The following is a 72089-nucleotide window of genomic DNA, read 5'->3' as shown; positions in this document are numbered from 1 at the left end:
TCAAATCTAATCCCCCAGTCCTAGAGCTGCAGCAGACCACCTCCTGAGGCCCATCCCCTGCCCCTATCTTCAGGGGACCACAAAGATCTTCTCTCCCTAACTTTTTCATTGCTTTATCCCAGACCCCAACTCCAGCAAACATTCCCTCAAAATCCTCAGGGAACTCTGCCCTGGGAAGAAGATCAGTGCCTTGCCTAGTCGTTATCAGAGAAACTTCCTCCTGCAGCAGATGGAAATAAATATAGAGACCCACAGTCAGACATCATACAGAGAGACCTTGGAACACTGAGCCATAAATGGGATGGCTTTATCAAATCCCCCCCACCTCAGGGCTCAGGCATTTCTAAATAAGAGAAGGCAAAAAGAATGTAAGAGAGAATGCAGGATTCCAAGGATTCCAAGAAAGCAAGGCCCTCTAAATAAACATTTTCAAAGCTCATATAGACTCACAGAGACTGAGGCAGTATTCACAGGGCCCACAGGAGTCTGTACCAGGTCCTCTGCTTATATAATATGATTTTCAGTTCACTGTTTTTATGGAATTCCTGAGTGAGTAAATGAGTGAGTCTGAGTCTCTGATTATATTGCATTATTTTTATATTTTTTATTTGCCTTGTTTTATTGTATTATTATCACTTAGAAGCCTGCTTCTTTTCTTCCCTTTTTCTTTTTATTTATTCTTCTTTCATAAATTACATCCTGACTGTGGTTCCTCCTCCCTCTCCACTTTTCCTAGCTGCCCCCACCTCCACTCTTTCCTTTATCCATTGTTCTTCTGTTTCCCTTCAGAAGAGAGCAGGCCTCCCATGGATACCAATCAAACATGGCATAACAACATATAATAAGACTAGTCACAAACTCTCATATTAAGTCTGAACACAACTGAGTAGGATGAAAAGGGCCCCAAGAGCAGGCAAATGAGTCAGAGACAACCCCACTCCCACTATTAGGAGTCCCACAAAAACCCCAAGCTAACCTTGTTTGTTTTCTAATGAGAGATAGAAAAGAAGTGGATCTGAATGGGAGGGGAGGCTGATAAGAAACTGGAAAGAGTACAGGAGAGGGAAACTGTAATCAGAATATATTATTTAAGAAAAAAACTGTTCTCAATAAAAGGAAGAAGAAAATATTATTATCTTATAATTGCCATTTTAAAATAAAGATTTGCATGGTCAATAGTGCAAACCAATGACTATACCAGATGTCATCAGCACTAATGGATTATGTAAACTGGAGTTAAAGTGCTTAAAGAATAACACAGGCAATATTCACAGCTAGGTATCGTAATGCAAAAGAACATATGATTATTCCTCATTATAATTACTATTTAAATACCTAGACAAGCTATTTTAATAACAGGAAGCAGAAATTGTCCAGAATAAATTTCTTTCCAAGTCTCTCAGACAATGGGACCTTTTATTTTTTCAATGCTGAGAGTAAAGTCAATACGCCTTATATTCTTGGGTTTTTTGTTCTAAAACTTTTAATACAGAAAAATACTAATGAAATGAAAAACATCTTGAGTCTTGCTATTTAGCAGGGAGTACATTTATGAGAAAAATAAACCAAGTCTTCTAAACCATTTATTGAAAAAAATTGACTAAGCAAATTTTCAGACTTTGCATAATAATTATATGTAAACATTTAAAGTTTTTATGCATTCGAATGATCTATTTTAAATTTTCCTATAAATCTGCACAGCAATTGCTCGTTCATCATGTGCTGCTTTTACATAAAATTACAGCATATGTGTATTTCTATAATACCCACACAGGAAAAAGAATTTAAGGGTACAAACTGGGAAACCATATTGTACTGTGAAAATGTTTTGAAATTAGGAAAGTTGACATAAGGATAGGATCCAAGAAAAGCTACTGGTATTTGATCACTGGGAGTTATGAAAGAGAGGAAGTGGTGAGGAGATGAGAATGGGCACAGAACATCCCTGAAAGCAGGGGTGAAGGGGTGCAGCCACAGACACGAAAATCCCTGGCTGCTGGGGCTAACATCATTTCCCAGTCTACTTTAACTCCTTTAACTTGTCAGTCCCATGTCTGGCCTTACTCTGTCAGAGTCTTTTATTAAGCAAGAGGAGTTTGAAAGCAGGTCTCCCTGGTTTTGTCTAATGAGTCTCCTTGCAGAGATGTTTGGTTATTAAACTGCCCCTGCTGAGTTCTCATGAGAAGATACTCTGATGAAAGCTGCAGAATGTGTAGATTTGGTTGTTGATGAAGTGTTTAATTCCCAACGCCCATTAAAAAGCTCAGCAGTGTGACAAGCACTGGTAAAACCAATATCAGGGTATGGGGAGAGGAGGATCCCTGGGTACAGGAGGGATCTCTGGGTTTTGCCAGCCAAGCACAGTGAGTGATCCTGTGTCAGAGGTGGAGAACATTTAAGGAAGACACACAATGTGGCCTCTAACCTTTTGTTTCTGTACATACGCACACACACACACACACGCACACACACACACACACGCACACACACACACACACACACACACACACACACACACATACACATCAGGGAGAAGGGGTGCAAAACTAAACACTAAGTTTCCAGATCTGTTGTTCCAGGTCTGTGCATTGCAGACAGACCTAGCTGAGTGACAGACCTGAGATTATCAGAGTATAGCTCCCTTAAAATACGAAATACAACTACCTGATATTAGGGAGGTCAGACGGCAACTAAACACCAAGATGGTTGAAGTATCTGTTTTAAACCACATTCAGGCAATGTTCATTTGTGATGGTCATTTTAATGACTGCATTTGGTTCAGACAAGGTCCCCAAGTATTTTGCCCAATAGCAGTCTAAAACTTCACTGCAAAGGTGTTTTGAAACTAGTATGTGGTGCTAACATTAATATTAGTAGATCTTGAACTAAGTAAACTCTTTCTCTCTCTCTCTCTCTCTCTCTCTCTCTCTCTCTCTCTCTCTCTCTCTCTCCCACCCCTTGTGTGTGCATATGTGGGGACTCTTAACAAATCTATCATGTTTTCTGTCCTTTTTCTATTTCAACAGCAGTCTCTGTTCCTTATGGATGGCAGATACAGGGCCATCTGCTTATCCATTTTATGCCTGGGCATTCAGAAGGATCCTTTTTTCTAGCCTCTCTTATAATTATATTGGCCATAGATGGCTGAATCCTGGACAATATATAACTAGTAAGAGGAACATAGGTCTTAGGTCTAACCCTTAAAAATATCTTGCCTAATCCTCCAAGTTCCTTCCTGTTACAAAGAAACTTTGGAGATGTGAAGAAAATAACACAAAAACAAGACAGAGAAAGAATGTCTTATCCCTGGGAGGGTACTGTAAACAGGAATGACCATACATTTTGCTCATGAACTGCCATATAGTTGTAAATGTCTTACTGAAACAGAACCCATTATTGACTTATTCAGATCTTCCATTAATAGGGTTGTACTTAGCAGTATATATCAGAAAATCTGATTCAGAATGGTCTCAGCACTATGGACATGATTTATTTCACCAGGTTAGGTCTATTTGGGAATGGTAGATTGGCTCAATGGCATTACTGAAGGCTATTTTTGTTTAAATGTCTTTCATCTCTCTTCTTCAGTATTTCAATTGGTTTTCTTGCTGAGTCTCCTAATTATTATAAGATAATCCTGTTGTTTAAAAAAACACAGATTATTGTTATTACAGTCATTTCATTTCTTCTGAATACTTGATCACTCTACCTCTATAGTCCTTTCTCATGTGCCTTGAGGCAGAGTTAAGTAACCTACTCCTGACTCCTAAACCACTGATGACAAAGCGATTGAGAATGTTATAATTTTCTTCAACAAGAATGCATTTCTGGAATTAATGATAGTCTATCTCTTTTCTGGGTTCTGTGGAAAATAATGAAAATATAGACTGAATTAGGTTCTACAAAGAGCATGTGCAAAGCTCATGGTCTACTGGACAATAAAACTCGTGCTGTACCTTGGCCCTCTGAGGGACACTGGCCAAGTCATCTATGCAAACACGTCCTGACCAGGCCTAATGTCAACCTCCAAGGTGAAAAATACACACACAGCATTGCTGCATTCATATGACTACATTAGATTACTCAGGCGAGGTAGGTCCTGCTTCTCCTGAGGCCTGAGCTGAGTCCTTAGTCGGCATGAACTGTTCTTGTTTTCTTCCTACCACAGACTGTCAGTGGTTTTCCTCTGAAGTAAAGTTGATGGCTACAAAGCTAATCCTTTGACTAAATTCTCCAAAGGGAAATAAAAAGCAACAGGATAATCTGTGAGATGCCTCACTGGGGATGAAATAGCAAAAACACACTGATTTCTAACTTCAGAGAAATATTTCGTAACTTGGAGTTGTGAGATTTTTTTTTTAATACAGAAAAACCAGCAAAATGGAGAAAGAGGTAGTAAAACTGAAAGAATGATCTTCATAACAATGCCACCTTGGTAATAGTAATGAAGTCTTCTACTGCGTAAGATTGATAACCTCTGCTCAAAACTATTACTCTAACATGTACCAGACAACACTAAGTTAATGCAAGTCTTCTTTTACATAATGGCAACATGCATGTAAAAATTCCAGATATTAGGCTTGGGAGGGCGTCAACATACTTTTGTTTGTCTGTTTGTTTTTAGACTAAACATTAAAATACCAACAGTACATAATAAATTTTTATCAGTGAGTACATGCAAATATCTTCCTTTTTCACACATGAAGAGTGTAGATCAAGCCCATCCTCTTGACTTTACAGGCATGAAATTCTCCAACAGGTTTGATTTGAAATGGAAAGTGTTGATTACTGTGGGAAGTTAGGATTTCTTTTTTTAAAAAAAGTAATGTAATCATTGCCTTTGTCATCTTTTTTTTGTTTTGTTTTTGTTTTTGTTTTTTGTTTTTTTTTTTTTTTTTTGGTTTTTCGAGACAGGGTTTCTCTGTGTAGCTTTGTGCCTTTCCTGGAACTCGCTTTGGAGACCAGGCTGGCCTCGAACTCACAGAGATCCGCCTGGCTCTGCCTCCGAGTGCTGGGATTAAAGGCGTGCGCCACCACCGCCCGGCACCTTTGTCATCTTATGCAGTTAAACTTTCTAATGTTGAGTTCCTTCCTTATTATATAAAATAACAACAATATATTCCCAGAAACTTCAGGGAATTGTTATTTTAATGTAATCACCTCAAGTTCATAGAGACAAAGGACATTATCACCAGCATAGAATATTGATCAGACATTTTTCATTGTATTACTACTGCTTGTTCATTCAAATATTATTTGTCATTATTCAGTGTTTTCTGGCTTCAATGCCTTATTCTGTTACAATCCTTTTTCTAGCAATGGGAGCCAATAGTTACTTTCAAGAGGATAAACCAAGCATAGGAAAGTGAAGCTCTTCTCATTCAACCCTGAGGATTTGGAGAAGGGGTCACTCTTTTTTTTATTGCTGAAATAGTTTATAGTTCTTCCATAAAGATCTTTCCTCCTTAGGCTTTGCAGAATACATGGTACTATTCTTTCCCTTTACTGTAGGGTTCTGTTCTAACCAAAGAATGACTGGGGAGAGATGATCATGTGCTCCAGAAAAAACAGATCTTTCTCTCTCCCAGTGCATTCTTCTTTGATTGCCTATCTTGAAGTTACATACCATAGACTGGATGCTAAATAGACTTGTTTCTCCATCAGTAATGTTTATGCAGCCTTTCATTCTTTATGTGGGTTTTATAAGATTAGTAACTGTGGATACTTTCTTCATTCCTGACACATGGAGTATCACATCTGGCACATAAAACCAGAACCTGGTCCAATAAAAGGTACTGCTGTTTGGTGTGCAGTCTGCTCAGATCTGCTCTGAGTATAGACCTCAGACAACGAATATTTCTCTATAACTGATCACTGATAAAATGCCTAAAATTAAGGGTTACGTCCAGACATAAAATCTGACTATATAAAAGTTAAAGTCAAGCATGTATTTTTGTTTTAGAAATACCACCAGATTATGTGATGTTTAAAATTTAAGAAGCATTTGTCTAGACAAGCACAATGTTGAAATACACATAAAAGAATTTTACCTACTCATTTCAAATACTAAAAGTATATTGCCATTAAGAGGGAGCTTTTTCATAAGCCAAAAGAAAACACAAATGGAGAGTCAGCATTATTATCAAATGTTAGCTATTTTGAGTGCATGGTACATATGCCTTAATTTGATTCACAAAATCAAATATCTGCTTATAATGGCATGTTTGTGGTATTAATGAATGTCCACTGAATGTGAATAATGAATTAGAAGTATAGTGCATATTACCACATACTAAAGGAGATACATTACTGTTTTGGAATATGTTAGCTAAGAAAATAATGTGCTCTCTGATATGATTTTGATTGGAACAAGAATATAGATTGAATAAATCAGGTTAAAAGAAAATGAAGAAATTTACAATAAAACCAAGAGCTCACAAAAAAGTTTGAGAAAAGAGTGAAACTGCCTTTGGGAAGCCAGAAGGCAGAAACATTGACCGGAAGTGAAAATGGAGATTGAGACATGGGGAGAGGAAGAACAAATAACAAGGAAGTGGAAGACAGCAAATGGATTAAGAAGAATGAGAAGCACAGTCATCAGCCTGTGTGCCAAGGAAAGGCAGAGAGCTGTGGTCATGTGCACTCTTGAGATGAAGACCCTTGTTGCCAAAACTGCCTGAGGAAGGCTTAGCCACCAAGAAAGGCTGTGGGGACACTTTCACATGCCTGTTTTTGCTTCTGTAGCTGTAGCCAAATGGGGAAGGATGAGACCAGAGTTTGGAACTCTTCTAATCATATTTTTGTCCCAGTGTGTAGGAAGTGTTGGAAATAATAAAACTATTCTTAAGATACCATTCCTTGGCTTTCTGTGGAAGAAAAACAGTTCCAGTGCAAGAAAACAGTCTTTACTCAAAAGAACTCAAAATTCTGCCTAAAGGGGCACAGTATTAGAGTCATCAGCAAGTACCATGTAAGAACTGTCTCTGTTATATCTTTAGAAGGGATATTACATGAGAATTTAATTATTTTGACTAATGTTACCACAAAAGCAGAGCATTAATTTTTTGTTTGTTTGTTTTGTAATGTGTGTGTTAAAAGATGATCCACCTAAGCCAAGGCAGCATGAAGATTGAATGAACTGGGCAGCCTTCCCCTCTGCAAACTGCAGTGTATTGACATCTTTTTTTGGACACATTTATATACATGTGAATTTTAGAAACAAGCTCCCAGGCTGTACCAATTTTAGAGCCAATCCACCAAGTAGCTACAATCATTGCTATTTTAATAACTGTATTCATTTCAAAGAAACCCAAGTAATGCAGCTCCCTGCAAAAGCTTTGAAACTGACTAAGCCCTTGGGATATCAGCATTTCTAAAGGAAAAAGGGTTCACAGTTTACCATGCTATTTATAAGTATATGAAATGGAAAGATTAAAAACAACATTGTAAGTGTCTCCCTAAATTCCATGCCTGCCAATGCTTTACTCACATTATAAAATAGAAAAAAAATATGACAGTAAACTGAAAGGGTATAATCTTGATTGAATGAAATAAGTGAGGAAAAGAAAGTTTCTATAAATTATTCTTGTAAATATCTTGAAGTCTATGATAAAAAACAGTTGCCCTGCAAAGACCCTTATCTTTTTAGTGGGTTTGTCCATATGTTCCCTTAGTTGACCACCTCCACAAAGCCTTCAAGATCCATCCAATTCTACCCTGACTACCTCCCTGCTGATAAACAACAGATTATATTCTCAAATAGCTTGCATGAATCTTCATGTGGGTTGATGCTGTCCAACTTCTTCTGATACACATGAAGCTTCTTTGCAGCCTGCACTCAACACAATGTGGTGTTTGTGCACAGAAGGTGCTAAATATTTCATTGGAAACCTGAGTCATTATGCTTAGTGTATTTACCGTGGCTTCCATATTTGTCACACAAAGACATTTGACTCAGCCAGTATTGTAGCCACATGTAATTTTTTCAGGAGCCAAATATTTTTATAATTGTTGCTGGGCATAATGAATCTCAACAGAATTCAAATCCCATATTTTTTATTCAATACAAACCTTACTAGTAAGAGAAAAAAGTCTGTGCTTTTTGTACTCAATATTTCTACAGAGGATCTTAGGGCAAGAAACTCTTTCAGGTTTCAGAGGAGAGTGAGATAAAAAAGAACACTGACATGCTTTATTCTACCCTTCAAAGTCACTGGTGCTACCTCAGTTGTAAATGGCATGATGGTATACAGACCATAATAGCCAACTCCAGGAATCTAGAAGTCGTCTATGGAGGAGATTCTTGTCATTGACTGGAAGAGTCGCCAGAAAAATGCAGCTTTTATATCTTCTTTATTTAGGCTTACAAGAGGTTATAAGTTCTAAAATTTCAACCTGACCAGAAAAGAATAGAGTGGAACACAAAAATATTTACTCTTCTGAAAGTCCATAGTTTTCAACTTAAACTGATATCTATTACATAATTACTAGAACATAATTAATCAAATGTGTATCATCATCTAGCATCAATATTTACTGATATACAGAGTTTGGCATTTTGTGGAAATTTCAGCACTTTAATCTATAAACTTTATAATCTTGAATGAATAGCCTTGTTTCGTGAAAATATTGGGGAAGCTTTGCGTCAATTTCATTATTAAAATAGTACAGATCTTAGCCTCCAGGTGCCATGTGGAACCCACTCCAACAGGTAATAGTTTGAAAATACTTCTTCAAAACTGCCTGGAATATTTCTCACAGGTTAACTATTTTTCCAATATTTTGAAGCAAACACTTTTTTTCCAAAACCAAGATGCTGGAAGTGTAGCCTTGCAGTGTGTCACCTTTGAAAAAGACCCAGACAGGTCACAAATTCACTTAATTTTTACCCTAATATGGGGAAGAGCACCCTGAGAAAATTGCTATCAGATCTTGAGACTGATCTATAGTCTGGTGAGTTGCACTCATGTTCACCCAGTCCAGGTTCATGAAGCACTGAGGACCCAATGCAGTGCCTCTATTCTTGAGTATCACCATTAAAAATGTCACACAAATAAATACATATGACAGTCTTCCTCTCTTTGACATACGTAATGTGCTATTTGGAGCATGCATATTTTCTAGTCATTGATGTGATCTGTATTAAATAGTATCATTCTGGATGGTAAAAATAAAGCATTGCCTACTTAAGTTTAAAAACAAAGTATTTTTATAAATATGATCTAAACAAAGTATGTAATACCATTATCATCTCACCTATGTCCATCTGAAGCAATCAAATTTAATTATTGTTAAGAACAAACTCATTCAGACATGGCTGAATTTTTTAAAATAATTTAAAGTAATACAGAACTATACCTGACATAATTATTTCATAAAATTCACAAAATCAGTGTTTTCACTCTTAGTAGCTCTCTTACACTAAACCATTGTATTGTAGCCTCTGAGTCCTTCAGAACACATGATACTCACAAACACAAATGTATGGTATTTTTTCCAGTGTTTTTCCCTATTCTGTGAAATCTCACAGTCTCACCTTTGTTTAAACACCCTGACAATGTTAAGTAAAATCACTCATTTCTAATGTTTAGTTACATCTTTGCATCACAAGTAACTATCACAAAGTCAAGTAACTATGCTAGAAAGCCAGTAATTAACTTAATAAATGAAAACAAACAAAAAAAGACCGATGGATAATGTGAGAGGAGATTTTAAAAATTAAAGTTTGTTCACAATTATGCTTTTACTTATTTTCTCTTAGTTCCTATTCTTCACCACACACATACCCTCCTAGAACCCTTGTGAAGGATTAATCTTGGTTTGTTTAGGTAAATTAGTATTTAAAACTATTCCTTACTTTCTCTTCTACCAGGTTCAGTGTATCTGGTTTTATGCTGAGGTCTTTGATACCCCTGGACTTGAGTTGATATTGGTATATCAATCAACTTGATTGCAGGTTGATATATTGGATCAATTTGCATTCTTCTATATTCAGACAGACAGTTACATCAGCATCATTTGCTACAGATGCTTCTTTATTCCATTGTGCATTTCAAGCTTCATCAGAAATCAAGTGTCTATTGTTGTGTGGATTTATCTTTGGGTATTCTTTTCCATTCAATTGGCCAACATGTCTGGTTTTTCTGCCAATACCATGTGGTTTTTATTACTATAGCTCTGTAGTATAGCTGGAAATAAGGGATAGTGATACTTCTGGAAGTTCTCTTACTATAGAGGATATATTTTTTTAACCATCTTGACATTTTTGTTTTTCTCCTATGAAGTTGGATATTATTCTTTCAAGGTCTGTAAAGAATTTTCTTGGAATTTTGATGGATATTGCTTTGAATCCATAAATAAGTTTTGATAAGATGGCCATTTTTACTGTGTTAATTCTACCAATTCATAAACATTGGAGATCTTTCTAGCTTTTGATATGTTCCTCAATTTCTTTCCTCAAATACTTTCAGTTTTTGTCACACAAGACTTTCACTTGCCTGTTTAGAGTTTACCCATATTTTACATTATTTGTGGTTATTGTGAAGGGTTTTGTTTCCCTGATTTCTTTCTTGGACCATTTGTCATTTGTGTATAGGGGAATACTGTTTTTAATTAATCTTGTATCCAGTCACTTCACTAAAGGTGTTTATCATCTGTAGAAGTTCCCTTGTAGAATTTTTGGGATAGCTTAAATATACTATCACATCACCAACAAATATCCATACTTTCACTTCTTCCTTTCCAATTTGTACCCCTTTGATGTTCTTCATTGTCTAATTGCTCCTGCTAGAGCTTCAATTACTATATTGAATAGATATGGAGCAATTGGGAAGCCTTGTATTGTTACTGATGTAAGTGGAATTTCTTTGAGTTTTTCTCCACATAATTTGATGTTGGCCATAGGCTTATTATAAATTAAAGCTGCCTTTATTATATTGAGATATGTCCCTTGTGTCCCTTATCTTGCCAAGACTTTTATAATGATGAGATATTGAATTTTCTTTAAGGCTTTTAAAGCATCTAATGATATGATCATGTTCTTTTTTTCTTTCATTTTCTTTATATGGTAGATTATATTGACTGATGTTCATATGTTGAACAATCATTGCATCTCTGGAAGAAATCATACTTTATCATGGTGGATGATATTTTTGATGTGTTCTAGGATTTGGTTTGCAAATATTTTTTTTTTTTTTTTTTTTTTTTGGTTTTTCGAGACAGGGTTTCTCTGTGTAGCTTTGCGCCTTTCCTGGAACTCGCTTTGGAGACCAGGCTGGCCTCGAACTCACAGAGATCCGCCTGGCTCTGCCTCCCGAGTGCTGGGATTAAAGGCGTGCGCCACCACCGCCCGGCGGTTTGCAAATATTTTATCTATTTTTTTTTGAGACAGGGTTTCTCTGTGTAGTTTTGGTGCCTGTCCTGGATCTCATTCTGTAGACCAGGCTGGCCTCAAACTCACGGAGATCCTCCTACCTCTGTCTCCTGAATGCTGGGATTAAAGGCATGTACCACCATCACCCAGCATTATTGTATATTTTTGCATCTATGTTCATAGAGGAAATTTGACTGTAATTCTCTTCTTTTTTAAATCTTTGTGTGGTTTAGTTATCAGGGTAGCTATTATCAGCAAAGGAGACAATTTCCTGAACAGAATACCAATAGCTCAGATACTAAGATCAAAAAATTAATAAATGGGAGCTCATGAAACTGACAAGCCTCTGTAAGGCAAAGGACACTGTCAGCAGGATAAAATGACAGCCCACAGAATAGGAAAAGATTTTTACCAACTCCACATTCAACAAAAGACTAACATCCAAAACATATAAAGAACTCAAATATATAGAGAATATCAAGAAACCAAGTAATCCAATTTAAAAATGGGGTACACCTCTAAACAGAGAATTCTCAATAGCAGAATCTTAAATAGGTGAGATAAACTTTAAGAAATGTCCAGTATTCTTAGCTAGCGGGGAAATGAAAATCAAAACCTACTTTGAGATTTTATCTTACATCTCTCAGAATGGCTAAGATAAAAATAAAAATAAAATAATAAAAAAAAACACCCACAAGTGACAGCTCATGATGGCAAAGATGGGGAGCAAGGGGAATATTCTTTCATTGCTGATGCAAGTACAAATTTGCACAATCACTTTGGAAATCAATATGGCGTTTTTTTAGAAAACTGGTACTCTATCTACCTCCAAACCAGCTATACCACTCTTGGGCTGTTCTTGACCCATCCTACCACAAAGACACTTGATCACATATGTTGATAATGGATTTATTCATAATATCCAGAAGCAATAAACAACTTAGATGTGTCTCAACTGAAGAATGGATAAAGAAACTGTGGTACATTTACACAATGTAACATTACTCAGCTGCTAAAACACATGGCATCATAAAATTTGAGAGCAAATGGATAGAACTACAAAAAAAATTATGAGTTAGGGAATCCAGACCCAAAAAGACCAACATGGTATGTATTCCCTTACTAGTAGATATTAACTGTTAAATAAATGATAATCATGCTACAATCCACAGACCCACAGAGACTAAGTAACAAAGAGGTCTCGAGGGGACACATTAATCTCCTTGGAAAGGGAATATAGAATAGGTTTTGTGGGTTTACTGAGGGCTGGTGTAGAAGGGAACAGGAGGGATCAGGTGTAGGAAGAGTACTGGGAGAATGTAGTAAAATCAGGGGACAATGTGGAAACTTAGTGCAGAGGATAGTTCCTGGAATCTAGAAGTGAGAACTATTAATCAGGGATGTGGAGCTTGAGCCAGCCATCTTCAGTAACCGGGGAAGGTTTCCAGCGGTGATAACTAGGACATCAACCCACCCACAAAACCTTTGACCTACAATTTCTCCTGCCCGCAAAATGTGCTGGGGTAATGGTAGCCCAGAACTTGTGAGAGTGGCCAACCAATGCCTAGTGTAACTTGCAACCAAGGCCAGGAAAGGGAGCCCATGCCTGACACTGCCTAGATAGCCAGAAACTTGAGGTTGCATAGCCTAGAGACCTAGGACGGAATCAAACATAACTGGCCAAAAATAAAGAAGAAAGAATGAAGATCAATGAAATGATTTCTAATGGTGTCTGCTATACTCAAAGAGAGATGCCTCACCCACTTCATCCGGCAACGGGTGGAAGCAGATGCACAGACCCACAGCCAAACATTAGGTGGGGTTCAGAGAACTCATGAAAGAGCGAGAGGTGTGATGCTTTGAAAGAAAATGGCTCCCAAGAGAGTGGCACTATTAGGAGGTGCTGAGTTTTAAAAACAGTGGGCAGCAGCCTTGGTGTGTTGGAGCCAAGGGGCCCCACAAAGGGTGAGAGAGAAAGAGACACATCATGCAGATAGTGCTCACATAGAGGATTTTATTGGGGGAAGGAAGGAAGGGAGAAAAGGGGCACCCAGCAGTCTTTTGGGAAGAGAGGGAGAGAGAGAGAGAGAGAGAGATAGAGAGAGAGAGAGAGAGAGAGAGAGAGAGAGAGAGAGAGAGAGAGAGAGAGAGAGAGAGAGAGAGAGAGAGAGAGAGAGAAATGCAGGTGGGGCCTACCTCTTAAAGAGAGCTTAGCAAATGCACAAATGGGCTACATAGTATGACGTTATCAGGACCCTGAGTAGGCCAAAGTACTGTCTGCTTTTTGGCCAGGTCCCCAAGGGACCAAGCCAGGTAATAATTTAAATGCTAATAGGAGATATGGCCTTGTTGGAGGAAGTGTGTCACTGTGAGGGGCCGGATTTGAGGTCTCTTTTTCTCAAGCTCCCCTCAGTGTGACAGTCAGTCTACTTCCTGTTGCCTGCAAGATGTAGCACTCTCAGCTCCAGCACCATATCTGCCTGCATGCTGCCTTGCTCTCCTTCATGATCATAATTGACTGAACCTCTGAAACTGTAAGTGAACCATAATATGGATTCACAACACTCCCCCACGGTTGGGCATGGTCACGCATGCCCGGCGGGACCTAGTCACTTTCGCCTAGTCATTTCCAGGTCAAAACGTCTCGTATGACCAGGACCCCATGGCTTTGTGTGGTTGCATAAAGCTCGCAGCTCAACCATGTGATCTACGCATATGGTGGAATAGCCTCATGGGTCTGTGTGCGCAGGTGGGGCCCAGCCTTTATAAGCCGTGATTCCCGGCCCCACTTTACTCATGTGTCTTTCCACAGGCCTGCACACATCTGTCTCTCTCCCTTATCTTAATAAAACTCTTGTTAGTGGATTCTGTTGTATTTCGTGACATTTCTTCGCAGGGTAAGAGCACCGCCAATAAACCAACAAACCACACTCAATTAAATGTTTTCTTTATAAGACTTGCCATGGTCATGGTGTCTCTTCACAGTAATAGTAAACCCTAAATAAAATAGAAGTTGGTACCAGAAACTGAGGCATTGCTATGGTAGGCCTGACAATGTTTGGTTTGGAGGAATTCGGACTTTGGTACTTTGGGTTAGGAAAGCAGTGGAATGCTTTAAGTACTGCTTAATCAACCATAATAGTAGAAGCATTGAAGACAGTGATGCTAAGAGTTATTTTAACTGTCCAGGGCTCACTCAATAGGTTTCAGTGAAGAATGTTAGTATGTTGCCTAATATTTTGGTGAAGGAATAGCATTGCCTATCACAGCAATACCCCAGTCCTTGGTACCAACTTCTGTTTTGGTTGGGCTTTACTATTGCTATGAAGGGACACCATGACCACAGCAACTCATGAAGAAAACATTTAACTGAGGGTGGCTCACTTACAGTTTCAGAGTTCAGTCAATTATGATCATGAAAGGGAGCATGGCAGCTAGCAGGCAGACAAGGCGCTGGGGCTGAGACTGCTACATCTTTCATTTTCTCCTTGTCCAAAGGGTCTGCTTGAGGCTAAAGTGAAGAGTTTTGGATTTTGGATTAATCTTTTGGCAGAAAAATCTCAAAAATCTATACTACAGCCTAGTATAGACTCTGTCATGTGGAAATTAGTGGTCACTCTAATGAAGATATATAATGATCTGAGGAGAAGAAGGGCACCAGAAAGCAGAATGGAGCTAAAGTTCTTTGTTCAAAGAGATAAGAAATGGGATAAAGGGAGTGGTTACTTCAGGACAAGTTCCCACCCAGCTAAATTTCCAAAGTTTAGAGCCCAGTGTGGTGGTGCATGCCTTTAATCCCAACACTGTGAAGGCAGAGGCTGGTGGATATCTGAGTCTGAGGCCAGCCTGCTCGAAAGATGAAGTTAAATGGCAGCCAAGCATAGGCAGTAAAGGAAAACAAAAACCTGGTGAAGATTAATTAAACAAGGGGCCCATGTTCCAGCCCCAGTAAGCAGCAGAACTTGGCAGCTTTAGCCATGTGCGTCTGGCTTGAAGTTATCTCCATGCCTAAGGACAGCTGCTGAGGACAGGCATGTGTCAGGGGTGTCCCAGAATGGAGGCCTAGTAGAGAGGCCATTGGGTGAAGCTGTGAAGTTGCAGCCTGGATTGCCTTGGAGAACCCAAGATGGTAGAGATGCCAGAGTTGTGGGGTACCTGCTGAGCAGAGCTGCTAAGAGGAGTGGAACCAGCCCAAGAAAAAAGAATTGTATTGTAGTCAGCAATGCTGAATGAAATTGGAGACACGTGGAGTGGAGAGTATTTTGACATCAAAGAAAGAGGTACAGAGTTTGGAGTTTGCCCTGCTGGTTTTCAGTCTTGCTTTGGTCCAGCATTTCCTCATTATGCTTCCTTCCCTGTGTTTTGGAATGGTAATGCATATCCTGTGCCATTATATGTTGTAAGTATGTGATCTGCTTTTTGATTTTGATATTTACAGGAGCATTGTAGTTAAGAGATTTCCGTGTGTCTCAGAAGACTCTATTGACTTTTAAACATTGTTGAGACTGGGATAGACTATGGGGACTTTAGAAGCTGAAGTGAATACATTATTTATTTATTTATTTATTTATTTATTTACTTATATTTTTTATTTTATTTTATTTTATTTTTTTGCATTATGATATAACTATAACCTTTGGGGGCCAGGAAGAGGTATGTGGTGGATTGAAAGAAAATGACCTGGACCGGAGTGGCACTATTAGGAGGTGTGGCCTTGTTGAGGAAGTGTGTCACTATGGTCATGGACTTTGAGGCCTCTTTTTCTCAAGCTTCCCTCAGTGTGACAGTCAGTCAGCTTCCTGTTGCAAAATGTAGCACTCTCAGCTCCAGCACCACATGTGCCTACTACCTGCTATGCTCCCCTTCATTATCAGAATTGACTGAACCTCTGAAACTGTAAGTGAACTGCCTCAATTAAATGTTTTCTTTTTTCTTTTCCTTTTTTTTTTTTTAAGATCAGATTGTGGCTATTCTTTTTTTTTAATTAAGAATTTTTTTTTATTTATTTACATATCAACCACAGATTCCCCTCTTTTCCTTCCTCCCACTTGCCCCCCCCACAGCCTCCCCCCACAACCCATCCCCCATTCTCTTCTCCAAAAAGGTAAGGCCTCCCTTGGGGAGTCAGTAAAGCCTGGTACATTCATTTGAGGCAGAAACAAGCCCCTCCCTCTGCACCAAGACTGTTCCATCATTGGTAATGGGCTCCAAAAAGCCAGCACATATACAAGGATGGATCCTGACCATACTGCCAGGGGCACCCTTAAGCAAACAAACCTACACAACTGTCTCACTTATGCGGAGGGCCTAGAGTGAACTGGGGCTGAAGGGGAGCAATAGAGGGTAGAGGATGGCTTATTAGAACATAAGGAATGGGATGGTCGAGCTGGAGTCAAGGATGGAGTGGGAGAGCAATGAAAGAGATACCTTGATCGAGGGAGACATCATGGGGATAGGGAGAAACCTGGGGCTAGGGAAGTTCCTGGGAATATACAAGAATGACCCCAGCTTAGAATACTAGTCATAGTAGAGAGGGTGCCTGAACTGGCTTATCCTGGTAATCAGATTGGTAAATACCCTAACTGTCATTATAGATCCTTCATCCAGTAAGTGATGGAAGCAGATGCAGAGATCCACAGCCAAACACCAAGCTGAGCTCCAGGAGTCCAGCTGAAGACAGGGAAGAGGGATTCTATGAGCAAGGGGCATCAAGATCATGATTAGGTGTGGTGATATTTTATTTGTGCACCCCAATAAAGCTTACTTGGAGATCAGAGGAAAAAGCCAGCCACTATATTAAACATAGAAGTCAGGCAATGGTAGCACATGCCTTTAATCCTAGCATTTGGGAGGCAGAAATTCATCTAGATCTCTGAGTTCAAGGCCACACCAGGAACAGAGCCAGATGTGGTGGCACACACTTTTAAATTTCCAGCCTAGTTAACCATAGAGATCTGGAGGTCTTTACAGACAGACAGGAAGTGATAGAGCTGGGCAGAAAGAGGAAGTTATGTAGCTGGACAGAGAGAGGAAGTGAGATGGCAGGACACAGAAAGGATCTAGGTGTGAGTACACAGGAAATAACTCTCTCTGGAGGCTGAGGAGTTGATAAGGTGACATTGGCTGTGGCTTCTCCTATTCCTCTGACCTTTCAGTTTTCATCCCAATATCTGGCTCTGGGTTTTTTGTTTTTTGTTTGTTTGTTTGTTGTTGTTGTTGTTGTTGTTTTAATAAGACTGTTTTGCAATTCACTTTACAATGGGGAAACCTACAGAGACAACCAAACCAAGCTAGTGGGAACTCATGAACTTTAGACCAACAGCTGTAAATGTTTTCTTTATGAGAGTTGCCATGGTCATGGTGTCTCTTCACAGCAATAGTAAACCCTAACTAAGACAAGAGGGAAGATGTTGGAGCCAGAGGGGTCAAGTACACCCATAGAACATGACCCACAGAATCAATTAAACAGGGTGCATAGGGCTCCAGAGACTGAAGATGCAGTCACAGAGCCTACCTGGTTCTGTGCTAGGTCCTCTGCATATATGTTATGGCTACGTAGCTTGGGGTTCTTGTGGGACTCCTAAAAGTGGGAGTGGGCAGTTTCTCTGATTCTTTTTCTTGCTCTCAGGAATGTTTCCCTCCTACTGGGTTGCCTTCTTCAGCCTTAATATAAAGGTTTGTTCCTGACCTTAGTGTAACTTGTTATGCCTTATTTGGTTGATATCCCTGGAAGTCCTTGCTTATTTCTGAAGGGATATGAAGAAGGAATGGATCTGGGAGGGGGTGTGAGGTTGGGTAATTGGGAGAAGGAAGGGAAGGGAATCTGTGGTTGGAATGTATTATATAAGATAAGAATAAGTTTTTAAAATGGTAAAATATAATAATGAATAACATAAAATAGCAAAATATACCATAATGTGGTGGGACAATTTTTTTTCATTTTTATTAAGAAATTTGAAGTGGGGGACAAATTTTTAATGCTGTTCTTTGTTTGTTTGTTTTTGTTTTGTTTTCTTACCTAGGGTCTTATTGCTCTTAGATGCCAAAATCATAGCAACTCTTATAACAGAAAACATTTAGTTGGGGCTAACTAATAGTTCAGAGGTTTTAGTCCATTATCATTCTGGTGGGAAACATGATGTTATGAGGCATGCATGATGATGGAGAGGTAGCTAAGAGTTCTACATTCAGATCCAAAGGCTGGAGGGAGAAAGACTAAGCCACTAAGCTTGGCTTGATCTTTTGAAAGCTCAAAGCTCACCACCACCTGTGGACATTCGCTCAAGGAATAACCTTCACTTTGTAATCTGACTCACAGCATATCAGATGCTATGAGTATGTAAAGATGACACAAGGAACTTCTCACATTTTTATGAGGGCACAAGAAGGATTGCTTAGAGTGATCAGGGGTCTAGCCAGAGAAGAATACTCAGTTACCCTCACCAGCAAAGTGGATAGTACAGTTACTTCTTCCTGTGATAGAATATTCTGACAAAATAAGGAATAAAGAATACCTTTTTGACTTCCTGTTCAAGAGAAATAGAGCCCATCATGGTGAGAAGACATGGTGACAGTGACAGGAGCAGGGAGCTTTCTGATTACATTGTTTTCCCTCATGCAAGAAGCAGAGGGAAAGAGCAAGCCATCATTCAAGGCTGTAAACCAACAAAGTCCACCCCAGTGACATGCTTCCTCCAGCAATGATGTGCCTCCTGAATGTTCCATACCTTCCCCCAAATAGCATCACCAGGTGGGGGTCAAATGTTCAAATACTGAAGCCCATTGAAGACATTTCTCATGCAAACCATCAAAAGGCCTATTACAAATCACAGTTCTGTGTGTGAGGCTATAATGATTGTTGCTACAGAAATATCTGCTCTTATTACCTAGAGATAGGTGTTTTGGGAATATATTTCTACCAGAATATTTTAATTATTTCTCATAATATGCTTCTTTTCCAATTCAATCTTTCAATTTTTATTTTGACCTAGAAAACTGGGTATACATACACACCACACACACATATAAACACACACACACACACACACACACACACACACACACACAAGATATAAAACATTTCAGTGTACTTACTGAATAATTGAAGGGAACTGATAGGACTCATCCAAGACTACAAGCTTCTATTAGACAAGAAGAATATAGAACTTGTGTTTCTTTTTTACGGCTCATTTAATTTCATCGATGGTCTCATTCAATGGCATATTATACCTGTGTTATACAGCAGAGAAAGATTAAACTTAGGGTTAAAAAGGTTAGATATATGCAATATCCAGAATAAAACTCAAAATATTACGAGTAGTTCAATAATTGTATATGCTTCCTAAATTGATTTTAAGGTCAATCTAAATGCCCTAGACCCAGAGAATTCATTAAAATGTGGATTTTCTTTTTATCTTGTAGTAGATGATGATAACTTTCTTCATGCCTTCGATTCTGTATAAGTGTTTAAAAATGAACTTCAAACAGATACCTACATTTTGGATCTTTGAGAAGAGGTTATATATAGGATAATGTGGTGATATTTTATTTGTGCTCTAATAAATAAAGCTTGCCTAGAGATTAGAGGAAAAAAACAGCCATTCTAAGCAAACACAAAAGTTATGCAATGTTCGCATATACCTTTAATCTTATCACTTGGGAGGCAGGGATCTTTCTGGATCTATGTGAGTTCAAGGCTACACTGGGAACAGAGCCAGGTGTGGTGGCATATGTCTTAAATTCCAATACTAGTTAACCATGGAGGCATGGAGCTCTGTACAGACAGACAGGAAGTGACAGAGCTGGGCAGGAAGAGGAAGTGATGTAGTTGGACAGAGAGAGCAAATCAGATGGCAGAACAGCAAGGCATATAGGCATGGGTAGACAGGAAGTATCTCACCTTTTGGAAGCTGCAGAGTTGGTGAGGTGAGTTTAGCATGTGGCTGTTCCTATTCCTCTGGTCTCTCTCTAGTTTCACCCTCATATCTGGCTCCGTGGGGTTTTTTTTGTTTGTTTGTTTGTTTTTGTTTTTATTAATAAACCCATTTAGAAATTCATCTACAGGGTAAATTTGGACTTGACCTTTACTTTAGGCAGATATGCTCATTAAGATTTTTCATAAAATCCTTATTTTTAAGCACAATAAAGAAAGAAAACAGAAGGAAAAAAAACATGAAACATAATTTGGCCAAAATAAAGATGGCAGGAAGAAGTACAAAATGGAAGCTGATGAGAACATCAACTGCAGATTCAGTCCAAACTACAGGACAGATGCTGGAGAGATGGCTTAATAACTAAGAGCTTAGTCTGATCTTGAAGAGGACCTAAGTTTCATTCCCAGTACACACATTGGGCAGCTCACAATCTCCCATAGCTCCAGGAGATCCAACACCCTTTTCTGGCCTCCATGGGCACTGTACTCACATGAACAAACCCACACACTGATACACACACACACACACACACACACACACACACACACACACACACACGTGTATATATATGTATGTATAATTAAAATTATAATTATATTATATATATATAAAATTTAAAACAAAATTGAAATAAAGAAAAGAAAATTACAGCATGGATCTTAGAGACTGTCAACTTCATGTTCTATCTAGGTACACCTTCTTAAAAGGGTTGCATACTTGGAGTTAATAGATCAAGAAAAAACCTGGAATTCACACTGAAAAGTGCAGACTAGGACCTGATAAGCTTAGGTGCTGAAGAAGGAAGAACTAAAAGGCAAGTCAGCAAAGCTTACAGACACAGATTAGTTTGCAAAGGGTGACACTGCTTGAAAAGATGTATAGTAGAGTAAAGGAGTATGGGGGAGTTGGTGTTCAAAGGAGCCCAGCCTGCCAAAGTCCTTGATGTCTTAGACTCCTAAAGTACTATATACCCTGTTATTTTTTTCCAGCTACAACTGATTAAGAACAGCTACAGGTAAACCCTGGGGTGTTCTACACTACCAATTAAATTTGTCTTCTTAGATGAGTTTACTACGAAACATCATAGTAATTTGGGGTGCAACATTTAGTTTTTATTGCCTATTCTATTGAGTTGTAATAGCTGTGTTCCTATGAGGTCTGTATTTTTGCAAGTAGAAGGGCAAATCTTTCAGTGATCCCAGCCTTGGCATTTCATTTCTGAAGAATAAGATGTTTCTGTTTCTGTATTCAAGTCCTATATTCCAAATTATCCCCTTATCATGATTAATCTTAATTGTCAGCTTGACAGGATTTAGAATGTCTATGGACACATACCTCTAGATATGTCTACCTCGCCTGGCATATTTAGACAGGGTAAAACTACCGCCAATATGGCTGCATTAAACCATTGGATAGGGGTCTAAATTGTTAACAAGAAGCATTGTAAATGAATGCAGCATTCATCTCTTTCTGCTTCCTAACTGTAGATTCATTGTGGCCAGCTAACTTATGTTCCAGTCATCATACTTTCCCTGTCATGCTCATGTGTATCACCCAAGTATTAGCCAAAATAAACCTTCCTTCCTTAAGTCATTTTTGTGTTAGGTTCAAAGCAAAAAGAAAAGTAACTAATATCAACAAATTTCTCATTGTTTTGAGGGAAAGTCTCTCAAGATATTGGTGATGGGTGATGTCGTTCTGTATGCTATGAATGTGTTGCTCTGATTGGTTGAGAAATAAAATGCTAATTGGACAGTAGCCAGGCAGGAAGTATAGGAAGGATAAGCAGACAAGGAGAATTCTGGGAAGAGGTAGGAAGACTGAGTCAGTAGATGCCAGCCCACCTTACAGGGAGCAGAATGTAATGGTATACAGGTAAAACCACTGAACGCATGGCAACATATAGATTAACAGAAATGGGCTGAGTATAAATGTAAGAGCTAGTCAGTAGCAAGCCTGAGCTCATAACCAAGCACTTTTAATTAATATAAGCCTTTGTGTGTTTAATTGGGTCTGAGCAGCTGTGGACTGGGTGGGAAAAAGGAACAGCTACAGATTGGCAGTCTCTAAAAATTGTAAGGAGACCCTAAAATTGACATGTTGTGGTATAGCAAGTGTAGGAACCATCCACAACTTTCTGGTGTAGATACAGAAAGATCCCCACTATGTTCTATATTTCAAGGTCACATAAGATATTCTTGGGTATTATAACTCTACATTGACTTTCATGATTACTAATGAGATGTAAATGTCAAATTATGTTCCTTGAAAGTTCAGGATTTGTACTAGTGTAAGGAAAATAGAAGTCATTGAAAGTTCTTAAATTGGCCTGTTTCTGTTTGTTTATATGTGTTTTAGAACTATACTTAAATATTGCATGTATTTGTAAACACAATACACTTGAAGACTAATAGCTTATAAGCTACATGAATGAATAAATCATGCGTGGTGTTTCATCTATGATCTGCTGTTAATTTACCTCAAAGAGTGATCACCAAAGTTCAAAAAAATGTGTTGTATAACATGTAGTACCCAAGACTCTGTGGAGCTCACACAAAGTTTGTATTTACACAAGACATTAGAAATAGAACCCTCCAAGACACCCAGTTTAAAACAAGTGACTATGGGGTACACAGACTGAGCTGTAATGGCCATGTAAACAAGCCAGCAGACAACTCTTAGATTTCTATGAATGACAGAAGAGTAAAATACAGAATAAAATGTTTTTATACCTTTGTATTTATAATTTAAAAATAAATAAATGCTAATATCATTTAATTAGTATATTGAAAATTAGGTGTCTAGATTTTCACACTCTGACATGAATAATGAAACAACAACAAGATGGCCACCCCATTTCTAGATGGAGTAAGGCTAGCCACCATACACTCAGAGTTTGAATGTGGAAAAATAATAAATTTAGCAGACATAAGCCAGAGCCACTGAATCAAAAGTTATGCTGTTGAGACCTGGGAATCTGCATTTATTCTGAGGTTATCCAGGTAAATCAGATGTACAGCCAAACAGACTTTAGTGACTAAATAACTTTAAAAAATTATGACATAAAAATACTATTTATTACCAGGTGGTTGTGGTGCATGCCTTTAATCCCAGCACTTGGGAGGCAGACCAAGGTGGATCTCTGTGAGATCAAGCCAGCCTGGTCTACAGAGTGAGATCCAGGACAGGCATCAAAACTACACAGAGAAACCCTGTCTTGAAAAAAAAATTCCATTTATTTTGAAATTATGTAGCACCCTATAGCACAGAATGACCTTAAAAAATCACAATCCTTCTTCATTCAGCTTTCAGGTGCTGAAAAATCTTATTATTAAAAAACAAAGTGAGAAGCTTATGAGATGGATCAGTGGTTAAAGGCACTTACTACTCTAGCAGAGGACACTGGTGCTCTTCCCAACACCCCCAGAGTGACCCATTACCACCTGACCTACCCTCTGACATCTGGGGTCTCTTGCATGCAAAGAGTGCACATACTTATTCATACTTAGGCATGCATATACACATACAACAAAGCAAATATTTTTTTAGAGAAGCCAATATGTTTTCTCTGTGTGTGGTGTATATAGAGCTTTGCTTTAGTATGTGCAATGTCATAACACATTCTCATCACAAATATAGGCAGAAATCTCTGTTTCTTGGTCTAATTTGAGAAATCAGGAAAGATTGACACCACAGTGATACCAGTCACCAAGAAGGTCAGCGAGAGGAAACAGAAGTCTAGTAACAAAACCTGGGTCTCTCTCTTTAACCAGATTATTAATTTTAATCACAGTGACCCTTCATTTAAAAGAAAAAAATGAAAGAACAAGAAAAGAATGAAAGAATAAAGAAAGGGAGGAAGAAGAAAGAGAGAGGAAGGAAGGAAGGAAAGAAAGAAAGAAAGAAAAGGAAGAGAGGGAAGAAAAGTTCTTTCTGTAATTTCTTTCCTATGGAGTTCAGTAATTCATAAACAATCCAATCTACTCAAGCTTCCTCACCCTTGATTGTGTTGAGGAATGAATAGCAATATCCTCCAAACTTCGAATTTATATTAAATTAAGGATACATTCCCCTTAATTCTTTCTTCTTGCCTATTTATGATGCCAATACATTTGTAGCTTTTATATTACAAATGTATTTTGAAACTAATCAAAAACTCTTTAAAATGAATAGTATTCACAAAGCTTTTACATAAAAAGATTTTTCAAAGGTCTCTGTTTTGACAAAGCTACTCATCAATGAAGAACCTCGCACTTGAAAGCATCTTTTTGTTGTTTTGTTCTGTTTCCTGGTTTTTATTTCACTGACTGGCTTCTCTCCAGTTGTAAAGTATCTGAATATAATATGAAATTCAATAATCCTTGCAGGAAAACTAATAGTCCCCATGGGGATTTACTGGCCTTGTACGCAAAAGGATACTGATTGGGATTCTACAACAACAGACGCCAATATGCAGTGGCAAATACAATAAAGAGCTGTGTTTTCATATTACATATCCATTCAAATATGGTATATTAGGTTAAGGAAGATTAATAGATACCTTATCTTTCTGCCTTGCCCTATTGATATGTACTTTTTGGAGGATGGTAGGATGAAAGTACTCCCTATGTAGACTTGAAGTTTGAGCCAATGTCAAAAACATGAGGAGATATTGTTTTTCAAGCATAAGGCTTGAAAATTTCTTCTGAAACATTAGTTTATATGCCATTAGACAGACCATCACTACATGAATACATCTAAGTACATGACACAATGCATAATAGGAACTTTATATAGGGCTGGTTCCTTGGCTAGTCCATCTTTTATATGCAAAAATGAAACATGGCCAACAAGGCCATAGCAGTGGCAAGCAAACTGTAGCCAGTGACATCATCATTATGATGCTCATTATTTTCAAAGTTAATGTTTGTTAGCGTTCAAAATAGACACATTTCCTTTTCTTCTTGCTTGAGCCTAATACTTGAACTCTCTCCCATAATTCCTGCCTAGAATTTAGGAGATTCAGTCTCTATGAATTATGTCTAAGAATATAATCCTCCAGTACTGCTGAGAATTTATTTTGGTGCTGAGAACATACATCAATGGTAAAAGAATCCTTGACTAGAAAAGCAAGGCCTTTGGTTTTCACCTCCAACACCACAAAAAAACGTAGTTTATACCATGTTGTCTAGTGTTAAACTGGCCCTGATAGTTAAGATTAAAATTAAAAGTAGACTATTTTAAAATGTACATGAACTTATTGAAAAAGTATCACTTCAATGCCTTTGAAATTAAGGAAATGCTGTGGTTTCTATTACTGACAACAGCTTAGAAATGTTAAGCCCATGAACCCATCTCCTCTAATTACTATTGTTGTAATGTACATTTTGATGTGTGTACATAACCACTACAGATTAGCTAACTTAGCAGGGGATCATCTATAGAGGAGATTCATTTTGATTCTTTTCACAACATTGATTTGATGAAACTTTTTATCTATGGGTTAGACCAGGTGAAATTTCCCCTGTTCTCTTCTGTATGTAAACTATCATTATTCAGACCTTATTTAGGCAACCAAATTTTTGCTATTTCATAGATACAGCATCCTTGTCAGGTCCAAAAGATAGTAGCTAGCAACAGGTGACCTGGTCCTCTGGCTCCTATAATCTTTCCACCCCATCTTTTGTGATATTACCTGAGCTTTATGAAAAGAGGTTGCTGGATATCTCACAGTAACATTTCTCCTGCATTTTGAACATTTCTAGATCTCTGTCATATCCCCTTACATCTTTTATAAGGAATGAGAGATACATACATCTGTGGGCAAAAGGATAAACATTTAGAATACAGTTAGAAATTACATTGGTTTAGGAAGATGGCAGTGGTAGGTTCTCCTCTGCATTCTATGACCTTTCCATCCATGGGTGTTTCTCTAGTTCTACAGTACCAGGATTGGATTCCCTTCATTAATTGGGTCTTAAGTCTAATTAGAAGAATAAGTCGACTGGTGAGTGCCCTTCCTTGCCCGGACCCCATCCCTGGGCACCAGCCACTCCAGGGAAGACCTCCCAAATAGGCCCCAGGTTCTGGCCACCGGGCAGGTTCCCTGCTAGCCCCACCGGGAAGGATCCCCTTCTCCAAAACCCCTGGCAGACCCTGCAGTCTCCACGTCCTGCCCCCACGCAAATCCGCCTGAGCCCCAAGCCTCTACTTGAGACTTAGAGGCCGGCCCCCAGCTCCCATCCTGCCCTGGACTTCCCTTCTGGAGAGAGAGAGAGAGAGAGAGAGAGGGAGACAGAGAGAGAGAGGGTGAGAGAGAGGGAGAGAGAGGGAGAGAGGAGCTCCCATCCTGCCCCGGACTTCCAATTTGGATAAGGGAGCTCCCATCTGGACAAAAGAGAGAGACTTCCTGAATCTGTCAGGTCTGTCTGAACCAAGTGTGCTGATAAGGCCAAGAATGAACCACAAGGAGATGGGCAGACGTCAAGGCAGAAACATATACAACAAAATGAATAGCAATACAGCATCACCAGGCCCTAGCCCTCCTCCAACACCTAGACCTGAACATCAGAAATTGGAAGAAGCAGAAGAAAACAGCCTTACGAATGACATCATGAAGAAGCTAGAGGCTTGTGTAGAGGAAAAGACAAAAAAATGTGAAGAACGCTGTAAACAACTAGAGGAAAGGGCAAACAAATTAGAAGAAATCAATAAAGTCCTGGAAGAAAACAATAAAATACTGAGAGAAAATCAAGAAAAATCAATGAAACAAATGAAGGAAACAGTCCAAGACCTGAAAAGGGAAATAGAAAAAATGAAGAAGACACAAACAGAGGGAATGCTGGAAATAGAAAATCTGAGTAAACGATTGGGAACTTCAGATGCAAGTATAATCAACAGAATGCAAGAGATGGAAGAGAGGATCTCTAGCGTTGAAGATACACTAGAAGAAATACATTCATCAGTCAAAGAAAACACTAAAGCCAACAAAGTCATGAACCAAAATGTCCAAGAAATTTGGGACACCATGAAAAGACCAAACCTAAGAATAATAGGGGTCGAAGAAGGAGAAGAATACCAACTCAAGAGCACAGAAAATATATTCAACAAGATCATAGAAGAAAACTTTCCCAACTTAAAGAAGGAAATGCCTATGAAGATACAAGAAGCTTATAGAACACCAAACAGACTAGACCCCCCAAAAAAGTCCCCTCGCCACATAATAGTTAAACAACTAAATGTACTGAATAAAGAAAGAATATTAAGAGCAGCAAAGGAAAAAGGCCAAGTGACATATAAAGGCAAACCCATCAGAATAACACCCGATTTCTCAATGGAGACTTTGAAAGCCAGAAGGACCTAGACAGATGTAATGCAGACACTAAGAGACCACGGATGTCAGCCTAGACTAATATACCCAGCAAAACTTTCAATCACCATAGATGGAATGAACAAGACAGTCCATGACAAAGCCAGACTTAAACAATACTTATCCACAAACCCAGCCCTACAGAAAGCACTAGAAGGAAAATTCCAACCTAAGGAAGTCAGATACACCCTCGATAACACAGGCAACAGATAAAGCCACAGCAGTAAACCCCAACGTATAGAAGTACACACACATCACCACCAAAAAATAACAGGAATGAACAATCACTGGTCATTAATTTCCCTCAATATCAATGGACTTAATTCACCTATAAAAAGACATAGGCTTACAGAATAGATACGAAAGCAGGACACATCTTTCTGCTGCATACAAGAAACACATCTCAAATTCAAAGATAGACAGTACCTAAAAATAAAAGACTGGGAAAAGACTTTCCAATCAAACGGTCTTAAGAAACAAGCGGGTGTAGCCATCCTGATATGCAGCAAAATAGACTTCAAACTAAAATCAATCAAAAGAGATCAAGAAGGGCATTACATACTCATCACAGGAAAGATTCACCAAGATGAAGTCTCAGTTCTGAAAATTTATGCCCCAAACACAAGGGCACCCACATATGTAAAAGAAACATTACTAAATCTTAAATCACATATAAAACCCCACACATTAATAGTGGGAGACCTCAACACCCCACTTTCACCACTGGACAGATCTCCCAAATTGAAACTTAACAGAGAAATAAAGGACTTAACTGATGTCATGACTCAAATGGACTTAATCGATATCTACAGAACATTCCATCCTAACAAAAAAGAATATACCTTCTTCTCAGCACCCCATGGAACCTTCTCTAAAATCGACCACATACTTGGCCACAAAAAAAATCTAAACAGATACAAAACAATTGGAATAACCTCCTGTGTTCTATCAGACCACCATGGTCTAAAGTTGGATTTCAACAACAACAAAAACTACAGAAAACCTACAATCTCATGGAAACTGAATAATACCCAACTGAATCACCAATGGGTTAAGGAAGAAATAAAGAAAGAAATTAAAGACTTCCTAGAGATCAATGAAAATGAAGACACCACATATCCAAATTTATGGGACACTATGAAAGCAGAACTAAGAGGGAAATTCATAGCACTAAATGCCCACATAAATAAGTTGGAGAAATCTCACACTAGTGACTTAACAGCACACCTGAAAGCTCTAGAACAAGAAGAAGCACAGTCTTCCAGGAAAAATAGACGCCAGGAAATTATCAAAGTGAGAGCTGAAATCAATAAAATAGAAACAAAGAGAACAATACAAAAAATTAATGAAACAAAGAGTTGGTTCTTTGAGAAAATCAACAAGATAGACAAGCCCTTATCCAAACTAACCAAAAGACAGAGAGAGAGCATCCAAATCAACAAAATCAGAAATGAAAAGGGGGACATAACAACAGACATTGAGGAAATTCAGAGAATCATCAGGTCATACTTCAAAAACCTCTATTCGACAAAACTGGAAAACCTAAAAGAAATGGATAACTTTCTGGATAGGTACCACATACCTAAGTTAAATCAAGACCAGATAAACTATTTAAATAGTCCAATAACCCCTAATGAAATAGAAACAGTCATTAAAAGTCTCCCAACCAAAAAAAGCCCAGGACCAGATGGTTTCAGCACAGAATTCTACCAGATCTTCAAAGAAGAGTTAATACCAATACTCTCTAAATTGTTCCACACAATAGAAACAGAAGGAACATTACCAAACTCCTTCTACAAGGCTACAATTACCCTAATTCCTAAACCAAACAAGGATACAACAAAGAAAGAGAACTACAGACCGATCTCCCTCATGAACATTGATGCAAAAATACTCAATAAAATACTGGCAAACAGCCGGGCGGTGGTGGCGCACGCCTTTAATCCCAGCACTCGGGAGGCAGAGCCAGGCGGATCTCTGTGAGTTCGAGGCCAGCCTGGGCTACCAAGTGAGTTCCAGGAGAGGTGCAAAGCTACACAGAGAAACCCTGTCTCGAAAAAACCAAAAAAAAAAAAAAAAAAAATACTGGCAAACAGACTCCAAGAACACATCAAAACAATTATCCACCATGATCAAGTAGGATTCATTCCAGGGATGCAAGGGTGGTTCAACATATGAAAGTCCGTCAATGTAATACACCATATAAACAAACTCAAAGAAAAAAACCATATGATCATCTCACTGGATGCAGAAAAGGCATTTGAAAAATCCAACACCCCTTCATGATAAAGGTCTTGGAGCGATCAGGAATACAGGGAACATACCTAAACATAATAGAGGCAATTCACAGCAAGCCAACAGCCAACATCAAATTAAATGAAGAGAAACTCAAAGCAATTACACTAAAATCAGGAATGAGGCAAGGCTGTCCACTCTCCCCATACTTATTCAATATAGTACTTGAAGTTCTAGCCAGAGCAATAAGACAACATAAGGAGATTAAGGGGATACAAATTGGAAAGGAAGAAGTCAAGCTTTCCCTATTTGCAGATGACATGATAGTATACTTGAGCGACCCCAAAGATTCCACCAAGGAACTGATACAGCATATAAACACCTTCAGCAACATAGCAGGATACAAGATCAACTCAAAAAAATCAGTAGCCCTCCTATATACAATGGATAAAGAAGCAGAGAAGGAAATCAGAGATGCATCATCCTTTACTATAGCCACAAATGACATAAAATACCTTGGGTAACACTAACCAAGCAAGTGAAGGACCTATATGACAAGAACTTTAAGTCCCTGAAAAAAGAAATTGAAGAAGATGTCAGAAAATGGAAAGATCTCCCATGCTCATGGATAGGCAGGACTAACATAGTAAAAATGGCAATCTTACCAAAAGCAATCTACAGATTCAATGCAATCCCCATCAAAATACCAACACAATTCTTCACAGACCTGGAAAGAATAATACTCAACTTCATATGGAAAAACAAAAAACCCAGGATAGCCAAAGGAATCCTGTACAATAACACAACTTCTGGAGGCATCACGATCCCTGACTTCAAGCTCTACTATAGAGCTACAGTAATAAAAACAGCTTGGTACTGGCATAAAAACCGACATGTGGACCAATGGAATCGAATTGAAGACCCTGACATTAATCCGCACACCTATGAACATATAATTTTTGACAAAGAAGCCAAAAGTGCACAATGGAAAAAAGAAAGCATCTTCAACAAATGGTGCTGGCAAAACTGGATATCAACATGTAGATGGCTGCAAATAGATCCATATCTATCACCGTGCACAAAACTTAAGTCCAAGTGGATCAAGGACCTCAACATAAATCCAGCTACTCTGAACCTGCTAGAAGAGAAAGTAGGAAGTAGTCTTGAACGCATTGGCATAGGAGACCACTTCCTAAATAGAACACCAGTAGCACAGACTCTGAGAGAAACAATCAATCAATGGGACCTCTTGAAACTGAGAAGCTTTTGTAGAGCAAAGGATACGGTCAACAAGGCAAAGCGACAGCCTACAGAATGGGAAAAGATCTTCACCAACCCCATATCTGACAGAGGACTGATATCCAGAATATATAAGGAACTCAAGAAATTAGACATCAAAATGCCCAACAGTCCAATTAAGAAATGGGCTATAGAACTAAACAGAGAATTCTCAATAGAGGAAACTCAAATGGCCGAAAGACATTTAAGGAATTGCTCAACATCCCTAACCATCAGGTAAATGCAAATCAAAACAACTCTGAGATACCACCTTATGCCTGTCAGAATGGCTAAGATCAAAAACACTGAAGACACCTTATGCTGGAGAGGATGTGGAGCTAGGGGAACTCTCCTCCACTGCTGGTGGGAATGCAAGCTTGTACAACCACTTTGGAAATCAATATGGCACTTTCTTAGAAAATTGGGAATCCATCTCCTCCAAGACCCAGCTATACCACTCTTGGGCATATACCCAAGGAATGCTCAACCACACCATAAGAGCACTTGTTCAGCTATGTTCATATCAGCATTGTTTGTAATAGCCAGAACATGGAAACAACCTACATGCCCTTCAACTGAAGAATGGATAAACAAAATGTGGTACATATACACAATGGAATACTACTCAGCAGAGAAAAACAATAATATCATGAGGTTTGCAGACAAATGGATGGATCTAGAAAAAATCATCCTGAGTGAGGTAACCCAGACTCAGAAAGACAAACATGGTATGTACTCACTCATAGCAGGATACTAGACATGAAACAAGGATGACTTGTCTGCTACTCACATCACCAGGGAGGCTACCTGGAAAACAGGACCCCAAGAAAGACACAGGGATCGCCCAATGACAGAGAATTGGAATGAGATCTACATGAACAGCCTGGACATGAGTGGGGGTAGTGAAAGGCAAGGGTCGAGGGAAAGAGAGCTTGGGGGAGCAGGAGAGGCCAGCTGGATCAACAACAGAGAGGGAGAACAAAGAATAGGAGACCATAGTAAATGAAGACCACATGAGAATAGGAAGAAGCAAAGTGCTAGAGAGGCCCACAGAAATCCACAAAGATACCCTGTTGTTGGAGTTTTCCTGCCTGTCCCACAGTCAGGATAAATCTCTGCCACCCGCCAGTCCCACAACCGCTCAGACCCGACCAAGTAAACTCAGAAACTTATATTGGTTACAAACTGTATGGCCGTGGCAGGCTTCTTGCTAACTGTTCTTACAGCTTAAATTAATCCATTTCTATTAATCTATACCTTGCCACGTGGCTTGTGGCTTACCGGTACTTTACATCTTTCTTGTCCTGATGGCGGCTGGCAGTGTCTCTCCCTCTCACCTTCCTGTTCTCCAATTTCCCTCTCTGTTAGTCCCGCCTATACTTCCTGCCTGGCCACTGCCAATCAGTGATTTATTCATTGACCAATCAGCAACACATTTGACATACAGACCATCCCACAGCAATACCTACACAACAGACTGCTGGCAATGGTCGAGAGACAGCCCGAACTGACCTACTCTGGTGATGGGATGGCCAAACACCCTAATTGTTATGCTAGAAACCTCATCCAACTACTGAGGGATCTGGATGCAAAGATCCATGACTAGGCCCTGGGTGGATCTCTGGGAGTCCAATTAGCGAGAATGAGGAGGGTTTATATGAGTGAGAATTGTTGAGACCAAGGTTGGATAAAGCACAGGGACAAATAGCCAAATGAATGGAAACACATGAACTATGAACCAATGGCTGAGGTGTCCCCACTGGATCAGCCCCTCCGAATGGGTGAGACAATTGATTGGCTTGATCTGTTTGGGAGGCATCCAGGCAGTGGGACCGGGTCCTGTGCTCATTGCATGAGTTGGCTGTTTGAAACCTGGGGCCTATGCAGGATTATTTGGCTCGGCCTGGGAGGAGGGGACTAGACCTACCTGGACTGAGTCTAAAAGGTTGACCTCAGTCTGTGGGGAAGGCTTTGCCCTGGAGGAGATGGGAATGGGGGGGGGGGGTTTGGGGGGAAGGTGAGGAGGGCGGGAGGGGGGAGAACAAGGGAATCCATGGCTGATATGTAGAACTGAATTGTATTGCAAAATAAATAAAAAAAAAAAAAAAAAAGAAATACTATACCATAAAAAAAAAGAAGAGTAAGTCATGGGCAAAACACAGCAAATGGGTACAGTTCACTAACTCCTCTTCTAGAATAAAAGAAATCCTTCAATTAAATTGTTAAAATGAACAGAAATAAATTTGTCTGCACAGACAAAAACTATCTATGGATTGTATCATTCATGGCAAATTGAGTTTTTTTCCTAGTACTGTTTCATTTCCCATTGTGCTTGTGAAACAATGCCCCAATATCTTTATCTACACAGTTAAATCATTGTTCTCTCATCCTAAGAAGTCTGGTCTCAATGAGACTTAGTGTCATTAACCTATCTAAGATTATCTTTTCATGTCCACTAAATGAATGATATCTTTTAGCTCACTCTACTTTGAGTACCACTCAGGCACCTAAAATCTCTTGATATGTATTATTTCATCTGTATGTATGTATGTGTACATGTGTGAACACATTCATATGGGAATGTGTGTGTACATGTATGTGCATTTATGTGTGGAAGACAGAGGTCAACTTCAGATATTTTACGGGACAGGCATTCATACTGTTCTTTGAAAGAGAGGCTCTCACAAAGATCATGGGCTAGATGTCTGGTCAGCAAGTCCCAGGGATCCTCTTATCTCTGCCTCTCTAGTGCTGTGATGACTAGCACCTCTCATGACATCTAGCTTTTTTATGTAGTTGTTGAGAATTCAGCTAATGTCCTCATATTTTCATGGCAAACACTTTATGCACTGAATTATCTTCTAGTCCTATTCATTTCATCTTAAGTTTAGTGCCCATTATTTTTTGGTACAAATAGTCGCTGCCTATTCAATTTGTTAATACATCATATTTGCCTAATGTTGCACTAAGTACATAGCATGATCTTGCTAATATTTCTTAACTAAGTATGGTGCACAGCATCTTAGCATCTTATTTGGTTTACTTCAGAACAAAATTATAAAGCTTTAATTTCAAAAGACATAGAAAGTAAAGTAATATTTAATATGAATTTCCCCACTGGATGTTGTACATTTACTGAATTGTTAAGCACATATATAATTTTATTTAACATATTACATCATTTCCCATTCAAATATATATTCATATATACTATATATATGAAATTTCATATTACTTTCCATAAACTCACTTTCCAATGTAGTTTTAACATTTTTTTATTTTTCCATAGAGATTTTCATTCCAGTGATCAGAAAACATTTTTCAAATACTTTCGAAATGAGTGCTATTTAATGCAAACCCCAAAATGATAATGAACAGAAGGAGAGACTTTCCAAGACACTAGTGAAAGATAGAGCATGCTTGTGTTTATCCTGGAGCTCTATTGGGATCCCTATAATGATTAATGATGCAATAATAAAATAAGAATTCAGTGGCCATGAGGCAGTGGCATTTGCAAATAAAGAATGAGATCAGAAAGTAATCAGCAACAACTCCGAACTTAGTTAAGGTTCTAAGTTATGCACCATTTTTTATATCATGTTAGTTCATTTCCTTTCATATTACTACCTTAAATCATTTTGCTCTAAGGAACAAAGAACAGCTGAGTTGAGTATGAAGATTAACGGGCAGTATATCTATTCCTGTTTGCTAGGTTGAGCACCTAAATTTAGAAAGCAGATCACAACTTTTGGGTTTGCAAATTGGACTGGAAAATTGCCCAACTTTCAAGTTTTCTGTTAAGCATACTTTCAAATAAGGAAACTTTGGTACTTATTAAAGCAAATCCAAGCTGTGAAGAGACCCCAAAGTTGTAAGTAGAACACCCAGCAAATTGAAGGAATCTGTATTACCTCAAATGTTTGATTTGATTTCAAATGCTGAAACACCCATAATATGAAAGAAGGCTACTTATTAATGCCATGTACACTCATCAGGACTTTGCATCTCTCATTCTTGAAATTACTTACTTTTTATAACCGCAGTCTTGTATATCTACTCACTAACTGTAAGAGACATCTACAGATTTCAGCTAAAGGCCATCAATAGACAAACCTATCATATTCAAATAGAATTTATCACCCTTACTTTAAGGTGTCTGCCACTGGCACCAATCATATAAATTCATTTCCTCTTTGTGTCCCTTTCTTTTATAATGTCTTACCCAAATTGCAGTCTTCATCCTTAGCCCCCTTACTGTTTTGTTCCTTCTCGCTTGCATTACCCTAATATAAGCCTTTCGAGCATTTCTACTTTGTCATTGTAATAGCCTTTCACTGCTCTGCTGCCTTCTCTCTCTCTCCAAGGCAACATTTTGAAACCCGATTAATCTTCCTAAATTATAGCTCTGACAATAACCTGCTCACACACTTCCCAGCTCTTCAATATTGACCAATTTAAGGATAATTTTTTGTCTTTTCATTCAAGGTCTCCAAGAACTATATTTCCTACACCTACAAGGTGTAGTTGAATCTGGAGATCTGTGGCCAAACCCTGCATTTGCTTCCAAAACTGGTGCTCTTCCTAAAAGCACCTCTGTCTGGAATGTGCTCTCTTTTCTACCATATAAAGTCCAACACATCAATCTTTGAGTCTTTTTATTAACATATTCCCATTTTCATTAAAATACTACATCCTGCTTACGTGGAATATGCTTAGCCCTTTGTAAATGTGTCATATCCTTACTCTACTCCCCATTAGGACAAAGACTATGACATGCCCAGCTTTGTGTACTTCTTGGCATCTCTCACAGTATATCACAGATGCTGGAGACTCATTGTATGCATGCAGAAATAAACTAAATTCAGAAGTAAAAACAAAGATATAACTAAATTTTGGCTATGCATTGTGGTTTCTAGTACTTTAAACTTATACTTTCTCTGTTATTTCAACCTTTGAAAAATATGAAACATGATGTTTATGTATGCATATGCTTTTAAAAATATTTATATGTTACAAAAGATGCCAAGTGTGTTGAAATTAGTCAAACATCAAAAGCAAATGTGTGATATAAAAATCTGTTTTTTTAACACATTTAACAAGATCAAGCTATATACATATTAATAGATGCAAGTGTAGAGTAGTGGTAAATATGTAATATTAAGATACCCATAGCTACTGTAATCAGATACTTATCTGTTGCATTTTTGAAAAATAGTAAGCACTGCTATTACAGCTGTCATTTATCACATAAATGCATAGATAACAAATAATAGGTTTTATTGTTAGTGTGCATAACTAAAAGTGTCAAGGAAATACTATGTTTCAGTTAGAAGTTAATGAAAGTAAAGATATAAATTTTCAATCAAATTGTATGCATAACACCCCCCCTTTGGGGGACTTTATATCATAGGTTTTTCAGCTAAAAGTGTGGTTTATTTTTACTTTTTATTTATTTATATTTATTTATTTATTTATTTATCTATCTATCTATCTATCTATTTATTTATTTATTTATTTATTTTTGGTTTTTTGAGACAAACTTTCTCTGTGTAGTTTTGGTGCCTGCCCTGGAACTCACTCTGTAGACCAGGCTGGCTTTGAACTCACAGAGATCCACCTGGCTCTGCCTCCTAAATGCTGGGATTAAAGGCATTTGCCACCACTGTAGTGATATTTTATTTGTGCTGAAATGTGGTGATATTTTATTTGTATGTTAATCAATAAAGTTTGCCTGGAGATCAAAGGGAATAGCAAGCCATTTTAAGGTAAACACAAAAGTCAGGCAGTGGTAGCACGTGCCCTTAATCCAATCACATGGCAGGCAGGGTTCCTGTGTGTTCAAGGACACACTAGGGAACAGCTAAGGATGGTTACACACGGCTTTAATCTCAGTACCAACCATAGAGACCTGGAGGTCTTTACAGACAGGCAGTAACAAGGAAGTGAGGTAGCTGGGCTAAGAGCCAATGAGGGGGCAGAACAGCAAGGCAATAAAAGCCTGAGTAGAGAGGAAATAGCTTTCTTGGGAAGCTATGGTGGTGTGCTGAGTTAAGGCTAGCTGGTGGTTTTCACTATTTCCCTAATCTCTAAGACTTTCACCCCTATATTTGGCTCTGAGTTTCTTATTTAATAAGACCATTATCTATATTGGCGCCCAATGTGGGGCTCGTACCCAATGTGGGGCTTGAACCCACAACCTTGAGATTAAGAGTCTCATGTTCTACCAACTGAGCTAGCCGGGCCAACATAAAAGCTTTAGAAAAATCTGTTAAAATGAATTAAAGAGAAATTCAGACCCAGACAGAAGAATTTAAGGGTGAAATTATTTCAGGATTGAATTATATGGTTACAGAGAGACAGTCTGTTTCAAACAATCAAACTTAATTTATCTGGTAGCCATACAGGAACTACCTGCTCATCAGGCATTTGTAAAGTAATTGGACTCCAGTGGAAATGTTAGATTTAAGGAGATTTAAGGAAGCTATAATATCATATGGCATGCATTCTCCATTCGTAAAGCAAATGTTAAACTCGTGGTCAACTTGTAATACACTTATTCCTCAGGACTGAGAAGAATTGGTAACATCTGTCCTGGAGCCTGAAGCACAGTTATAGTGGGGGGCCTAGTTTAAGGAGGAAGCTAAGGCAATAGAACACCAATGTAGAACTAGAGGTGTGGAAATCTCCCAGGATCAGCCTCTTGGAGAAGGCCAAAACTCTGATATACAAAGACAATGTTTATATGTTAACCAAACCTTAATTCTATGCTATATGGCAGCCGTGAATGCATGGGACAGAATTGAGGAAGCAGGAAAGAAAATTGAATCATTCACAAAAGTTATACAGGGCCCTAGAGAATCCTTCATGGATTTCTTACAAAGGCTGTCTTCAGCAGTAAATAGAATGCTAGCAGATTCAGAAGCTAGACAGATAATAATTGAATCTTTGGCTTTTGAGAACATGAATGCAGCATGCAAAAGAATAATCAGGCCATTAAAGGCAAGATCTGTACCCTTGGAAGACTGGATCAGGAACACAATTAATATTGAGTCTCATGATCATGATGATATGTGGATAGGAGAAATAATTTCAAAAGCTTTGAGGAAAAATGCCAGATGTTTTGGGTGTGGAAAACAAGGTCATTTGAAAAGGGAGTGTAAACAGGACATTTCTAGAAAGAATGTTTATTCAAGGAACAATGACAAAAGAATGTCCCCTCCCTTCTGAATTATGCAGAAGGTGTGGTAAGGGTAAACACTGGACCAATGAATGTAGATCAACAAGGGACAGACAAGGTAATCCTTTGCCTCTGTCCCCAGGAAACTCCCAGAGGGGATTCATGTAGGCCCCCACAGAAAATTCAGTTCAGACATTTCCTGCCATCATAGAAGAAAACCCTTCTCAGAGCAATTAAATTACCAAATGCCTATTGGAATAAACCAGGCTGCTCTGGGTGATAGAACAGCTATAGCAGAGAGAATAGAAAATTCAGAGGAAACCATAAAGCAAATTTTTTGGCAAACTTTATTTATTAACATACAAATAAAATATTACCACATTTCAGCACAAATAAAATATCACCACACACCACCACCCGAAAAGCATGGTATTCTTAACCATCTAATTCTTAAGTTATACCTCTCATACCATTTTCTTATCTACAGTCTATATTAATTTTAAATTTAGAAAAACTCTGGCTTTTTTTGGGGGGTGGGGGGGAATCCTGGTTTAGAATTCCCAATTCATTTTAAAGTAGTTCAAAGCAGTGTTTGTAGTTCAAACATTTAAAATATAGAAAAAAAAAAAAAAGACTACCTCTGAACAAAAGAAATTTCACAATTTTTTAGCCGTAATATTAAGATCCTTTTTCAAATTAAGTCATTTTCTTAGTTTTCAGGCAGGTCTAAGTTTTATTTTGAAACTTTTTATTTAGCATATATTCTATATGAACATTAACAGAGATTCTCACATCTGACTATACCAGTAGACCACACATACACATACACACACACACACACACACACACACACACACACACACACACACACACACATTCACATTCACAAATGTTTCATGTATTTTTTTTATTTAATTAAATTATTTTTTTAAGCTTTTTTTTATATTATATACCAAAGATGGTTCCTCCTCCCTCCCCTTCTCCAGCCCCACCAATCACCCTCAATCTCTGTTCCTCAGAGAATGTAAGGCCTCGTTTGAGGAGGCAACAAAGTCTGGCATACTAAGTTGAGGTAGCACCAAGCCCCTCCCCACTGTGTCAAGGCTAAGCAAAGTATTCCACCCTAGGGAATGTGTTCCAAAAGCCATTTCATGTACCTGAGATAAGTCCTGGTCCCACCGCCACAGGTTCCACAAACAGATCTAGCCACATAACTATCACACACATTCAGAAGGCCTAGTTTGGTCCCATGCATATTCTCCAGTTGACAGAATCCATGAGCTCCCACTGGCTTGAGTGAGCTGTCTATGTGTTTTTTCCATCATGATCTTGATCTCACTTGCTCCTGTGATCCATCCTCCCTCTCTTCAACTGAAATCTAGAAGCTCAGCCCAGTACTTGGTTGTAAATCAATACATCTGCTTCCATCAGTTACTGGATGTAGGTTCTATGATGACAATTAGGGTAGTCACTATTTTGGTTATAGGGAAAGGTAAGTTCAGACACCCTCTCCATTATTGCTAAGAGTCTTAGCTGGTGGATTCCTGGAAAATTCCCTAGCAGCAGGTTTCCCCCTAACCCCCTAAAGATTCCCTCTACCAAGATATCTCTTTCATTGCTCTCCTTCTCCATCCCCTCCTAAACTTGGCCATCTCAGTCCTTCCTGTTCCAATCCCTTCCCTTCTACTCAACTCCTTTCAGTTTACCTTGGAGATCTTAATGATTTTCCCTTCATGGGACCCTCCATGTATGTCCCTCTTAGGGTTCTCCTTTTTACATAGCTTCTCTGGGGTTATGGATTATAGCCTGGACATCCTTTGCTTTGTGTCCGATATCCATTTATGAGTGAGTACATAACATGTTTGTCTTTCTGCATCTGGGTTACCTCACTCAGGATGATTCTTCTTAGTTAGATCCATTTGCCTACAAATTTCATGATGTCATTGTTTTTTACCACTGAGTAATATTCCTTTGTGTAAATTTACCACATCTTCCTTATCCATTAGTTGGTTGAGGGGCATCTAGCTTGTTTCTAGGTTCTGGCTATTTTTAATAATGCTGTTATGAACACGGGTGAGCAAGTATCATTGTGATATGATTGAGCATCTTTTAGGTATATGCCCAATAGTGGTATTGCTGAGTCTTGAGGTCTGTCGATTCCCAATTTTCTGATAAATCACTATATTGATTTCCAGAGTGGTTGTACAAATATGTACTCCCACCAGCAGTGGAGGAGTGTTCCCCTTACTCTACATCCTTTCCAACATAAGCTGTCATAATTAGTTTTGATCTTAGTCATTCTGATAGGTATAAGATGGTACTGCAGTGTTGTTTTGATTTGCATTTCCCTGATGGCTAAGGATGTTGAGCATTTCCTTAAAAGTCAAATATTATTCTTTTGAGGTCTGTGAAGAATTGTGTTTGGATTTTGATGGGGATTGCATTGAATCTCTAGATTGCTTTTGGTAAGATTGCTATTTTTACTATGTTGATCCTACCTATCCAAGAGCATAGGAGATCTTTCCATTTTCTGATATCTTCTTCAATTTATTTCTTTAAAGTCTGAAAGTTCTTGTCATACAGGTCTTTCACTTGTTTGGTTAGAGTTAACTCAAGATATTTATGTTGTTTGTAGCTATTGTAAAGGATGATGTTTCTCTGATTTATTTCTCAGCCCATTTATTATTTGTATATAGGAGGACTACTGATTTTTTTAAGTTAATTTTGTAGCCTGCCACATTACTGAAGGTGTTTATTAGCTGTAGGACTTCCTTGGTAGAATTTTTTGGGTCACTTATGTATACTATCATATCATTTGCAAATAGCAAAATTTGACTTCTTCCTTTCTAATTTATATCACCTTGATCTCCTTTTGTTGTCCTATTGCTCTAGCTAGAACTTTGAGTTCTATAATGAATACATATGGAGAGAGTGGACAGCCTTGTCTTGTTCCTGATTTTAGTGGAATTGCTTTGAGTTTCTCTCCATTTAGTTTGATTTTGGCTGTTGACTGTTGGATTGCTGTATTTTGCCTTTATGTTTAGGTATGTACCTTGTATCCCTGATCTCTCTAAGACCATTATCCTGAAGGAGTGTTAGATTTTGTCAAAGGCTTTTTCAGTATCTGATGAGATAATCATTTTTTTTTCTTTTAGTTTGTTTATATGGTGGATTACATTCACAGATTTTTGTATGTTGAACCACCCCACCCCTGCATCTCTGGGATGAAACCTTCTTGACCATGGTGGATGATTTTTCTGATATGTTCTTGGATTCAGTGTGCCAGTATTTTATTGAGTATTTTTGCATCAATGTTCATGAGTGAGATTGGTCTGTAATTCTCTTTCTTAGTTGAGTCTTTGTGTGCTTTGGGTATCAAGGTAACTGTAGCCTCATAGAAAATGTTTTGCAATGTTCCTTCTGTTTCTATTGCTCAGAACAGTTTGAGAAGTATTGGTATTAACTCTCCTTTGAAATTATGATAGAATTCTGCGCTGAAACCATGTGAGGTTTTGTTGGTTGGGAGAATTTTGAAGACTGCTTCTATTTCCTGAGAGATTATGTCTATTTAAATTGTTTATCTGGTACTGATTTAATTTAAAATTGTCCACTTCTTTTACTTTTTCCAATTTGGTGGAGTACAGGTCTTCAAAGCATGACCTAATGATTCTCTGGATTTCCTCAGTTTCTGTTGTTATGTCCCCCTTTTCATTTTTGATTTCATTAACGTGGGTATTCTCTAGGCCTTTTGGTTAGTTTGATAAGGGTTTGTCTATCTTGTTAATTTTCTTGAAAAACCACCTCTCTGTTTCATTGATTCTTTGTATTGTTATCTTTTTTCTATTTTATTGATTTCAGCCCTCAATTTGATTATTTCCTGTCATCTACTCCTCCTAGGTGAGTTTGCTTATTTTTGTTCTAGAGCTTTAAGATGTGCTGTTAAGTCACTAGTGTGGGATTTCTCCCTATTCTTTATGTAGGCACTTCATGCTATGAACTTTCCTCTTAGCACTGCTTTATTACTGTCCTGTAAGTTTGGATATGTTGTGCATTCATTTTCATTGAATTTTAGGAAGTCTTTAATTTCTTTCTTATTTCTTTCTTGACCCAATGGTGATTCAATTGAGCATTGTTCAATTTCCATGAGTGTGTAGGCTTTCTGCCATTAGTGCTGTTGCTGAATTCTAACTTTAAGCCATGGTGATCTGATAAGATACAGGGGGTTATTCCAATTTTTTGCACCTGTTGAGTTTGTTGGTTTGTTTGTTTGTTTGTTACAGAGTATGTGGTCAATTTCAGAGAAGATTCCATGAAATGCTGGGAAGAAGATGTGTTCTTTTGTGTCTGGGTGAAATGTTCTATAGAATTCTATAGAATGTCTGTTAAGTCTATTTGAGTCACAACATCTGTTAGTTACCTTATTTCTCTGTTAAATTTCAGTCTTGCCGACATATCCAGTGTCTCCCACTATTAGTGTGTGGGTTTTGATGTGTGATTTAAACTTAAATAATGTTTTCCTTACAAATATGGGTGTTGTTGTATTTGGGACATAGATGTTCAGAATTGAGACTTCATCTTGATGGGTTTTTCCTGTGATGAATATGAAATGTCCTTCTATATCTCTTTTGATTGATTTTAGTTTGAAGTCTATTTTGTTAGATATTGGAATAGCTATACCAGCTTGCTTCTTAGGACCATTTGATTGGAAAATCTTTTCCCAACCCTTATTCAGAGGTGATGTCTGTCTTTGAGGTTGAGGTGTGGTTTTTTTTGGGGGTTTTTTTTTTGGGGGGGGGGTTTCAAGACAGGGTTTCTCTGTGTAGCTTTGTGCCTTTCCTGGAACTCTCTTTGGAGACCAGGCTGGCCTCTATCATCATCATAAAGTTATTTTTAAGGTAATTTTCTTCTGCTTCTTCTACATTGGGGTGTTCAGGTCGTTCTGTTGTAGAACTACTAGTTTCCAGTGGTGCCATATTTCTTTTTATGTTATTGAATGTACTCACACACTGTTGTTTACCCATCTCTTCCTCCACTTGGTGCATGTTGGGCCTGCGGCTCCAATGACTGCTGATGTATCAGGGGATGTTTGGGGTATGTGAGGTTGCTGCTGGGTCTCTGGAGGTTTGGTTGGTGGGGGAGAGGCATGAGATGTGCCCCTGGGGCCTAGGACCTAGTGAATAGGGCTTTCCAGCTGGAAGCCCAGACACTTACCTCCTCATCCAGGTGCAGGCAGGGCCCCTGTGGTCTCTGATGCTGTGAAGGATGTTTGGGGACAGGGGAAGGCTGCTGCTGGGTCTCTGGGGCTTCGATGGGTAGGAGCAATGTGTGGGATGTGCCCCTGGAGACTCAGTCCTGGAGCCCAGAAACTCATGTCCACTTCCAGGTGCAGACAGTTCACATCCTTTCATGTATTTAAAAAAAAATGAAAAAAATGTGGTTATATAAAAGCATTCTATTACATAGCCCTTTCCTGGCCTCCTTGTTACTGCTCATACAATTTCTATTGGTTATTTGTTTTGAGAATATTTTAGTTAATTATTTTGTTTAGCATACAAAACAGTGGGTTTCATTACAGTATTTTCATATATGAGCATTTTATCCTTCTCGTATTCACACATTCATTATTCCATCACATCCCTTCTCAACTTCTCTTGCTGGTTTCTTTTCTTCCTTCCAATTGCCCTGCTTCTGCTTTCTTCATGTGTTCTTGTGTGTCAAAAATTTTTCCTTGGGAAACACACACACACATGTCTACCCACCCTAGACAGGGAGCCCATAACAACCCCAAGTATGGGTACCAGATAACTCTAACTTAGTGAGCGAATGAGTTTTATTGGGGTTACTTACAGGAATATGAGTGTAGAGCAGCTACACACAGGAGCAGAAATGACTCAAAGACAGATGCATCACCAAAGCCACCCCACTATAGGTGACAGCTCACAAAAGCTGGAAGCCTGAAGCATCTTGCACAACCTGCAGACAGCTTAATAGGCTGGAGAGTATCCTTCGTCAATCCTCTGTCAGTCTGAGCTTCTTCCAGGCAGCTCTGCTGATTCCAGACAGGTGGACTGGCCTCAGCCCTCTTTGAAGCTTGGCTTGGCTGAGGGGTTATAGCTTGCTCTGTGAGTGAGCAGCCTAATGAATCTGGTTAGTTTCAGGGACTTCCTGAAGCTATTTTGAGTTGTTTGCCTTCCTCCTTAAAGAATTTCCCTGCAGGATGGAATATTTCAATCTTGGAGGAAATTGTTACACAATGTGTGTGTGTGTGTGTGTGTGTGTGTGTGTGTGTGTGTGTGTGTGTGTGTGTGTCTAACGTCTAAATCTAGATTCTTCACAGCAATGAAAACATGAGATGCTTTGCTTTCTTCCCCATTGTTACCATCTATCCTCCTCTACCCTCACAGTTCTGTTGCTCTTCTACTGTGCCATGCATAAGTACACACACACACACATTTCAACTTAGGTTCTGCCTGTGTGAGAAAATACATGATAGCAAATTCAATCTTTTATTGGATTTATTGAAGTACTCTGCAGTTGGACACCTGTGCTTGGTGCTGGTTCCATGGAAAATCGTTCTTCTAGTGGCTCTGTTTCCTGACACTCTACTGGAGATTTTGATGGCCTACTAACTTTCCCTTCTAAGCTTTTGGTCAAATCTTCCAGTGTTTACCTGAAAGCTTTAGTATTAGGTCTCATGGTTCAAGATTCTGTAAAAATCACCAACCTCTTTAATATCCAAATTCAGTCCTTTGTTCTCCAAGTCAGTGGTTAGATCTATATTGCAGTGAGCACTTCAAATAAAAATTTGTTTCATCATTAATTTTTCATTCCTATAACATCTAATGTGCATCTCTCAATGCTGCATTTGGTGAATTTCTTCCATCCATTTCTTCATATTTCCATTTAGATGTTCCCAAAGGCCATCAGCCTATCTCAGTTTGATTATCACACCAGCAATTATACTGCTCAACCTAGTACTTACACTATGCTCAAACTAACTTACTAAAATCAAAATACAACAACTGCTTTCTTCATTTAGATTTTTACTCTTGAGATTCAGTATCAACATCGTGGCATCATTTCCAAACCTCTTTGCAACCGGCACTACATTTGTCTCTCCAGTCTTCCCTTTGTTACCATCTATATTTTGTGTATATCAAATTTTAAGTTTCTTAAACATCATTAATTATTTATCCAATACAGTTTTTCCCACAAGGACCTTTGATAAGATCTAATTCATACCATTTATCATGATGTGAAATTAGTTTCTCTTGAATGAGGACTTGTCTTTCAGCAAGAACAGTGGTAGGTCATTTAATTTTTTACATACAAAACAAGGAAACACTAAGATTGTGACTTCCACCTAGTTTGTTTTACTTTCTAGTTTTATTGCCCTGATAAAAGACAGCTATTCTTTCCCATACAGAGTAAGAGTGCATAACAAATAACTGAATTATCTATTCTTTAGCAGTCAGAAAAATAAAAAAGCAAGAAAACGTAGGCACACTATATCCAGCAGTTAATGAATGATTAACTGCTATTCAAAACCACATGAGTGAGCTGGATAAACAGATTCTTCAGCAGGTGTGCTTTCAAGGGATAGTAACCTGACCAAACCCTTGATTACAACTCTGTAAGACCACACAGCCTAAGGACCCAATTTATGTGGGCCTACTTTCCTGACGTGCAGAAATTGTATAATAATAAGTATTTTATTACTGTTTCCAGAGTATAAGTGAGGAGATAATTTGGTGCACAATAATAATGTCCATCATATCAAGTATATGCAAAGCATATTTCTTTTTCACAAGTCTCTCTGTTCTTCTGCAGCATACTGTTCCCTTTTCGTACAACTCCTGCATTCCTCCTCTTTTTAACTCATCTCTTAGATTCCTCTCTCTTTTTCTATTCATGTTTATTAAACTCATGTTTGTTCCTCGAATGTGGGGGCTGAAGTATTCCCTTGTGCTTTTCCTATTACTCACATTATTAGCATCTCTAACTAGACCAGAGGTGTATAAAGGCCAGAGATTGGGAAATTCAGTGATGTAGGAAGGAAAAAGGAACTGCTCAGCCCAGAGTCTAGTTCAAGTCTCTTGCCAAAGACCATGTCTGGGTCTATGGTGTAGCTTGAGTTTTCCTGCCTGGCCCACAATCAGGACAAATCTCTCTCACCTGCCAGTCCCACAGCCGCTCAAACCCGACCAAGTAAACACAGAGACTTACATTGGTTACAAACTGTATGGCCGTGGCAGGCTTCTTGCTAACTGTTCTTACAGCTTAAATTAATCCATGTCCATTAATCTATACCTTGCCACATGGCTCGTGGCTTACCGGCATCTTCACCTGCTGTTTCTCTTCTTGGTGGCTGGCAGTATCTCTCTCACTCAGCCTTCCACTTCCCAGCTTTATTCTCCTCCTTGTCCCGCCTACACTTCCTGCCTAGCCAATGGCCAATCAGTGTTTTATTTATTGACTAATTAGCAACACATTTGCCACACAGAACATCCCACAGCACTATGGTCCTATACGAGCCTCACCCATGGGAAAGCTGGCCCAGATGGCATGGGCATAGAAGAGCTGGCTCCACCCTTCAACTGAGGGGGATGGTGCCAGCAACTGGAACTGGCAGCTTAATTACCACCTAGACCCTCATCCTGAGCCTTGGGGTGGCCCATCCTACTGTCTATCCCATCTATGACCTGCTGGAATGTGTGAAGGGTCTGGCTCTGAGGAAGGATTCTGTGAAAGTACTATGAATTCAGAATAAAATACCCTTAAAATTCTAAATTTTGATTTTTTTTTCTCAGCTAGGCATATGATACACTAAGTAATCCTAGAGAGCAACCACAACTTGCAACTTCCACTTCTCCAACCCATAATAAACAGTAAGAGATACACTATATGACACTATTTCACTAAGCAATGGTATTTTGTAGTATGGAAGGACTGAATGCATTTTCTGTTTAGATTTGCAGTTTATGGTAGGTTTATTGGTGTATAATTCCATCATGAGTCAGGACCATCTGCATTTTATTAGCCATGATAAAATGTGTAAAATTGAACCATAAGATATAGAGAGAAATGACTAAAGGAAATAAATCCAAAACCAATGGCTTATTAGACAACTCTTGCTGATTAAACAATGTGAAGGAAGTAGGAAGGAACTGGAAAATCAATTTGCATGTGTGTATAGTTGTCCCTCCACTAAAATTCATTTATTTCTTTACCTTCACAAAGCCTCAGTTGAACTTGTTAGTTTGTTGAAAGTGTCTTCCATTCTAAGCATTTGGCACATCAAAGGATTGGAGGGTCACCTACATCAAAGAACTCTGATGATAAAAGAGATTTTTCACCTAGATAAAAACCTAAAAGGCTCCATGGGGTATTTATTTATTATCGGACTCTTATTCCAAGATCAAACACGCCCTAACTCAGCTAGATACCAGTCTAAACTAGGTATCAACTGATCCAAAGGTGAGAAAGAAAGCAGGTAAAGCCAGTCAAATGCCAGTACTTATACACGGGGACATAAGAAATCTCAAGTACTTAAAGGACTTCCTAGTCTCATCATCCTAAGAACTGAGGCAGCTTCCTGATGTAGCAAGACTACAAGCTGGGGACCACATACCAGGTAGAAGAATGTGTGTACCAGTCACACAAAACCAGCATAAGGCAAAACCATTAAAGACGATAATACATATGCCTGCAATATTTCCTAAAATAGATGGTCATTACTATTTCTTTGTCCTAAGATTTTTCTCCTTAGAGCTTTGCATTTGTCACACAATATATACCCTAATTTCTTGTAAAACATATGGGCAGTCTTCTACGCATTCAGGCAACATGTTCTATTGAATGTTATTTAGTTGAATTATAATGGTTAGTTCTTCATCTGTGCTTTCCTTTAGCTTCATGACACTTGAAGGCACATGGCTCTTTCTTTCTTTCTTTTAAGCAGAATGTCTGATACACAATAAACAGGTGAATTAAACCTCAATATATTGAACTGCTGAATGTATCTAGGCAATCTTTTCTGTTTTAAAATCACTTCACCAAGATCTTCTCTTTGAAATGATACACATTTTGCCTGCCAGGAGTTCAACTTCAGCTACCAAATAAAAATCATCCGCCATGCAGTTTAAAAGCAAACATTCCTCATCTGAGCCTATGAAAGCAGGGAAAGACCTGAGGACCACACTTCAGAACATGTAAAAATTATTAGGGGACACTTGTTCAAGTTCAGATTCCTGGGCCAATCAGACAGAGAATAGATCATTTTGTTCAGTATGTGCTCTGAAAATCTTAATTTTGAGAAGTGTCTCTTAACTTACAATCATTGGCGTTCACTGTGGAATTTTAGTGTCCAATTTAACTGCTTGATGAATTTGTTTGTTTATAGCTGAGTCATTGCTTAATAGGTTAATAGAATTTAGAGACGATTCATAACAGTTTTGGCCCCTGATATGAATTAGTAAGAGGATTCAATCAAGAAAGGAATGGACTTTAAGTTTATAAAAGCCTTTTAATATATAACTATAGTCACCGCATTCTGAGGATAACTAACTAGCCTTTCATACAATAAATGCAATAATTATTTTTCCAATGCCTTGCTAGTGATTGGCTTTGTGTCAATCTGACTTCTTTACACTTTTTGAGGTCATGGATGGTTAGAAGTATAGAATTGGGAGTTAGAACTGGCATCATCTTTTAAATATACTACTTTCTGATTCACATAGCTGTCCACATACTACACAGTTTCCTCATTTGAGAAGTATGACTGTAAATGCATTTAATTTGTAGAATTAATTTAGGATCACTTATGTGGAGTACTTAGCATAGCATATACCAAGCACTCTCTTGAATTTTTTTTCAAAAGTGACTAACTCTGTGTTTTTAAGATTCTGTATATTTCCTTACACCTGGCACCATTGTGGGCATTTTTAGTTTGGTAATTACTATTTAGCCAACTTTTAAGGCAAAGGGAAAACTCTAACATTATAAAGTATGTACATGGATATCAAACACTGTGCTAATGGTCTGCATTTATTATTTGACTTAGGTCCCACAACTTAGAGGAGAGTCCTCAGATAAAGAAATGAAAGCTTAGTGAGTTTAGATAATTTTGTCAGGGTCTCTTAAAAAGAACTTAAGATTTTGAATCTACTGTTGACTTCACTTTCAATGTTCCTTGCATTATTGCCCCCGTATATACGAGACAGTTCTAAGGATTCAGCATTTTCAATGTTCTAATCATGCCTTCCTACAGAGTGTAATACAGTATGAAAGCCATGCTTAGTGGAAACTGGACCCACAATGTAGGTAATGGTCTAGATACAAAGATTTTTTTTTCTTTTCTTTTTTTAAAACAAGGTTTTGTGTGCATGCTGACCTGTGTTGATGGAAGTAACAACTTTCAGCTCAGGAGAATAAAAGAGATAATTTATTCTGGAGCTGAGTACAAGAGATTATGGCCCTAGATTTTCCCAAATACCATGCCCTAATAAGGTAACAATTTCATTAACTACTTATGGTAACAGACAAAAAGTCATAAAACAACACATTTTTCAAATACACTGGGAGGTACATCGGGTAGGCAGAACACAGGAAATACGTGTGCGGTGGGAGAACTCTGTTATAGGCTTCAGACATGATCTGACAGCCTCTTCAGCTCATTAGGTTGGTTGTAAACTAGGAGTTTGTTTGCATGTTCCAAAGGATTTACAGAGTGGTCACAAGGACATCAGGCTATGCAGACAAGTAGCAATAAGTGGCTATTAAAGGTTCAAAGGACACTCTAAGATCATCTGGCTCTAGATTTCGAACATTCCAACCTCTTCACTTCAACCTTTTGCAGTCACAGTTTCTTTTTAGCAATTCTTTATACCTCTAATCTATATAGTCTAGACTCCTGATCCTTCTGCTTCTACTCCGGAGTAACAGGATTATAGACATGTGACACATGGTTCATTGCAGTCCTGGGAATCAAACCCAGGGCTCTGTGGATTTGAGGCAAGCACTCTATCAACTGATGTCTATCCATGGCCCAATTAGATTTTCTTTTCTATCTTAACATCCTTGAACCAATTTAAGCCAGATTGAGGCTTGTAAGTAGGATGCCCAAGGTTAACATGGCAGAGTGGGTATGGTTTTGTATTGGTGGGTGCTTATGCAGCTAAGGTGATCAGGGAACGTTAAGGAGAAGGTGAGCTGTTTTAGCATGGCTTTCCATGAGAAACCACATTCTGGGAACCTGAGAAAATTCAATTTCGCCTGCATTCCTGGTTAGAAAGTGGTGGATATTTGTGTATGTAAGAATATAAGAAATGTTTTATAAAATGCTATGTTAGCTTAACTTCCAACTTTGAATTAGTTGGATATATGGCATGTTACCTTCATTAGCATTATTACCCCAAATCCCATGAATATTGTCAGGGAAGCACCTACACAGAAAGAAATATTGATTGAATCGGTGAAGAAAAATCATGTAATTCCTATATGTCTCAAAATCAAAACCGTAAGTACTGATTATAATCAGTTATGGTGATTCTACCAATTTAAAACAGAGACTTGAAGTGTTTTATATTAAAAATACATAGGAAATAAGACAAGAGATTAAAAGGAAATTTTCACTCACTAAAATGAGAAAGAAATATGCAAATAGAGGCAGATGGATATAAATTGAAATGAAGGGCATGCACATGGAAATAAACGGCTCTACTTATATGGAGAATTTTGAAAGTGCTCAACTTTAAGTCACAAAGCTTTTATAATCCAAGAACATATTAAGTGGCCATCTTCCCACACTGCACATTGAGGAGAGAGAGAGTTAAGCTGGAAAACCTCCTGGTGGGCTCATTAGCATAATGAGATATGCAGTATTTCCCATCTGACATTTTTCAAGAGCCTAAGAAAGAACTAGCCAAATACAAATACTGTCAGGTAAACTCCATAACTGGGAAAAAGCCTTTTCTTTTCCTTAACACTAGCACTCATGTAATATCTACTTATAGAGTCAACCTAGTTATTTTCTCAATCATAAAATAGAGAACATCATTCCTCTAGAAATAATCAAAAAAATAGTTTCATATCTTATGTGTTTCTGAAATCTTATAGAGCTAATTTAGTCTGCATGAGTTTAAAAATATTTAGTTTCATATACTGAAACTATTTCCTGACATTAATAAAATGTAAAATGTGAATTTGAGTTTTTAATTATTTTTAAAATTTTAGGCACTTTTTATTTCCATAGAATTATATCGGTTTCATTTTCCCTTTTCTCCCTCCAACTCCTCTAATTTTCTCTCCCCTCAACTTCTCCCATAGCTCCACCATTCACAAACAATTGCCTCATTTTCTTTGATTAGCACTGTCGTATATGTATATGCTGTATATGTATATGCTTGCACAAATATATAAATACAACCAAGTGAGCCCATTATTGCTATCTGTTTGTTTACTTATGGTTTCAGAGCTGAAAACTTTGTAGTGGATAACCAGTAAGTGAGGTCATTCCTGGAAGAGACTAATTCCTCCTCTCCCATCAGCAGTTCTTTGTCTAGGAGAAGGACCCTGTGAAATTCCCCCTTTCCACATTAGCAGGTCCATTGATGTTGCCATTGTTCAAGTCTTGTTTATATAGCTATTACTAGGAAGGATTGCTTCACAGCATACTTCCTGGCATTCTAGGTATTGCAATCATTCTGCTCTCTCTTCTCAAGTGCCCCCTGAGCATTTGAGGATTCAGGAGCCATGGTACAGATAGTATCATTGGGGCTAGACTTCCCACCATTCATTGACTTGTGCATTGTGTCCAGTTATGGTTTTCTGTGATGGTCTCAACTTTCTGCAAAGAAAAGCTGTTTTTCTAGTAGTCAGCTTTCATGACTAGTGAGGCCATGGACTTTAGCAAAAAAAGTCTTTTACCACTATTTGGTTCAACCAATATAATTCCTTTGTACATTCTAAATATTATTCTTATGCCCACAGATAAGTGTTTTGTAAAGTTTCATGATAAATGTTTTCTCTTCTAAATATTAGTGCTCGTGGAATAAGTATAGGATTTATTCATATATTTACTTCTTCAGTAATGTGATCATTAATCACTGAGTAAGCAGAGTACAGAGCTGAGTGCTAACTAAATGAAAATACATGGACCACACATAGCCCAGCATTCTTGGTGGTTATTGTGAAAAGGTAAGTCAGAAATACTATTTTATACAGCTATATATAGTAACTATTTAAGGCTTTAATAGACAAAAGGCAAAAATGAGATTTATATAAGTACCTACCTAATATGAAAGAAAAAATAATTTTTGTATTGACAAGAGCAATAACAAAAAAATGGGATGGCCAGTAGGTTTACCCTATATCTGTCTTTTAATGACACTAATAAAGTATGCAAATAGTCATCTTTTGTAGGATACTCAGTACTTGGAGTGAGTCAGCAGAACCTTTCTGATATATTTATTTTATCTATTCATTTAATCATTTATGCATTCTTTCATCAAGCATTTTGTAATCTCCTGCATTGCCAGTTCCATGTAAAGCTCAGCTGTCAGCCCGTCATACCATCTAATCTCATTTTCATAGCTATTACTCATTTAATAATAAACATAATGTGGGAAAGCATTTTCACATTTGCATTACCTCAATAATGCATGCAGTACAATATTGAGTGTAAGTTATAATTTGGGGATAAGAATGCTGATAGATATTGGAGGAACAAGAGTAGGTAAAGACATTCTATCTGACACAAATGTGTTAAGCACAACTTTTCCATGCTATTTTCTAATAAGATGTAGAAGAGAGAGTCTATTACTTTAGCACTGTATATCTTGCTTTTCTCAGGATGCATGAGAATATGAAATTCATCTGGCCATTGCATTCTTCATGGCTTTGCATACTTACTCAGTGAGGCAATAAGTAAACTGTACCTATTCATATCTAAGTCACCCCTCTTTGTTAATTAAACATCTGAAAAATAGCACTATGTGGTGTTTCAGTTACCTACTTCTAAATTTTTATTATTGGTTTCAATGTCATTCTAAACAGAAAGATAATACATTAGCCATTCACATTCAACTTAAATCCAGCAAACATCCAAAATAAGTCCCAAAGAGCTCTTTTCCACTTGACTCTTGTGAGATCTTGCTAGAAGCTTTCTTAATTTAACATAATGGAGAAAAAGTGCATATTGGGAGAAAGCATTATGGACACTTTCTCTGTTCTAAAACTGTCAGTTAATCAGAAATAAAAAAGTAAATTATTTGTAACTCTGTCATACCACAACTTTATACTTTATATGTATTATATCACACAAATCACCCCAAACATTCCATAATAGACTGGATTATTATGTTCATAGTGTGAGTGAGGAAACAATTGCTGTCTGTATCTGATCTGCTCCTCTCCTAGTAATAGAGGTGAGACTCCAGCATGCACTGCATATCCACAGACCTCATTTTTTAGCACCTCACTGCAGCACTGTGGCTTCATTGGTGTGTGTACTGTCCCCTACTTTAAAGAAAAAGAAAAGGAATTGTACCCACAGCTTTAGCCTACCAATTATATGGAAAGAATTTTTTTAAAGGGTAATTGTGAAAGAGATGTGAAAAGATGTGAAAGAGCCATTATGGAGTTAGGGGAGAAACCTGGTGCTAGGGAAATTCCCAGGAATTCACAAGGATGATCCCAGCTAAGACTCCTAACAACAGTGTAGAGAGTGCCTGACCTGGGCTTCTCCTGTAATCAGATTGATGACTACCCTAATTGTCATCATAGAGTCTTCACCCAGTGACTGATGGAAGCAGATGTAGAGATCCACAGCTAGATGTACTGGGCCCAGTACCTGGAGTCCAGTCGAAAAAGGGAGCAGGATTGTATGAGCAGCAGGGGTCAAGATCATGATGGAGAAACCCACAGAGACAGCTGACCAGAGCTAGTGGGAGCTCAGAGACTCTAGACTGACAGTTGGGAACCTGTAGGGGACCGAACTAGAGCCTCTGAAAGTGAATGACAGTTGTGTGGCTTGGTCTGTTTGTGGGGCCTCTGGCAATGGGACCAGGATTTATCCACAGTGCATGAACTGGCTTTTTAGAGCCCATTCCCTATGTTGGGATACTTTGCTCAGCCTTGATGCAGGTGGGAGGGGCTTGGACCTGTGTCAACTTGAAGTGGCAGATATTATTGACTCCCCATAGGAGGCCTTACCCTCTCTAAAGAGTGGATACAGGATGGGGGAGAGAGAGAAGCAGAAGGAAGAACTGTGGTTGGTATGTAAAAATTAAAAAAAAAAGATTAAATAAATAAGGTAATTAAAGCAAATAAACATTAACAACCTACTGCTAGATAGCTGGGGCAGATATTTTAATGCAGAAAACAATGTTTGCATATCTTTGTATTTGTATTGGGTCTTCTGATGCTTTATCATGTGATAATTTTTTCTTTAAAATGAAATAAGAAGCCTGCAGAGTGATGGCTTGGTGAGTAAAGGCACTTTTGCCAAGTCTGACGATCTGAGTTCAGTGGTGGAAGGAGAGGGCTGATGTCCACATGCACTGTGGTTTGTGTACACACATACACAAAATAAATAAATAAATGTAATTTAAAAAATTAAAAAGAAAAAAATCAATGAAATGATTCCTAATGATATTCTGCTATACTCATAGATAAATGCCTAGCTCAAACGTAATTAGAGACTTCCTCTGAATGCTGGTGGGAACAGATGCGGAGACTCATAGCCAAATATAGGTGGATAGAGCCAAAATTGGAGATCTACATTGAGCCCCTCACCTTGGAGTTCAGGGAATCCCACAGAAAAGGAGAAGGAAGAATTATAGGAGCCAGAGGCTTCAAGGACACTAGGAGAACATGGCTCAAGAGTCAACTAAGGAGGGCTCATAGAGGCTCTGAAGTGGCAATCACGAAAACTGAATGCATCTGTAGTAGCTCCTCTGAATGTATGTTATGCTTGTTCACTTAGTGTTTCTGTGGAACTCCTAACTGTGGGAATAGGGATGTTTTAGACTCTCTTGCCTGCTCTTGGGATTCTTCCTCCTACTGGGTTGCCTGGCCCAGCCCTGATACGTCTACTAATATTGTATCTTGTTATGCTGAGTTCCATTGACATCCCTGGGAGGTCTACTCTTTTCTGAGGAGAAATGGGGGAGGAGTAGATCTGGAGGAGAAGGGAGTTGGGGGAGGGGTACTAGGAGAAGCAATAGGAGGTAAAATTGTGGTCAGGAAGAATTATATGAGAGAAGAAGAAAAATGATTCTTTTAAAAAATGGAAAGGAAGAAGAAATGGATGAAAGATTAGTGACAAGACTAACATGTTAAAGATGCCTATGAAACTAACATGTTTCATTAATAAAGAAATATATTTTGAATGCAAGTAAAGATTGAGTTGAACAAAGGAAGGAAAAAGAACAAAGTGTTGAGGACTTGGAGTTCATTCCTTTATAACTGTGAGACAATGAATGTCTTGGGGTTTTTGTTTTCACCTTCCAGCCTGAGATGACCTTCACATACCACAGGGACTCTATGTTCTATGTTCACTTTGAAAACATCTGAAAATTGCAGAGATTCCATATTGCCACTTTTGGAGCTGAAACTCCTTACTGTGTCACACTTTATTTACCATCTTCTTTCCCATAGGGGAGGCACGGTAAGAGTAACTCTTGACTGTCTATCCATGAAATTCAATTCTCTGCCTTTAGTCAAGTGTGTATCTTTTATTTTAACCTGAAAAGACGTATAACTGCTTGATTAAACATGACCACTAATGCAAAACTGCAATTCTATTTCAGCATCATAAGTCACATATACCCCAATCTGAAATGTGCTAACTTTTTCTAGCCTCAAAAGATGCTAATCACTTAACTTCTATAATGAAGGCACATATTTGGCAGTTAATCACTATGGTGTGCTCTCCTATTTTATGCCTGTATCCATTTTATTCAGTAAGCTATTGACAAGAATCTGTAGAGTTTGAAATCATATGGCAAGTTGTATATGACATACCCATATTACTATACAGTTATATTTTAGACAGGTACTGTATTTATTTGGGAAGAATATCAGAAGTCATTTGCTGAAATGCACCACAAGTTTCCACTCATTGTTTTTCTATGTCAAGTTCATTTTGACCTCCATCAGAAAATTCATTCTTGTCTCCTACTCACGTTGTATTGGATTTATCTTTCCACAGAATCTGTGTATATTTATCAAGGTATTTAGCCTGGATTATTTTCATTATTATGTACATTAACTTATAAGTGTACAGGTGTGAGCATGTGTGTGTGTGAGTGTATGTGTGTGAGTGTGTGTGAGTTTGTATAGTAAGCTAATTCAACAAAAGTCTCAGAAATTAGCATAAGATTATAATATCATTATCTTAGAGAAAGCTCACTTGGTGCTTGTAATTGAGTGCTAGCATAAGCAAAGTTTGAATTGGAACTTTAAAAGTGAGAATCAGGGTCTAAGGGTAGAACTTTTTATGAGGAAAATGACTTTTCTTATCTACACACTTAGGTTATTAGGCATACAAAAATTTTCTTAATGCTCATTATTACAAATGGAGGCATGGAACCTGTTCAAAAGCACTTGGAATATATATATATGGAAAATGAGATATACATCATGTCAGACTCTGAAATCTATTCAATATTAGTCTTAGTGAATTTTGAGTACATTTCAACTGGCCAGTCAACTTTCAAATCCTCTGGTGCTATTATCAAAATGTATTTGAAAGTGGCCTAATTTATTCTTTTATCTTTTCTTTGATGTGACTATAGATGGAAGTAGAACACAGTGTAATTGTGTTATTACAGACAATAAAACAAATGATCTACCACAGAGAAGTAATCAAGCCATTCAGATTGTCATGGTTGGCTGAACACCTGTCTCATTTTCCAAAGGCCTGACTATATTTCCTAATACTTTGGGCTGAAAAAAAAAGTCACAACAACACCATAAATTTTTCTTTGGGAAAATTGCACTTACCTGAAATACATAATCAATACAAATATGTACCCTAAGATGATATGAAAGTTTCAAGGGAACATTTTAAAGAATTATCTTTATTTCTTTCCTTAAAAAACAAAGTTTTAGTGGGAAAACTGTCTATTTTGAGTCTCATGATAGTCTAGTTAATTTGCTTGATGCAATGAAAAAATATTTAAGGTGGCTACTAACTCTACAGCATAGAAATCACCAGTCATTGGTGTACAGCTGCAACTTGTAAATTCCTGGTTCAATTAAAAAATTTAAAATTGGAAATCTGCGCTATGGAACATTTTAACTCTTTTGAAAAATGTCTAGTGGAATGGATAATATAGGTAGGAGGAATAGCTTGGATAAGTTTGAGGAAATGAAACAAATGTATCTATATTCTGCAAGATTTTCCTCGTTTGTTCTCTACTGTTACTCTAAGGTTTTGGGTAAGCAATAATATATTTTACTGTAAAATCCTTGCATCTTTATACATGACTTTTTTTATGTTGTTGTAATCAAGTTTTTTCATTTGTCATGACCCTCAGATTGTATAAGAAACTAAATTGAAGACAGAATTTCTGATCATCTCATAATAATAGGCACTTTTAAAGTTGCCACAAATCCACACTGCTTGCCAGCAACCTGATAGAGGACAGGAAGTGAAGTCCCAGGCACCCATGTGATCTCAGCTCTGATTAGTAAGAGTCAGTAGAAATGTGGAGCTGAGAAGAGGATTTGGCATCAACTTTGCAAGAGTTACTAGCTCTGCTTCCTGCAGCTAATTCTTTTGCATGCCTAATGGATTCCTTCAGGGCTATAGTCCCAAGGCCTCTGTTTCAGGTCATTGATATGGTTTTGTAACTCTGAAACACATTTTCTAAGACAGAAAAACAATTTAACATCAGAATGCTTTGGACACATTAACCCTGGTGGACTGTGTTCCTTTTTATGAACCTCAGAGTACAGTTAAATAATTTTGAAATATTATTGGTGTGTCCTCAGTTCTTTCCTTATTTTCACAAATTTTTACAAATGTAAAAATGGTGTGTGTGTGTATGTGTTCCGGTACTCAGAGATACACATGTATGTGTGGGTACAGTTGCATATATGCTTGCACATGGAGGACAGAGGACAATCTCAGTTGTTTATCTTCAGGTTACAACAACCTCATCACCAGAAAGGATCTCTAGATGGCCTGGAACTGAAGAAGGAGGCTATGATCTCTTTCCTGCAACCCCCAGGATTCTGCTTTGCCAGCTCTGGGATTGCCAGCACACACCATCATCATACCTGGAATGTTTTACGTGGGTTCTGGGAATCAAACTCAGGTCAGATCTTTTGCTTAGGAAGCAATTTGCCAACTGAACCAGACCCTGTAAATTGATTTTTTTAAGTTTGTATGCAAAGTAATAGATTGAACTGTGACATTCCTCTACACATATGCCATTATACTTCCTTTGTATTCTTCCCTGTGGCCCACTAACCTTCTCCTGCCCACTCCTTCTAGGCCCCTTACTCTATGCAAATATGCCCTAATTCACTGTTGATGTAAACATACAAAAGACATGTTTGTAAATAATTCTTTCACAGGGAAAATTAAAAGGAGAGACAATACACTGGAAGACTATACTTTTAAGCTCTTACAGTGCTACAGCTTCAATATTTTAAATCTGTTAGAAGTTGACAAATTAAAAATGAAGGAAAAAAGTGGATTTAGATGTTATTAAATTGCTGAACAGAAATGACTATTGTCCTGTGTTATTAAAAACTGAGATAATTTGTATGAATAAGGTAAAAGAAACAAAAATATAATCATGAACAAGTATGTGATTTTTTTCCATGTGCAGATGTACACAAAAAACACAGAAAAAATACAGCAAACAAATACTGCCATCATGCAATTTAAAATAATCAATCTTTAAGAAAACATTCAAACATCTAAATAAAAAATAATAAGCGGTAACTAGTGAATGATTGTCCATTTACACAAAAAAATATTTGATGAGGAAAATTAAAAAAGCAGTACTTAGAATAGAAACAGTTTTTGATATTATTTTAACATTTTTTTCATTCCTCATGTCTATTATAAAATTTCCTGTGAATGGAACTCACTGTCAAATTGGTAAATATATTGGCTGTGGCTTGACTAAAGCAAAGTCTGTCTACTGAGTTTGTCTCAAATGTATAAATGAAGCACTTTTACAAGCCAAATATCTTTAACATTTATTTAGTATTGTTTTTATTTTATGTATATGGCTTGGCGTAAATATGTGCACAACGTGCTTTCAGATGTCGTCAGAGCTTGGAAGGGGCCATTGAATCCCTAGAACCACAGTCATAGGCAATTGTGAGACATCCAATATGACTGGTGGAGATTGAGACTGTCTTCTGGAAGCAAGAGCAGCAAGTGCTCTTAAACATAGAGTCATCTTTCCAGTCCCTAAAGCTAATACTTTAAGATGTGGAATTTTCATAACCGTGGTCCATGTGAACAGAAATTTTTAGGTATAACATAAAATAAAGAACAATCAAAACCATTTGTTTTGTTAACATATCTGTGCTCATGTTCTGAAGACGAAATGAGAAAATAATTATGAAAGTAAAAATGCAGTGTATGTGTGATTAATTGCAGACACACAGATGCCATTCAGATATTTTATGGATTAAAATCAATCAATAAAATTATGAAAGATTTAGATTATAAACTAGGCAAGTAGTCTATATAAACCCTGTGCTAAGTGTTGCATTCTATGACCTAATAAGGAAGAATGTAATGATGATTTCTTCCTTCTGCTGTGATGTGTCAGTCAAAGAAGGTGAAAAAGAAAGAAAGAAAAAACTGATGATGAGTCATACCACTTGTCTTAGTTTTAGAAATAGATGCTTTTTTAAAAAGATGCTTTGTGTGTTATTGTCTGTTTGTTTACTCCGTGTCAGTTATCACCTATATTTTTTTCTTTGTCAGATTGAGATTATTAGCTCACAATTCTTGATGATTTGCGTTATTTTATGGTTGCATATTTTAGTATTAGACAATCTAAGAATTAAGTTTCTAGGTTATATATATATATGAAAATTTTTTGTGTCTGTGTGTGTGTGTGCATGTGTGTGATTTAAAGAAAGATGCTAGGCTGTGTGACTCAGTTGTACCATGTGTAAAGCTCCCTTAGCAACCTGTTATTGATACTATAGTAATGTATTATATTAAATATATTTTCTACATCATCATAAGCTGAAATTATATACAAATGTTTTGTGTAAAAATATATTAGGGATCTTTGTCATTTACCTAACAATTTAATATTGTTTCTCTCGAAAAAATGCCAAGATATGTTAAAAGACTACTAGATTTTGGATTAATAATGAATACAATACAATTAAGGATTGAGTGGGAGGTCCTTGAGACAGACGAAATGGATACACAGAGTTTCCATTCTAGTTTCCACCTTGGTACCCATCGCATTATGATTTCCTGTCCTTTGACTTTCTAGATGTTTTACTCATTACATGTTGAGGCTGTAGTATGCTCCTTAGAATATTTTTATTTTCTAGTCACAAGTTGAAAAGCCTTCATTTTCCCCATCCATCATATCCTTGTATGTTTGCTTTGCAAAGGTGCTTAGACCCTTTCCTTCAAGTTATTATGATATCAATTAATAAGTTATTGAAGTCATGATAATCTAATTTCATTTCTGTAATGGACTTCATAGTATTTTGAATTTCTTGTTTTATTGTTCTTCCATTAAATGAAAAAAATTCTTAATGTACTATATACCAAGAGAGGAAAGAAATTCCTAAAGTGAATTAATTAGCCATTTATAAAACTTAACAAAAGCATTTGTTTCTCATTCTTTCAAACCATTGTAGATATAAAACCTGCCAGGATATAGAGAGCACCCAGATATCCTCAGAAAATTATCTTTATGTCTCACTGAATATATATGTATAATATAATAAAATTATTACATATTTTACATATCTAGTTTATATGTATAATATAATAAAATATATTTTCTACTGATATGTATTTTATATAATATATAAAAAAGAGAGTAGATTTTTGTTTTAAAGGACTATAGGTGTTTTCTGTTATATTCAAAACTAATTAAGTTGGAATCACAGTAATGTCACTAGTTTTCATTTCACTATCAAAACTTAACAGGTCTCATGTGAATTTTGGCTACTATGTACTTATTTTTTCCACAACTACCCATTTAGCTTTTAAACACGCCATCTCTTCTTTTGATTGACAATACTTCCTTTTTGTGTTAACAATTTCCTCTGACATATTTCATGTTGGGGGAGGTGAGTTAATAGGGCACAGTATATTTTTATAGGAGATGAAACATTCCATCATTCATGGAAGTTTATTAGGACTAAGAAGCAACCAACTCAAAAGCTTCAGTAAATCCCTGAAACTGACCAGAAACACTAGGCCCTTCCCAAGAAGAGATCTATCTATCTATCTATCTATCTATCTATCTATCTATCTATCTATCTATGTAGAAAGAGAGAGAAAGGTCTGCTGAGGGATACTCTCAGGAAAGATGAGCTTCTGAGCAGTGGCTTAGACAAGCTGAGCTGCCTGGAAGAGACACTCTCTACTCTGTTTACCTGCCTGAAAACTGTGCAGTGAGTTTCAGGTTTCTAGCTCTCGTGTCTCCCACACCGAAGTGGGCTTTTGGTAATGCTGGTGTCTTTGGGTCATTTTTGTTCCTCTAAGTAATTCATAACCTACACTTCTCTGAGTAACCTTAATATAACTTAAGTCCAAGTTGCTGGTATAACTACTTTGGTCTGTGGTTGGCTTCCTGTCTAGAGTGCGATGTTTCTTCAAGACACCTCAAAAATACTTTTGTAGAAGACCTTTTCATTTTCTTTATCTGGCTAGTTAGCATCAGTTAATACTAATCTCTCTAATTCCACTGAAATAAAGTACTGTACCTCAATGTAGAACAAAGTCCCTCATATTGCATTCTCAACTACCTACTATGCAATTTCACATCAAAGCAGCTATCTAGTCATGATTGAAAGATTAACTATGTCCTCTGACTTCTGCCTTGTAGCCTGTACCCTTTTATAGTTATAACCCCATATAACTCTGGCTTTACAAAACTATATTAATAATTATAATAAGATAATATGCTCAGGGCATAACATAGTGCTTCCTATGGAGGTGTAACTGCTTTTAATACATTGAAAATTAATGGGCTTTCTCTTACTCTTCACATCTACCCACTGTTCTTACTTATCACAGTTCTGTTTTTTTCTTGCTGAATTCTTATATTGTATACTGAGTGCTTCCACAAATTACTAGTTTCCTTTATAAATTTTACATTGTGGACTATAACATTAGTACTGCTGGATCATAAAAGTTTCTTGTCAAACAGCTCTACTGAGATTTCCCATCACTGTTCAAACTCCATATACCAATAATTCAGGGAAGAAGAGTCACCTTCCTCTCTTAATTCTCCCTGGGAGCACTTACCACTCAACAGTTATTAACATCTCCTCTTCTCCCTGTCCAGTATCTCTTCTTTTTAGTAAATAGGAGAAGCAGGAATCCCTCTGCTCTGACTGTACATGAAATAAAAGCACAGAACCTAGCTCCATCTGTATGTCTTCTTTATTGTATTTCTTTCTTTGAATGTTTTGATTAAGGTTTTTCACAATGGTGTTCTAGCTGATTTTCAAATTATTTGGAGTATTTTTTATTAACTTTAAGTTTGACAATTGCATACATTTATATAATGCATTCAGACTGTTCTCCCTGCCTGCCTAATCTCCCACATATCAATCCACCCTCTCTTCCTGTCCCTTTTCAAGATTCATGATTTTCAGTCACTTGTGTAACCTGTTTGGCTTACCTAGAGCCATCTCCATGATCAGTGGCTTACGATATCCATTAGATTCTGGTGGGATCACCGTTCGGTACACAATTGAAGAAGACATTGGCAACTGCCACCCTTCTCTGAATCTCTCCATAGGAAATAGTTCAGTAGTAAGTAGGGGTCTCCTGAGCTTTTTTTCCATACTTGTCTGCTCAGTATAGTCATTCACAGTTCTTGAAAGTTCACTATTGCAATAGCTGTGTATTTTCCAGAAGATGATATTCCACAGCCCTTCTCTTTATCTCCCACCCCTCACAGTCTTTCTGGCCCCTTTCCACAATGTTCTCTGCTCCAAAGCCATGTCAGGGGATGACATGGACCCTAGGGGGAACTTAGTTATTTAATTAAATTGGTGTAGCTTTTAATCATATCATAAAAACATGGTTTCTTTTCTTATTTTTTCTTTTGTTTTGATTTTTTAGATTTCCACCTTTAACACATCCTAACTTAATTTCTACCGCTTGCTACTATCACACAGAAACACCCGTCAAATGAGTTTCTCTATGCCATAACCCTTAAAAGTATTTTTTCTCAATGCAAGTACCCTATCTAAGCACAAGTCTGATACTGCCATTCAAAAACTGAAGTTCATCAATTCTACAATCAGGGATTCCAACCGTTGACTTAGCCTTGTCTTTAACAGTCTTCAATTTGCATATTTTGAAAAACACAATAGAAGAAAGTCAAGTATCCTGTTGTGTTATAATGAACATAACGTTGTATTCTTTTTCCCCACTGACTTTGCTGTACATTGTGTAGAGAGAGCATGCTCATGTACCCCTACACCAAGCTAACTCCATTTCACCCAGGATGGTAGAAACCAGTTATCATCTCATGTTAGAATCACCTGCGATTCCTCATGTGTGCTGCATAGCCTTGGGTTGTTGCACTACTCTTTGTGCACATAGAGTGCACTACTGCCTCTTGCATTCGGTTTCACAAATATTTGCCATGCTGTAAGCTTCCTGCAGGCAAAGACTGTAACCTTATTGATTTTATTTTCAACTATTTTATTAATTCTTGGCGTGAAACATTGAATCAGTGCTTCAGAAGCAGATAACTAAATATGCTTTAAATGAAAATATATGACCTTAGTGTAAACATTTAAAATTAGCTACTGATTCTAGATGACAAAATCTGTAACTAATGGTAAATTCTTAATCTTGTCACTTTTGTATTTATGTGTATTACAATGCTAGTTTATGGTAATCAGTTAATTCTCTTACTTATTATTTTATCATAATATTTTAAATTTAAATTAGTTGTTAAAAGTAAAATGTACTAATATAAAAACCAAGTACTGATGATACATAAGGACTTTGGTTTGTTAAAAGTAGTTGTTTCAGTTAATTAAATGTTTTTGTATTCAATATTGCTTCTTTGAATCCCTGAATTTTAAAATAAGCTTTCAGCTCATGAACATGCCACATGCATGTGTTTATGACATTCAAATAAAAATTTTACAGTTTAAGGGCTACATTTTAAATACTTTAGATAACTTTGGGTAATGTATTGTGTTCTGAGAAAAATTAATTGAAAATTTTATTGACATCATGTAAAGTTTATATTAAAATGTTACAGAACTATGGAGGTTGACAAAGAGGAATTTTTTTTTAGAAAAGGCACTGAAATATGATCTTTTAGCTAATGTGTTATTCAGAGATATCCATCAATGACATTTGATTAGAATATAAAAGTGAATCACAATGTAGCTCTAAAAATAAAGTGCCTGAAACTGAATAATTGTCTCAAAAATAGTGTTGATTGATTTATTTTCAACTCTGAATGGTAGTCATAGCATAATGTCTTCCATCTGAGGTTATTTTGTGAAATTCAATGAAATTTTATGCAAAAAAAGTTTAAAACACCCATTAACGAACCTAGTAGGACTTCAAAGGTTTTGATTTTACCAACTTCAGCAGTAAACTTGAGCAAACAAAAATGAAACCAACATAAATTACCAAAGATATATCTCAACCGAGAAGCCTGTTTCCAAGGAGAACATGATCTCACAGAACCCAAGAGATGAAATATTCTGAGAAGAGTCTTCACAATTTTCTGTTCTGAATAATAAATGCCATTTCTAAAACAAGGCTTGCAGTCGCCATCTGGAAGCTCTAGTTCTTTCCTTTTGCCCTTGATTTTCTTTCTAATTTTGGTTGGTGGGGAGAGCACTTTTAATTCCTTCTTCTCTAAACAGGAAGTGACAGTATATACCTTAAAGTGTTTTGCAGACCAGAGCTGATGATTGTGGCTGTAATAATATGATTGCAATCCTAGATCTCATCTCTTCTTGGAGGGTAAGTTGTGCTTACTCTACATAGGCCAAACTACAATGTTGTCTAAACATCACCCTAGAGAATATGATATTTCTAACCTTTGGCCTTGCTGTGACTTAGCTCAAGAAAGAAATGAGCATTTGAGGCCAGAGATATGCGTCATCAGTTAGCACTTGCAATGATTAAAAGTTCAGTTCCCAGCACCCACATTAGGCTGCTCACAACCACTTATAATTCCAATTCCAAGGGATCAGACACTCTTCTTGTCTCTCTGTTGTCTTTCTACTAAACGCACAAAGTTACACTTACACACACACACACACACACACACACACACACACACACACACACACACTTACACATAAATAAAAAAAATAAATTAAGAATTTTAGCAAAATAATCGGTGTGGAACTCATTGGATACTAGTGGTTAATATTCCATTGCATTACCATAATCAATGAGGAAGCCATATTAATACTAATTGGGGCATTACAGTGATCATTATCAGAAAGGAAGGTACTGAAGAGAGAGATTTGCCCTGGACTGAGGAGTTTCTTGGAGCAGAATTTTCAGTGCTAAAACCAGAAACATCTAGGTCTATTGATCTCAACTGGTTACCCTGCTGCTAAGGACATGACTTGCTTCTTAATTCTGAATGTCCATCAAGACCTCAAATCATGTCTCATACTAAATTAATTGTACTGGTCATTTTTATTGTATGCAAAATTCACAAATATTTGTATATATAAATGAATTTATTATAATATAAATATAACTTTCCTTTTTGTACTTTTCACATTGAATTTCCTGTCTTTTCTTTCTATTATACTTTTTGTTTTTATATATATTTACATATGCATAATATTCAGATTATATATTATTTATTCTGTATTTTAAAGCACAAGGTCTTACTAAAATATGCAGGTTGACCTTGATCTCATTATCCTCCTACTTCAATCTCCAAATAGCTTGTACTAGAGACATGTTCTATTGGACCAACCTGTCATCCTTTCAATGTTCTATGCTTATGACTTCAACTCATCACCAATGCTTCATACCAGGAAATGTAGTACTGAGGAAAATTTTGACAGATGAATTTAAAAACTTGGCTCTCACTTTTTTTTCAAATTTGAAGGAATGAAAAAACAAACAAACGAAAGCAATTCCTATTTTATAAAACACAAATTTTGGTGTTTTAAATTTTGAGGCAGTGTCTCATATAGGCCAGGCTGGCCTATACTTTCTATGTAACCAAGGATGACATAGTATCCCTGTTTCTCTTGCCTTTACTTTCTGTTACAGGCAGTAGGTACCACATCCAGGTCAAACTACATCTGCACTTTCCTAAACTACAAGTTTTCTTTTATTGTCTTCTGAACATCTACAAGTAACACCATAATTTCTGAAAACTTTTATTATTTCTAACATTAGTCTAATTGTGGATATTTTATTTTTTAAACACCTTGTCATTACTTCTCACTGTGATTACTAAAATATGTTTAAAATAATTACAAACTAGTTTTAGTATTCACTCTTAATTGAATTTATAGTGTTTTTGTGATAATATCAATAAAGCAAAAACTACAGACAAATAAAAAGACTTTCATTTCATTAGCTTGAATCTACAATATAATTTATAAGACATGATTACGTAAGTCTTCAAAAATTTTACAGTCTTTATCATTTCGTCCATCTTCTGGGAAGTACTCTTTAGATTAATAATGTTAGCAATGTTAGGTCTTTCTTAGATCATGGGACCATACCTTTAAGACACTGATCACAATAACTAGCAGATCCCACAGCCTAAAGAAAGCAGATGAGGTACCAATGAAGTGATCATTCCCCCTCTCCTGTCTCTCTCAGACACTGAGACTTAAGGAGCTGTGATGTACCATGGCCTCAGAGCCTCCAGCTTATGGTTCTACCAAATCTGGCTCCTCCCCGCTCCTTGTCACCTAGGCAGTCCCAGGGTAAATGGAATAGTATGATACTTCCTAACAATTCCTGAAAGCATCTGACATTTTCCTTTTGCTTGGGAGATTTCTAAGGCAGATCTTCTCTGGGCCTTTCTTTCCTGCCAATGTCAGGTATCTCTCTTACTGTTACTTGAAGCTAGCCTTCTAATGAAATTTCTCTCCAGTTTTCTCTGATTTTGAATGTTAAGCCTTTCACATTCCTTTTAATGCCCCAGTCACACTGTTTCTGATTTAATGTATTGTCCCTTATTAATGTTTACCTATTTCATGAACCAATCATATGTCCCATAGTCCAGGGTCCTCTTTCCTAATAAAGTTTATTCCTGAAGGGTAATTTTGTATAAGCTCTTTTCCTAAGTCAACCATTTTTTTTTCTCTATCTAGAAATAATTAAAGTAGGATGAAGAGTAGCAGTTAAGAGGTGCTATCTCCGGTAAGGTCCCTGTAATGTACAAATCTGGGTACGTCATGTGGTATTTGAAATCACGAAGAGTTGATACAGAAAGTGGCATCAGTAGTCTCCCAGCCTCAGATGTCAGTGTGTTTCTGTCAAGGGTCCTCCATAACCCATCTCCTAACTCTGAAAAGGAGAGGGAAAAACATCAAGCATATAATGGTATTAACAACACTGTGTCCTTGAGAAGAATTAGAAGGTGAACCATTTCAACAAAGGTCACTATTGTTTATCATCAATACTAAGTAAATAAACACAACAATAAACAATAACAACAAAACAACCTATATTGGAAAAGAGGAGCTGGAAGCTCATCCTTGGAGAGATTTGAGAGGATCCTGTCAATCTGAATTCCTGTTGATTGCTCTGCAAGGGACTGATTCCTTGATGTTATCTTTCTGTAGTAATTTTATTTTTCACTTGGAAATCACACCACTCTACTTTGATATTCCTAGGGCTTTTTGGATTGGAACTAGGTACTTCAGTGAAAGTTTCTGAACCTCTGTCTGCCTGTTTGAGGCTTTTAGTGTTTGGTTTGATGTACTAGTACCACCTATCTGCTAATCTGTCTACCTTTTACTGACTATTCATTCTTTTATTTTTATTTACTATGTACTTAATAAATATACTCAGCTGAAACCAAAAGCACAACTATTTAGATCACTCTCTGTACCAAACAGAAACCCGCCCCCACCCTGGCAAATAATGTACTCACCTCAGTGAGCTCTTTAGCATTGAACTGGAGACTATGTAATTAAATGTTGAGCAACAAAGGCAGGTTCTGATTTGATACTGTTCTTGGAAAATGAGAAATCCTGCTGAAAAAATACCCTGGATAAAATGTACTTTCCCATTGGAAAGACTGTGAATTGGAAAACAAAACTGCAATGGAGTATACAAATGCTGCCATTAATTTGTTTAGAGTGGTTTGTTTGCAAGACTAGTGACTTTTTCAGATGCAAATGCATAGGGACTTGATGTGTCAAATTAACTGAAGTTCACCAGCACTGAGAAGCTTTTTAAACTTGTGTAAGCTGCCTTGAGGGCTTATGGAAAGTGAGATTTGATTACCCCCTTCTTGCTCCTTTTGTAAAGCTTAATTTTTAAAACTAGAAACAGCAATAGTACCTGAAAGTCCATTCCAACACTTGCCTTGAAGGTTTTTTATAAGTTTCATTATGATAAATGTTTAATAATGATTTCATTACCAAAGAAAACCCTATGTCCCCAGTATTAAAAATTATTTGTTTAAAAAATTGTATAGACCTGAGGATAAAAAGTGTATTCCATAAAGTAAATAATAATTACTTTGTGTGTACTTTAATACAGTGAGTGGGATTTTAGTATATCTATGCCTTTATTTCATCTATATTTTTCATTTTTGTTTTTGTGTTGTTGTTGTCTTCCTTATTTGCATTTCTTATAAAGAACTGCACAAGGTACAAAGTTGTCATATGTACTTGAAAAACAGTTGCTAGATTCCATGCTGTTTTAGTTATTTTTTTAAATGGGTAATCAAGGGCTGGATAAGTAAGTAGATTTACTAATTTTCACTGTAAATTCTTTGCGATATATCCACAAGTTAAGGCAGTAATGGTTAGATAGGTTTCAATCACAGTAACCAAGCTAGGGTTGTATTAAGTGAGTGTTCTAAGAAGATTTTGGTGTAAAAGTAAATATAAGAGAATGAGTTTCACTTTCACAACTGAGATGGGCTTCTCTTAAAGAAATATTACTGGACATTCTTCTACCAGTACAAAGAAAATAAACATATTACTTGTGGCAACCAAATAAGGTCATAACTGATAGTATTTACAAGGATAGAACTCTGAATTCCCTGTCATTGGTTATAAATGAAATATTACCAGAAAAAATAAATTATTACAGTGAACATCAGTAAATAAGACCTTTACAATTTGAATTTCCAGAGTTTTGCCTACCATATTTTGTATAGAGAACATATGGATCGGTTTATTTAGTACACATAATAAATTTTGCCAATGAGAATTTTTTTCAATACAATGAATTTTCATTAAAATAGCTTCACTTATTGTCTCTCTGGCAGCAAAAGCATCTCACTTCTCATTTTTATTTACTTAAAGCAAAAGAAAAGTGAACAGTTGTGTTATTTACTACTGCCGAACAAGTGTTATAAAATTTAACTATACAATTTTAAATATAGTTTGTATATATTTCTCAATGCTAAGAAAAGTTGAAGTCTCAGAATTTCCCACAGCTTCTCTTAAGAAATAATATGAAATGAGCTGGCATATGTTGTGAGAATGCCTCATTTATTATCTATAGTTAGGTCCTGATTGACAACTATGCTATATTAATTTTAGAAAATGTCTTTGTCTCTCCCATTGCTAGATGTGTCTCTCTTTTTATCTTGGTAAAATATAGAAAAACAATAGTCTCACACCTGCTTCCTATCCTACAGAGAACTTGAAGCAATCCCAGCTTCACCTTCTTAAACTAACAGGAAGAAGTAGAAGATATTTCAGTTTGCAGAAAGCAACCATTTAGACTATTTTTGGCAAGGGCAGCTGCTCTGCAGAAATCACATTCTAATAAAATAATGAAATGCATGTGGTGTGAGAGGAGCATTTTTTTTAAGAGAATGGACTCTGCAATACTGTATTTTAAAGAGAAACAATTGCCTTCTTTGAAGAATATGACTCATATCCTAGGCATTCATATGTTGTCAGGGATATTGAATTAGAGAATTAACTTCAAGTTCCTTGTTGAAATATGTGGGATGAAGCAAACAGTAACTGAATGAATTGTTTAAAAAATGCATTACTTTAGAGTGCTGTGTTTGCAGACATTCATCTAAGACTTCCATTTACCTAAATACTATGAAGATTATACTGAGAAAAGATAGAATGGACATTTTGTTTGTACTTTGGTTAATATATACCGTGGAAAGGTTGTTTTCTCTAAAGCCACCATCTAATGTGTCTTTCATATTTCATTAAGTTATATTATTAAAATGCTTTATTTCTTTTCACTGACAAAGGTAGTAACCCTTCTTTTGCTCTTTCCTGGAATATCTTTATTCAAAATATCACACTCTACAGATCTTAAATACCATCCAGATTTTTGATTCTCTGATCATAAGGCTGAAAATTATCATGGAGTAGCAATGTTGTTTTTTCCCTAAAAATTATTCATAACTCTTCCCTGTTCCATTGACCTATGCTAAGCATTAGAAATGAGAATAGTTTATCCCACAATATTTGGGACATGAGGGAAAACTATTAAAGCTGTACCAGAGCCTATGTGTCTGAGATATCCAAATTCTTCCAACATTTCATCAAGGCATGCGAACCAACACAACTGGTGAAGAATTTGAGAAACTAGTCATTGTGAAGTATGAAGATTTGATTCCCAACTAGAAAAAAATAAATTAAATAATCTTCTTTTCAAGAATGCCTGTGGATGATATGCCCCCCCCCCAACACACACACACAAACAAACACACGCACACATACACGCACACCACAGACTGCCAGGTTTCCTTAATTTGGGTGTTTCTAAGTGATATATGTGTGTGTGTGTGTGTGTGTGTGTGTGTGTGTGTGTGTGTGTGTGTGTGTGTGTGTGTCTGTGTGTGTTTTTAGAATCTACCAGTCAGTTGCCTTTACATAGGATGAAAAGATGAGTATACATGGAATTTGTTTGGCTGAAAGCATATGTAAGTGACCATACAGGATTTTTCTCCAATAACATGTCAGGATACATCTCTAGCAAACCAAATTATTAGTAAAGTCATGAACAAATATGCATATAATTAGCCAGAAAAGATCTTGATTCCACTTCAGTTTCTATATATATATATATATATATATATATATATATATATATATATATATATATATCTTCACTTTTAATCTCTATAGCTGCAATGAGGACTGTTTGTGAAACAAGTCTGAATTTGCTATGTAACTTAATTTGATTAATTGAAATCTTCCATCAATATATTTGATTTCTGAAATGCATTATTCCACTATAATATTCTGTCTGCATGTATCACATAGTTTAGGTTTTGTCCTCAATTTTTATTTTTAGAATAAGCTTGGATTTCATTAATTATCAGAACATTTTAGGTCTAACCTTATAATAATCATAAGCTTAAAGTGAAAGAGGAT

The sequence above is a fragment of the Peromyscus californicus genome, unplaced genomic scaffold (genome assembly GCF_007827085.1).
Source record: "Peromyscus californicus insignis strain IS unplaced genomic scaffold, ASM782708v3 Scaffold_7__1_contigs__length_154581171, whole genome shotgun sequence".
Taxonomy (NCBI): domain Eukaryota; kingdom Metazoa; phylum Chordata; class Mammalia; order Rodentia; family Cricetidae; genus Peromyscus; species Peromyscus californicus.
The sequence above is the reverse complement of the archived record's forward strand: the minus strand, read 5'-3'. Positions refer to the sequence as shown.